We start from the raw sequence: 72089 nt of genomic DNA, 5'->3' as shown, positions 1-72089 counted from the left end.
TATTTACAGTAGGCACTTCGCATCGAATGGGATGGGGGGGGGGGGGGGGCATGCCACTTTTTTGTTGATGAGTTTGCCTCACCCACCCCTTCCCCAAAATGTTTTAAGTGCGTTTTTCACGTTTTACTTATTTGTGAAAAGTAAAACAAATATTACTTGTTATACAGTACAAAAATATTAAAAATAATGTCCTAAGAATGTACTTCAAACAGTTGAAATTCACGCAAAGTTATCACGTGTAATTCAGGTGTGTGCCTTATTTAATTATAGTGAAATATAAAATTTCAAGTTGCTTATTTTTGTTGCAGAAAATGCCACCAGTGTGCAGCTGCAAAATACATGATGATATAAATATTAACGTTAAAACCAAAGTGTATAAAATTAGCAGTAAGAAGTTTAAAAAATCTGTTGTGGAAGCACTTCAATCCGCTGGTCATCTGTATGATAGAGCTATTTACTTGTGCACAGGCTGTGCAAATCACGCTGAACAGCAGTTGATTACAAATCCAGACAATGAAACAGTTGATGAAATTATAAATCTGATAAAAAACAATAAACTGTCAAAGAACAATTTACAAAAGTTGTTGAAAGCGATTGTAGAGAGTGAAATTTCCGATATTTATGAGGATTGTTCGGAGATTCAAACACTATATAAGAATGACAGTTTTTTAGCATCCGCAAACATTTGTGACTGGGTAACCAGAAGAAACAGTCTTGTGCTAACATTTCTTTTGTCTATAGCAAATCGTGACATTTCTGATATTTCATCAGAAGAGTGGACACTTTTGGCTTTTGCCATAGAGAATATATATTCTTTGATAAAGAAAAATCTTGTCCTTCCATTCTCCTTTGCAAAGAACCTTCTTACGTATTATCTCTGCCCTAACAAATTAGTTTGCAGTTTAAATTCATCATGCGGTCCAGCAGGTTCATATTCTACCATTCTTAACTGGATCGCTGACCATTCCCAGGAAGGTGTAACAGTACCATCATCTAATGACGTTATAACTTTTTTTGACAACAACCAAGTTCTTGCAAGAAATTGGAGGGTCCACTTCGATGCAAAGGCTATTCTTAGCGCAGTTACTACTGTAGTTCACTTCTTTCCTTTTTCTTGTACGAGACTGCAAGAAATTCCCCACTTGTCTCCAAGACAGTGGCTGTATACGGAGGATTTCTCGTTTCCTCTTCATTCTATAACATCTTCTTTTTCCAGTTCTTCCTCACTTTTTAGAAAATACAGAGAACAATTCATTGATGAAAGAATTTCTGTTATTGTCCAACGAAGAGTTCCGGGGGATGAGGTCTTTATAGATGACGTAGATACCATCCTAACAGGCAGAAGAAAAAAACAGAAGAATGGGGATTCCTCTGTAAAATCAAAGTTGAAAATGGATCCCTACGACAACATCCCCTCCTTTCATGTTGGCCCCCCTTCTGTTGTCGTAGGGAATCCAATTTCCAAAAATCCATGCTCATATGAAGCGGTGAAGGCCGTCCTTCTTGATATTAAGACAGCAACACAGGTTCCTGATAAAAGATCATGGACAGTGCTTGGGTGCGATGGCCTCCCATATCTACTCGCGTCCAGAATTCTTCGTGAAAATGATGACCTCCAAGATCTTCTTTTGTTGCCTGGACTTGGCCACTGGGAAATGAATATGACAAAGGGTATAAATATCGTTAAAATTTAATTGGAACACTTCATCAACCATTCATCTAATTAATCACGTTTGCATGTACACTTATAATATATATCTTTATATTCCCAAATACCCTTCTTAATATAATAAAATTTAAAAATTTTACTTTCACTTCTTTCTAATAACCATTAGGCCCTAGCTGTTTATAATATATAGCCCTATATGCCAAACCTTAGTATTCCTCAGATCCCTCTCCGCCCCTGGAAAAAAAATTTCCGGATCCCGCATGTTAATACCACCTTACAACTTACGTACATGTAGCATAACTGTATCTATCCTTACTTATCTTTCTTCACTCGGTAATTTTTGCACTCAACTGGGACATCTTTATATCTTAATATTATTAAGCATGTGTAAACTTATCGTTTTACGGTTGCATTAAAGCATCAAATAAAAACACGGTAATGTTAAAAATTATGAATGATTTGCCTTTTTAAAAAGTAAATATGAATAATAAACGTCAATGTTTAAAAGTCCACCGGCATATGAACATGGTTGGGACGTGATGAAATCTTCTGATAAGCTCATCAGCCAATAAACCGATCACGTGACCAACCAAGTTCATATACCAATTAACGTTTTAACATTATGTGTATGCAAATAATTTTATTATTAATACTATTTTTATCTTAATTCAATTTATCGTACAGCCCTTATCAAACTTGTTTGGGAAGTTGTTGGAGAGGACCTTGCCAAACTTCTAGGGTACAAATCACCCAAAGCCCTTCAGTCTTGCTTAGAGGGAAATGACCACCACAAAGCGTTCCAATTTTGCGAGATCCTTCTATTTGGCACAGGTTGTTTCACTTAATTTTAGCAATGTAAAAATGTTTTTTTAATTGGCAATATAAAAAATTTTGTATGGCAAATAAATTGAAGGGAAAATACATAGAAATGAAATCATTGCATTCATTTAATGCAAACAGGCGATGAATTACTTTATCCATACATCAAAGAATGCTTTGAAAAGGACATCACCCCATCTTCCGCAGATTATTTCAAATGGGCATCGCAAGTACAGGATTGCAATTACAAGTCAGTGAAAAATATTTTTATAATGATTGGTGTGACTAATAGACGAATAATTATGCAATAAATAATAACATTATTATGTAACTGCAGGTTTCTACAAGAGGTAATATTTACCTACGCCCTTGCAATCAATGTATTTCGCCGTGGAGTAAGACGAAACAACTCCGACGCAATCCTCTGTGGCCGTCTGAAATTTTCTCCTCTTTTTTACGGTCTAAACAAAATCAATTACCAACAGATGGAGATGTACGATTTAGTAATGCGTCATACTGCTCCAGATGACGTAAAGGTGTTTTTACGCAACAATGAATCACTTACTCGTAAGTAATATATAAAAAAAAATGTGTTATAAATAAACATTAAACGCAATGCACTTTGCATATAAAAAATAAATGTAGCATTATAATTATTCACTAGTCTAGCCCCCCACTTTCAATTTGCTTCCAACGCCAGTGTAATATATATCCTATATATTGTAAGTCCTTTAGTGACCATTGTACTTGGTGATTTTAGAGTCAGGCCATCCTAGTAAAGGGGAAGGTTGCGACTTTATACTTGAATCCAAAAACAAAATGATTAAGAGATGGCTTCCTCCCGGCGCTCCCAAGGAAAAACATTGGAAGCAGACGTGCTGCAATTTAGATAGGTTGGAGAAGGTAATGAAATAAAAATAAGATATATATTTCTTTCATTTATTGTGTTTGGGACACAGAAATGCCACCTGTTTCAGAATCTTCTTTGTTTTAAAGGAGAAGCCAGTACACAAATCGTGAACCCAATAATCACACTTCTTCCCTCTGTGGGAGCATCCCACCCACTGTCCTTTCTCTTCTGTGGCCAAACAAACATTGCATTGTTGAGTTACACTAGCATCAAACGCCTCAGTTTGAGTGGATCTGCTTTTCATAGTAGGTCCGGTAGTCCTGTTTCTGGGTCTCTTTCTGTTAGGAGAGGAGCAGGGGGAAGAGCAGGAAAATGAAGTTGATGGTTGAGGAGAGGGATAACTATACATAGAGTAGGAAGAACAAGGTCGTGAGGGAGAAGAGCGTGAGGGAGAGGAGCGTGAGGAAGATTGTCGTGAGGTGGTAGAGCGTAGGGGAGAAGAGAGAGAGGATGATTGGCGTGAGGTGGTAGAACGGGGGGGGAGGAGAGAGAGAGGCTAATTGGCGTGAAGTGGTAGAATGTAAGGGAGAGGAGCGTGAGGAAGATTGTCTTGAGGTGGTAGAGCGTGGGGGAGAAGAGAGAGAGGATGATTGGCGTGAGGTGGTAGAACGGGGGGGAGGAGAGAGAGAGGCTAATTGGCGTGAAGTGGTAGACTGTAAGGGAGAGGAGCGTGAGGAAGATTGTCTTGAGGTGGTAGATCGTGGGGGAGAAGAGAGAGAGAATGATTGACGTGAGGTGGTAGAACGTGGGGGAGAGGAGCGTGAGGAAGAATGCCTTGAGGGGGTACAACGTGGGGGAGAAGAGGGTGCTGGAAGACTGTTAGGGTTGTTTTCATTTGACCCTCTTTGCAAGTCATGAAAAATCTAAAAAAAAATCATATATACTTATATTCATAGACCCTCAAATATAGTTATATTCATAGACCAGGCTAATATAATTCTAAATATAATTACATGTACGTTTAATTACACAACATTTATTAATGACACGTAAAACTGCATCACCTTATCAAATTCCTCCGTATGAAAGTGGTATTGAATACCAGACTTGGTTTTAACTAGCAGCAATATCTCGCATCCTGTTGTAACGTTAAGTTCCTTTGCCTATTCAAATATTTGACACTCTTATATTATTTTTTATTACTTATAAAATTGTAATTTTATAGATAAGGGAAAATGTCTGGCAATGTTTCAACCTAACGTCTGAGGAAGAAAAGACCCAAACCATATATCACACGAACCTGACGAAAGAAATAGAGCAGTGGAGAGTGGAACTCAGAGATACTGAGTATCTAAGTTCACCCATGACTATTTCAACACCACATAACATTTTAAATAAAGATTTGGATCATGAACTTTTCAACTTTTCGGCAATATGCAAAGATAACCTTCATATGTTCATTAAAGAATGTTCAGAAACAAATTCAATTAGACCTATGAAATTAGACCCAGTTTTTATAATCCCGGACGACCGTAAAAATTTTAATTCTATTGAAAAGAAAACCAAATCAGAAATCAGCAACATCATTGAAGAGGAATTGCAGAGATTGGAAAAAATGGATTTTGATTTAGGTAATAAGTTTGGATTTAAAACATAAATAAAAGGGGGTGACAATATAAGCATATATAGGTGTATGAGTTTATAAATTATATTATTCATAAACAAATTTCCATGTATATATTCAGGAATTGAACAACAGCAAGTATACAAAAACATCAAAAATGAGAAAAAGGCCATATTGGTAAAGTTTTACAAAGACATAAGACAAGTGGTAGAGCACATAGAGAGTAGGGATGCCGACGATAATGATGAGGAAGGTGTGTATTTTTAATGTTCGTATATATTTTAACATTAAAAAAATTTTATTCATATTTTTATTACCTTATTAAATAGCGTTTTCTTACGTTGGTACAGAGTTTGTTTCCTCTTTTCAGAATCCCCAATAAACTCTGTACCAGCCACTCCACTTCTTGGTTTCCCTCTCTTTGGCTGTCCTTTTATGTTTCTTCCCTTGTTAATTTTATCTTTTTCAAACTTAAATGCTTTGCTTTCCTATAAATTAAAAAATTAGAATGTATGACACAAAAAACCACACACGCCCACTACGGAATAATTACGCTCTTTATGGCTTTCCGTAGATATCTGCCTGAATGATGACATTTCTCCCTCATCCGTATCCGGCGTTTAGTTTTCAAACATCATTTCCTGCTGCCAAGGCTACCGAGTCACATCGGAGGTGGTTGTATAGGTATGTCATTTTATTTTGAGTTATTAATGGGTTTTTTCTTCAGTAATGGCGAATTTTATGCATTTTATACAGTACCCCTTGGGTATTCATGTCATGGTAATGCTTAAATGCATCCATATTTTGATGATGTGGAAGTTTTTACATGAAAATTATACATTACATTAACAGTTTATGTACTCACCATGATGCGACTATTCTTCGTGCCACTCAAATTTCCGATAAACCGGTATCGATAACTATTGATAGGTAAATGAAGCTATTTTCGGTAGGTTTAAATACCCATGTATGTATTTTTAGCTACGTAGCTAAATCTAGTGATTGTACTGGACCTGCTTACCTAAATACATGTATAATCGTTCATGAAACCCATAGTTGTTATCTGTTTGGTGAGAATATTAAATACCCTGGCTTCCATACTACCGTATAGAAAGTGTTAAAGCTCTACTGAAGTCATTTAAACGACAGGCCACTGTCAGCCATATTAGTTTCTATAGCCCTAATATCTACCAACCAGGTACTACCCAGGTGAATGGTCACGCACGAATGATTTTGCTGTGATTGTCAACGTGTTCGGATCGCATCGGCTAATACAAAAGGCATACTAAAGAAAAAAATAATACATAGAATTTCCGGAGTATGAAACATACGACAAAACGCAAAGGTTTCCGAAATGCCCCGAGTTCAGAAATAAAATAAAATACATGTACTTTACTACTCATTTTTGACGTTGACGAACTGCAGGCAACACACGGGCTCAAAGCGCACGACAAGGAAGAATTCTATTTCGAATACCTACAGACCTATCGGTTCTCAATTCCAAAATTTCAGGTAAGAATTATTTTTTAAAAGCATATCGGCTTACATTGTACCTTTACATGCATTCAATTGAAAAAATAACGACGAAAACATGAAATAGATATACTTTGTAAAAGTGTTACAGAATTCAACACGAACCGAGAAAAGCCACGCGTCTACCTCCAGCACGGACTGTTTACGATATACTCTGCCCATGCGCAGAGCGGTGACTGAAAATGAAAGTACATCGAAAACGTGTAAACACAAGGGAGAAATTATTAGTTATTGCTTCAAGAAGATGAACGCTTACTAGGATAGACACGATTGGAATGAAGTTTTATATAAACAAAAATGTTGCTTTGGGTGGCACTTTAGACTCTATTTTGTATTGTAGCAGTGCCATAAATATGGATTTTGACAGAGATGTCGACGATAATGTTGATCATATCCATGGTGAAGACGAAGAAATGGAAGAACAGTATGTAAGTAACATAGATATGACAAAGTTATATGTACGCCCAAATACTTATTTCCAGTATATAAATAACAAGCTTGTTCGAAATATATGACGTTTCCCTGGCCTTTTCATGATTTTTATATAATGTCCATGTCTGGGTTGTTTTTCTGCAATGTAAAATATCACACAAAATATCAGATTTGTTTTCAAAGCCAGAAAAACATCAGATGTTTCGGTCTAGTAACAAAGATGTGACAAGTTTATATGTTATCTCTAATGCATAGTTCACTGTACATATATGTGAAGTTTCAACAAGTACTGTTACTGTTTTTCACTAAAGGCCGGAGTAGAAAAGTCATAAAATTTATACCAAAAGCATTCATTTGATCATGATACATTTTTTTTTAAATTTGATATATCAGCTGATAATTGATATGGGTATTGCACATGGAATAAAAGAAAAATAAATAAAAAAGGAAGTAATAAAATGTATAATCACTCAGAGGAAAATATAATTATATAAAGGGTAGGGGTGTATCATATGTATGTTTTAGGCTTAATAGTATTTGTTCATTGTAATAGTGCTATGTATAGTATAATTAACACAGTGCCAAAGACTTTACAACCATACCCACCAGTATGTAAGTGCTGTAACAACCATGCAAGCTAATTATACTTTGGAAAAGGGCCCCCATTGGAAAATTCAAATAAAAGCTTTCAAGCTCTTGTGGGTTAATTATTCTGGTATCATATTAATTTGTAATGTCTTTTCAAGTACCATGTCTTTCAAACTATATACGTTACCATGATGCATACTATGTACCGTACAATATGTATTTTTATATTCATGATGACTTGATACCAAATTTATCTATCTACTTTTAATTTGTACATCTAGCTGTATATACATACGTGTATGATTGCAGTTTTACTCTATACCTTATGTAAATATTCATTTTGAATTAGCTTACATAAATACCACATTGAAATTCAAAAATCTGAACATAGTCAATATATATACTATAATTTGTTTACACATAAATGATCATGCACATGGAATAAATTGATCATGTTATTCATATAACATTACATGTACTACAGGATAATACTGATGAAGTAGAAAATATCATAAAGGAGATATTTGGATCATCTGATGATGAACATGATGAAGAAGATGATGGTGGTGATGATGGTGGCAGTGATGATGATGATGATGATGAAGAAGAAAAAGGGAATGAAATGTGGCAAAATATATCCAGGTTTGTAAATTGTAAGGCTTGCATACATTGTACATCATAAAAATATGTTAAACTTTTTCTATCCTTGAAACTCATAAATAATTATACATGTAACATGTGCATTTTTGATAACTCTCTCTCTCTCTCTCTCTCTCTCTCTCTCTCTCTCTCTCATATGACAATCTTGAAAGTAATTTTTAACACTTCACTCTGCAGTGATATGTTATCCTTATTTTAATATATATATATATAATTATATCATACATAATCTATCATAATTGTCTGGTAAAATATATAATGTATATGCATTTTCTTTAAAAATCAACAGTGATAAAGACCAGGAGGAGATGAACATATTGTCCGATAGAAGATTTGTTGTTGGGGAGAGGGAACTATTGGACCTATTGAAAAGGAGCACCTGTACAGAGTGTGGTGATCCTATCATTCAATCCTCCATTGTTGAGGCAGAGAAAATAGCAGCAGGAGTAAAGTATAAATATACCTGCACTGTAAGTTATCATGCATAAAAAAAATAAATGACCATACCTAATTTTTTTACATAAATATATGTCAATTTACTCATATTGTATAATATAAAATTTAAAAAATATAGTTTTGAATATGTGCTATGAAAAATTTATTAATTTGTGAAGGATGTTAGATTGTCGATTAGAGGTACCAATATATATATACATAATGTAATTTGTTTAGTACTCACTTGATCATTTTTGTAATGTTATATTTGAAGAATTTCACATTTACTAATGATTATTATTGAAACAGAATGGTCATGTTGGAAAGTGGATCTCAACACCATTTTATGGAGGGAGGAGTGCTGTTGCAATCCTGCTGCAACTAATGGTACTTCTGTCAGGAGCATCATGGGATCAGATCAACATGGGTGCAAAATTTATTAATCTTGCAATTGGATCAGCAAGACAATTCTATAGAATGCAACTTCAATACAGAGTATGTTGCAAGTATTGATTGTTTTTTTATCGTTCAAAGGTTTACCCGTAAATATAAATTGTAGATTCATACTTGCTAGTATTATTTTTATGATGTTATCCTTTTTTCATTTCCATCTAACTTACTAGTGCATGTACCATGATTGTCAAAATGAATGTATCATCAAGTATGCTAAAAATCTTTTCAACTAGGTTGCAGTACAGAAAGTGTTCACTAAACACATGGAAGATATTGGTGACAAACTGAAAGAGATACCCCTGAGCCTGGCTGTGGATGTAAGATATGATACTCCAGGTAACAGTCTTTACATTTACCTCTACACTCTTGCATTATTGTGGACAATTTACTGAATACGTTGCTAGGCATTCATTTAGACAGACTGTGATTTTATTGCCTTGTTGTTTTATTTACTAAAAACATTTTCTGAAAAATATATTTTTTAACATATTTAAGGGTTTTGTGCCAACAAGTCTACAGCTGTCTTCATGGATGTAAATTCAAAACACATCATACATTTGGAGATTGGAGATTCTCGGGAGGTTGGGCGACACAGTCCTAAAATGGAGAGGCTCCTGATTGAGAGAGGTCTCAACTACATTCTAAATGTATCACCGTATGTAGTGTGGGAAATAATTTCTGATGCTAGCAGAAATATAATTTCCATGATGCGTAAGTATATATACATGTATTTTACATAATATTGTAAGAAATATTATAGTGTGTAATTTATTCACCATTATATATCTACTTTTAAAAGGAAAATTTTGAAAATATAACTACATGTATATTACAGGCACTGACCCCTTCAAACATCTGCAGCACAGTTTAGACATCTGGCATAAAGCAAAGAAACTGGCCTTTCTGCTTGGAGAGATAGCCAAGAAGGCAGCAAACAAAGACTTACTACCATGGATTCGTCCAATTATTAACCATTTTTGGTACTGCTGCAGTGCATCAAAAGGGAATGTAGAAAAGTTATTGAAAAAGTGGTTTGGCATTCTCCATCATGTCACCAACCAACACATTTGGCCTGGAGGAAGGTAATGTTGACAATTTAATTTGTATCAAATTGTGTATGATTCACTAAGATAATATTATAATATATTACATTTCTATGATTGCAGATGTCATCATACTGAAAATAACTTGGAGTCCTTATCTTCAAATAGAAAATGGCTTCATAGAAATTCTTCTGCTTTTCAAGAACTAAGGTAGGTGAACTAGAATGTACATTTCTGTAATATTCATTACTGTACTTATGAATAAGCAATAATTGTAACCTCATACAAATATTTTAGGAAAGCAATAACCAATAGGGATTGGTGTGGAAGTATGGCATTCTATGTCAACTGCCGGCAAACTTGGGCAATTGAAAACTTTTTTAGCCATACCCTTTTACACTATGTTCCAAAAAGAGTGTCCTATAGCTATGATTCCTACACCATAAGAAACATGCTAGCTGTAATGGACCATAACAACCATCTTCATAGGCTACCAAAGGTCACAGAGAGTGGTTTGCCCTATGTTTATTCCCACTTTTCACGGAAAACAAAGCAGTGGGTTGCATATGAAAAGAAGTCAATCAAAGAATACTCCTACATTCCAGGTACCAGTAGATATATGCTTTGGTGATTTTTATACTTCCTTATTCTCCTGACTATATGAACTACTAGTAACAGTGTAGTATTACCGGTATATGATGATCAGAACTTATTTTGGCATAAAAGAAAAATTTATTATTTGTTTTCAGGACTCATTATAACCTGCATGAAAGAAATATATGGGAGATCTTGTGCGGGTTATACAAGGACTAGGCAGTCAAAAGATCTTGACAACATATCTGCCAATTTATCAGGATCAGCAAATCCTGGGTCTCGGGTTTTACTTGCAGAAATGAAAAGCAGAAAAAAATGAAGTAAGTTTTTCACCATTAAAAATTTATTCTGAGTCTGAATTTGCGGAGTGGTAGCCCCTATATTGTCCATTTGCTTGTGGAAATCTCCTCCTGATTGCCACGCACACACATGAAGGCACTGGCACTCTCCTGCCTGCTCCCAGGGTACTGTGTTGCCATAGCACAAAGTTCCTGTATGCTTGGTTTCGAAATGTAGATTGAGCGAATGAAGGTTCAAGGTTGGTACGATAACTCCAGTTCAGAATGTTGGCAATCTCCAATACATCATGCCTCAAACACAGATTTCTGAATTCTGGTTTTGAAGTTATGCATGGAGATTGGCAACAGCATAGGTTCATGCGAGGATCATCAAATGCTTGACATCTCCCACATGAACACCATGCTATTTCTGAGCTGGGGTTACTGTCCTGCCTTGAACCTTCGATGAAACTTTTCATCAAGTCAGGTTCAGCTTCAACTGCTCTAATTAGAACTTGGCGTAGCGTCTGCTCATTCATTTCTGTAATAGTTTCCTAAAGTAAAATAAATATCATTATTTAATTTGGGAGAATGAAAACAAAACAACTTGAAGTATATCTGAAGTGTATCATTTGATAGAAAAGTATCACTAAAATGCTGATTGTAGTCATTGAACAGTAATGTTCAGTTTCAGAAGGCAAGGAAAGTTGTATATTGCTGTAAAAGTATAAGAGACTAATACTGTAAACGTATTACATTTGGCTGTGTATTATATTTAGCATCTTTGGCGGAAAACAGCATCCGCTAAATCAAGTACATCGCCAAATGTAAAATATATAAGTAGATAAAAAAGTACATTTGGACATATGTAAATCAAATCCACGCTAACTTGTTGAAAAATCGTATTCCCCCCAAATATCGTACACACTAAATATAATACGTTTACAGTAACTTCATAAATGCATGTACTTACTCGCAGTGTTGACACTGTCTCAATGTCCTGTCTATTTTCAGGACTAGCCGCAGCCTCCAAGACTTCATTTCGGCTCGGAATATTTCCCCTACTCGAGTTGCGAATGCTCTGTGAGGCATAAGGGTGATAGCGTGCAGGCTACAATCAGAAACAATTATTGTAACATTTACAAAATTTATCCCTTCTGATCTAGGAGGACCTCATCGTGGTAGAAGGGTGAACATCGAAATAGATGGCCAACACTCCTAGGAGAAGAATTCATTTTACTTACTTCCTCATTTGTGGATGTTGTCTTGAACTGACAACATGGGTTCCGACAATTAGTGCAACCTCTCCTCTTGCATGGGCAACTTTTGCACTTCCCCCTGTTTTCACAGGGACAACAATGCTGAATAAAAATGTTAAAATTTACTCATTAAAACATATCATATACATGTAGTTTTCATGAATGATGTATGAATTCATTTAAAGGTTCGTGTTTTTTATAATATACATGTATTTTTATGTATAATATAATAATGTATCAACAAATACAGTTTCAATATGTAAAAGTTTTTAGGGTGCCCATGTCTGTAATACTAGTAATTGTAACTTTTTAATTTTGTATGGTATAGATAAAAGAGAAAATTCATGCATTTTTTTTACATCTATCTTTTTTATATGAAGTTTGCTTACTACTTGTATGTAGAAAATAAGAAACATGAAAACTTGTGTATTCTGAACATCAATCTAATTTTTATGAAGCTTGTTTATGTGTAATGTATGCAGCTGATGTTTATTGAAATATCATGATTATGATTTACTTCAGATAATAATTCCTGTTCTGTCATGAATGAAAACTGATAAAAATGATATTATTTTACAATATTATTTTTATTGAATAAAGGCATTTTATTGCATATTTATTTAGTTCCTGTTAAAGATAAAAGAAGGTATCGATAACAGCAAGATAGTTTTCATTGGCAGAAAATATTATACATTCCATTTGATTCTTTTGTGATGATGCATAAAAAGAATACTATTTAGCAGGTTTATTCTAACATAAATGATCAGACATGTTTTTTATTATCACAAAATCATGTATATAGCTCTCGTTATGATGAAGAAAAATAACCTAGGAATGGCTAGGATTATTATTTATTTATGATACAAGTACATACCCCCCCCCCCCCCTTCCCATAATCAGAGGACTTGTAGAGCGTAAAATCTAACCTTTTTGTTACAATAAAAAAATGGGATAACCACATAAATTTGCAATCAAAACGATTATATTTAATTTATTTCCTATCGAATATATGTTAGCATCATAGTGAAAAATAGTTTCCTTTTTTTTTTTTTTTTTTTTTTACGAATAATTGCTTCTCCCCGATCAATGCTTCCAAACGCTTGTCAGAAACAAGCATTTCGTTCACACAGAGTATGCGTGCGTGCATGACAGCATGACCGACATGATAAGTGTAAATACATTAGAAGTGAGCACATTTGCGTGTTGGTGTTCTTTATTGCTTGAGTGTAATGTGCATTTTTATGCAAGACTCTTACATTGGATGCCATGACTTGTTGCAAACTTCTCAAATTCTTCTTCGCGATGCGACCGCGGTCTCTAGGACTATGCACACACCGGCACTTCGTCACCTTGTCGAGGAGTACAGGTACTTTGTTTATCGACGAATGCGCTCATGGGTGACGAAGTATAGGGTCTATATATGGTTAGCAGATAACAATAGAACACCAACTAATATGGCGTCTATCGATAAAATATGGCGGCTGATTGTTTACATTCGTTGCTATTTTATGATGTCAGTAGAGCTTTAACAAATGTTTAATGGATAAGTATGTGCTTGATTTTGACCCTGGCTTTCTTGCTTGAAGGGATTTTTTTAGTTTTTGTTTGAACATGTAGCTACTCTTTTATTTAGTTAAAGCAATAGTTTTTTAGCGATTGATTTAATTTTGTACATGTCTGTGCGAAAAGCAACAGATAATCTTTTTATTTTTTATTTTTTAAGTGGTTTTGGATACCTGTCAAAATTAATGTGGATAAAATTGCAAAACAAAATACTTTCACCGGTTAATACATCCGACATCTCTCAGTTTTAGATTATTTCCTTAAAAAATTATTTCTTCTTTAGTTGCGTTTAAATATGAACATGCCAAAAATTCACGGTGCATTTACAAGCTATTTTTAAAGTTAATATATTTGGAACTATTCTTTGAATAGCATGTAAAATGTAAATGATTATCAATAAAGTCAAGGTATATATTTTCAATTGAGATAATAAATCCAAATAGATAAAAGATATCACAAAACAAAGAAATATAACTATTTCACAGTAGTTGACCAAAAATATGTTAATTTTTACATTTTTTTTTAGAAGGGCAAATTATTAAAAAATCATCTGCGGGATTCGAATTCATGACTTAAATATTCATAGCTAATGCTCTGACTCATTAGGCTACGCTGTTACATTAAGGTATCGCTTTTCGAGAAAAAAAAACATTAAAAATATCTATAATCCTAAAGTTTATTTAGATAGGAAGTACGTCACAATAAAGAAGTGTTTCATATTATCTTAAGATATCACGATGGTTTCAAAATTTACGTAAGGTATAAGGGCATCGTCAATCAATAACGATGCGTTTATTAGTTGAGAAAATGTTTAATGAATTGTACATTTGTATATTTTGATTCCATTTGCCAATTATTGTTGATGTTAATGCAATGGGTGATTTGCATTTTTGTTTTGGCTTAGTCGGGTAGAAATTGAAATTATTTGCTTGATTTTAAGCAAATATCAATGACTGAGATGCTGTAGCTATTTATTCCACATTAATATAGAAATAGTTTCAAGTGTACTTATTGCAGCCGTTGTATCTGTCCTTCAGCAACACAATGTTATATTAACATTTCTTATTACGTGTAAGACAATCTCTCCAACTACACAAAACTACGAAATCAATATGCATGTGGTATCATTTAGACAACTGAATATTATGCATATCAATTATCTAACATATATCAAATAGCTATCTTTAAAACGCATGGCGCATGTTTAAAAATAAAGTAAAGACAATGCTTCTACAAGTACATGTAGTTACAAACGTACCTGAATATAAACAGTAACATACCCCATAGTTGCTAGCTGTGGTTTTTGAATATTTAAATGTAAGGCCTCCTATGATATTGTATGGAAATGTTGATCGATATTGCGCTGGATTGGATCAATAGCTATTTTTATTTGAGTGCTCTTGTGTATGTTCAAAAACGCAGAACATCAAAGAAATCAAACTTCAATAGATACCACTGTTGAAAGAAAACGCACAACTCTTTTTGAATTGGTACAAAAGTTTATTAATTTGCAAAAATTACTAGTATTTGCTTTATCTATAATCAATAGCGAGATATTTCTTAATCAAAAACTACAAATAGCCAAATGAATACTAGACTTTGATTGCATTGCCTATTATTGTTGGTGTTTATGCAATGGATGATTTGCAATGTCCCAGTTGAATTTGTTCTGAAATGTGTTTTTTTTTTGTATACGTGTAGTAGTGTTTTGTTTCCTATAAAAGAAAACGCCACGTCTCAGGTTCGATAGATTTAATATAAAAATTTCATTATGAACACTGTAAAAATCAACAATAACCATAATAATACAATGCCATTTTCATAGAATTGTAAATAAATTAATTTCTTTAAAAGTTTACAATATATCCTGAGTAAATACAAAAGAACCAGCAGGCATGTTCACGAAGCTATCTTAGGACTATGACGTGTCCTCAGTACGTCTTAGGATACGTCTTAGTCTTAAGTCTGTTTCTCGAAGCTCTCCTAAATTTAGGAACCGCCATAACTTTGTCCTAACTTTAAGACATCACCTACCTTGTCCTAAGACCATCCTAAAGCTATAAGATCACGTTTTTAGGGATATTGGGATGTTGTGAAGCCTTTTCTTAAGACCGGTAGAATAAAGCAATATTTTCCACAGTTCCAGCATTTTCGACAAACATCAAATTCCTAATCCGGGAAGGGGGGGGGGGGGGCATAGTCAATTATTCTATCATGTATGTTCATTTTAACAAAATGATGTGAAGGGGGACCCCGAACTCTCACCACTTCCCCGTTGCTACATGCTTGCCTTGGAGTTGACAAATTAAGATTTTTTTTCGCAAATACTATCTCTGTTTGACAAATGAAATTTATTCACTTATTTTTTTTATCTACATTGTACACTAAATGAGTTACATTCATTGTTTTGATTATAATAATTTTTGATAACAATTATTTAAATGTCCTTTGCTATAAAAAGTAAATTTACATCGGGTTACATATACCATGCGTGATCATTCCTAATTTTGATCACTTTATTTTGAAAAAAATAATCTTTAAAAAATGTGGAATGTTGAATGAACTGTATTTATATATTATCGAGATATATTACAACTTATTCCTTATTTAACATGTTCGTGTATTCTATATATTGCAGATTAAAGGAAAATTGATTGTGTTTGTACGAGTACATGTGTTTCCTCATGTAACGTTTCAAATTCCATGAAAATCGCGTGTTTATGTATTACATATACTTGAATGACAAGATTCTCAAAATTAATGTTAATTATGAAATGACAATACACACGTGTTGTTTACATAATTATCTGCTTGAAGCCAATTCTGTCCTGATACATATTTTCTTTGTTTAAAAAAGAACAGTTATTTGAATTTTTAGGGGCTTGTAATATTTTTTATTTTAATATTTATTTTTTTTTGGGGGGGGGGGGGGTTCATTTAAAGAAAAACAAACTAAATTGTTATTGGTAACTGGTATATATTTAGGTAAATGTAAAATTATTAAAATGCATTCATTAAAATTAATGGTTTTAGGCCTTTTGTGTTAACTACCGAGACGTACAATTTTCTCTGGCAAAATGTTTAATGATTCATCCCTACATAAATCTCTCAAATTTGATCTGAATGAATAATTGTGAAAAATAAGAATGGTTGTAGAAGGTTATGATATCCTAACTTAAGATGATCCCAAGTAACCGTCGAGCTACATCTTAAGACGTGTCCTAAGTTGATCTTAGGATGTTCCTAACTTTTTTCCTAAGTCATATCCTAGGAACACACTTAGGTCATATCTTGGGAAAGTTTCGTGAACATGCCTGCAGGAGAGTTATCGCTCTTCTTTCAAAATAATATGCACGTCTTAACCCCTTAACGGCCAAGTGCGCCTTTTGACGCATTTTTATGCGCGCTGAGAGAAAACTACTGATATGATGTAAAGACATGGAGTACAATGAAAAAATTGATATATTTGAAAACAAGAGAAACAAGAGGCCCAGGGGCCACATCGCTCACCTGAGCAACAATTGCCTTAATTCTGATCAAATTAGCATTACAGTTTCAAAATATCTTGACAACTGAGTACAGTAGATCTTGCTAAAAAAAATTGAAAATCTGCCAATTTTTATCCACCTCTTATTTTTTGGTAAATATCAAGCCCCTTTTGTTGCTGTACCTGTTAAAAGATTTTTCTCTATTCCTACAACCCCCCCCCCCCCCCATTTCGTGGCCCCACTGTTCTCTAGGGAATCATGGTTTCATCAAACTTAAATCTACCTTTAATCTCATAAGCTGTGCTTTCACACTAAGTACTGAGTTTTGGACCGAAAACTTTCCCAGAATATTTTTAAAGATTGTAAAACTTGATCCCCCAATTGTGGCTTCGCCCTACCCCTGGGGACCATGATTTGAACAAACTTGAATCAACACTTCCTGAGGATGCTTCCATTTTAATTTGAGTTTTTCTGGCCTAATAGTTTTTGAGAAGAAAATTTTTAAAGATTTTCTCTATATATTCCTATGTAAAAATTGATCCCCCAATTGTGGCTTCGCCCTACCCCTGGGGACCATGATTTGAACAAACTTGAATCAACACTTCCTGAGGATGCTTCCATTTTAATTTGAGTTTTTCTGGCCTAATAGTTTTTGAGAAGAAAATTTTTAAAGATTTTCTCTATATATTCCTATGTAAAAATTGATCCCCCAATTGTGGCCCCACCCTACCCCCGGGGACCATGATTTGAACAAACTTGAATCAACACTTCCTGAGGATGCTTCCACTCAAATTTGAGCTTTTCTGGCCTAATAGTTTTTGAGAAGAAATTTTGTAAAGATTTACTCTATACATTCCTATGTAAAACTTGATCCCCCAATTGTAGCCCCACCCTACCCCCGGGGACCATGATTTGAACAAACTTGAATCTACTCTTCCTGAGGATGATTCCATTTTAATTTGAGCTTTACTGGCCAAATAGTTTTTGAGAAGAAGATTTTTTAAGATTTTCTCTATATATTCCTGTGTAAAACTTGATCCCCCAATTGTGGCCCCACCCTACCCCCGGGGACCATGATTTGAACAAACTTGAATCTACACTACACGAGGATGCTCCCATTTTAATTTGAGTCTTTCTGGCCTAATAGTTTTTGAGAAGAAGATTTTTAAAGATTTTCTCTATATATTCCTATGTAAAACTTGATCCCCAAATTGTGGCCCCACCCTACCCCCGGGGACCATGATTTGAACAAACTTGAATCTACACTACCTGATGATGCCTCCACTCAAAGTTGAGCTTTACTGGCCAAATAGTTTTTGAAAAGAAAATTTTTAAAGATTTTCTCTATATATTCCTATGTAAAACTTGATCCCCCAATTGTGGCCCCACCCTACCCCCGGGGACCATGATTTGAACAAACTTGAATCTACACTACCTGATGATGCCTCCACTCAAAGTTGAGCTTTACTGGCCAAATAGTTTTTGAAAAGAAAATTTTTAAAGATTTTCTCTATATATTCCTATGTAAAAATTGATCCCCCAATTGTGGCCCCACCCTACCCCCGGGGACCATGATTCGAACAAACTTGAATCTACACTACCTGATGATGCCTCCACACAAGTTTAAGCTTTACCGGCCTAATAGTTTTTGAGAAGAAGATTTTTGAAAAATACCAACAAATTTTCAATAATTCTCAATTATCTCCCCTTTAAAAAGGGCGTGGCCCTTCATTTGAACAAACTTGAATCCCCTTCACCTAGTGGTGCTTTGTGCCAAATTTGGTTGAAATCTGCCCAGTGGTTCTTGAGAAGAAGATGAAAATGTGAAAAGTTTACAACGACGACGACGACGACAACGACAACGACGACAGACAACGGACAAATTGTGATCAGAAAAGCTCACTTGAGCCTTTGGCTCAGGTGAGCTAAAAAGGGAATTTTTTTCTAACAGAAATTTTTTTTGTGTAAGGTCATCTAAATATCAAAAAATATGATTGAAATATGCACGTACGTGCAGAAAAGCAGTCAAACGTCATGAAATATAAGATTTTGGGCTGATTTATAATTAACCAATCTTAATTTTCTGAGCAAATTTTCTAGTTGAAATTACCATATATAAAACGATTAAGATTTTTACTGCAATTTTCGTATCGGACATGATAGTGTATGATTAAAAATAAAAAAAAGATATCCGCGAATGAAAATCGGTTGTTCTGATCGTGGAAAATAGATGATCTAAAAAGCGTGTTCAAAAGAAAATTAAAGGAATTGGATATAGAAAGAAGCAAGCCATTTTGACGTTCTATTAGCGTGGACAAGGCGTTATAAAAAAGAAAGACTAGGCTACAAATAATTGAAAAAAAATAATACAGATCCCGACAGGTTCAACAAGGTTCCAGTTTCTAAAAATAAAAATTCACGTCACATGTTGGTTGTATAGCAACAATGTAAACAGCGCGGAAAATTAACATGGCTTTCCGTGACGGCGAAAGTGACAGTGATTCATCCGACGACGATTTGTACAGCAGTTCTGCGGGTTCAGACATTAACATTGATGATTCTTTAGATTCTTTTTCATCTGATACGGATGAGGATGATGATCCGAACTCCCAGTCGTCCTTAGAGACTTTCTCTAGTCAGATCAGCGATTCAGAGGGTCCCGGTTTTTGGTCCAGCGAATTGCATCCCGTGTCGGTCGCACCGTTCTCAGAGGAAACCGGTCCAAGTCACGATTTGACGCCGAATGACAACATTTTGAGCTACTTCTTTTTATTGGTATCAGAGGTTTTCTTTGAGAGAGTGTCCAATGAAACCAACAGGAACGCTGCTCAGGAATTCGAGAAAAGAGGTCACCGTGACGCGGATTGGATTGACACTTCTCCTCAGGAAATCAAGGCGTATTTTGGCCTGCACATCCTTATGGGCACCAACCAGCTTCCAAGTGTAGATATGTACTGGTCACAAAACAAGTTCTTAGGTACAGTATAAATCATTAGAACTAATGTAGCAAAATTCATGATGAATTCGAGTAGGCTAATTACTAGTGTCAGTAAACACGCATGCATAGTATGCATATGTTCTAAACTGCAGAGTACCAGGTGCGTGTTGAACAAATTACTTCTCATGTGATTTTTTTTGTAACACAATAACACAAGAAACTATTATAAGAAAAGAATATGGATTTTATCAATATTAACAGTATGAATACATGTTTTGGTGTTATAATTAATTTTATTAGGCCTATTTATATTATGTAAGAAACACCCTCCTCCAAATAAAAAGAAAAACCAGCTACATGTAGGTTATATCTAAAATGTATCAACTAAGTCGGTTATTCTAATTGAATCATTTTATTTTCTATGCTATTCATTATTGCATGGTTATAGTTATTATAATACTCTTTTGTTTGAGATCATTTATTATGATCTAAATCTGTATATATCTATGTTATAGGAAACCAAGGATTCAAAGACACTATGAGTAGGAGCCGTTTCCGGAGATTGACAGAGTATCTACACTTGAATGACAATACTCAAGGCCCTGTGGGATCTCCTGAGTATGACTGGTAAATAAAAGTAACATATTGTAGAATGCAGTTATCATAAAAGTGCATTATCACCAGTGTCAAAAATGTAAAAATGTCATCATTTTAGTGTTGAAACATTAGTTTTTGAAAAATAAAGTTTCGTAAATGCAGTTTTGTGTAAATACAAATTGAGTAACGCCAGTTACTGTAAATTCCTTATATTACGCGAGTACTTAATTCCGCGATTCAGGTGTTTTGTATCAAATCGCGAGAATATAAAATTGCGATCAGCAATTTTTTGTTATATTTTCCTATAGTTCAAAACTGTCTGAAAAATAGAAGCGAGATTTTAAAATCCATGAGAGTTGCTATCTATAATTCAAAATTTGTTTTACAAAAATATGATTTTGTTCAACAAAACATATTTGGCATTAAATGTCTTACAGGCTTCACAAGATACACCCATTGATAGAGATGACCCGGACAAATTTCCAGAGGTATATGATGCCTGGACAGTGTCAGAGCATAGATGAGGGGATGATACGCTACAAAGGTCATTACTTCGCAAAGCAGAATACACCATGCAAACCTATCAAAAGAGGGATGAACGTATTTTTTCTCAATGATTTCTTTTTTTTGCTATTTCCAAAGATCTATTTTATTATAGTTGAACTAATTTATCTAAATGCAAGAAAACAAAGCATTAAAGAAAAGCATATACAAAATAAAAGACAAGAACATGCAGTTCAATATCAAACAAAAAGGACTAAATTCCATTTGAAATACATGTACAGTGTACCTTGCTTATCATAAATGACCTTGGTTATATTTATGACTGGAAAAGTAAACAGGCAATATGACATATAGACAAAATATTTTAACCCCCGGCCATCACATTAAAAATACAAAAATTGTTCAACCTAATAGCCTAGGGAGACTTTATTTAATTTACTTTCTTATTCTCTAGAATATAAAGTTTGTCCATAGGGAAGGGGTTGGGGGGGGGGGGGGGGGTTAATGTAGCCCAGGACTACTGCCTCCATCTGTCCTAAATCAGTCCTGCTAAGAAAATGCTTTTTATGAAATATCTCTGGGTTAATTTGCTCTGCTCTGGGTTTTTTTTTAATTATCATTGTAGACAAATACATGTACTGACTGGCTGATGATGTAATGGGAAAGGTTAGGTGCACATTTTCATGGTCATAAACAACAATGAAATGTCTTGTAGGTCTGGATGAGGTGTGAACCAAACGGATATACCAACGATTATAAAATCTATTTGGGCAAGCATGACGAGATGCAAGGACAGTCTCTTGGAGAACGGGTGGTTAAACATTTATCCAAACCACTTAAATGGAAAGGTCACCACCTTTTCTTTGACAGGTAACAAACTAGTCTTTAATGCTTTTATCTCTATGTATATACTTACTTTACTTACTTGCTCGGGGGGGGGGGGTTCCTTGCAGCAAACATTTCTCTTAAATTTACATATAAAAAATGTATATGAAGTTGGTCCCCCCACTTTTCTACTTTTCAGGGAGCATATGGAAATTGAAAGGAAATTAGCAGTGGGTACAATACGCACCCCCCTCATTTTGGAGAAGTTGTAATTTTCCAAAAGTTCATTTACTTTTGAAAGTGGGGAGTAGGGCAGACAAAGGAAAGTCTTTCCTTTGTCTGCCTTACTCCCCACTTTCAATGTGATGCTATGTCCATCAGTTACATGTATACCGGTATATGAAAAAAAAGTAAACCTCAGAATAATGAAATGCATACTGATACAACTTCTGACAATATTGTTATGTGACATTTTCTATTTATAGGTACTTTACATCAATCCCATTGCTTCAAAATCTTGAAGTTAATGGTATTTATGCTTGTGGTACCATCAATACCAATCGCAGAGGATTCCCTCATGAGCTGAAGAACCCAACCTTTAGTGGTCGTGGTGATACCGAGCAACTGCAACATGACAATTTGGTTGCAACAGCATGGAAAGATGCCAAACCAGTAAGTGACTAATTTAAGATTGTTTATGGGAGTGTATATTGTTGAAAAAAGCATGTCATCCATTTGGTAAATCATCATTTACTTTACAGGTTCATATTGTTTCAACCACATTAGATCCACTTGGAGATGGTCCAACACATCGTCGAGTACCTGGGGGTGAGGTCATATTAATACAGCGGCCACCAGCTGTTGCTGCCTACCAGGAGAACTACTATCGTGTTGATCGTGCCATGCAGTATCATCGCTCCAAGTGTCCCATTGGTCGACAGTCAAGAAAGTAATGGAAATACTTTATGAATTTCATCCTGGAAGTGGCCCTGGTCAATACATTTCTCCTTTGGAAGATGACCCCTGGTGTCGTGAAACCAAGGAAACATTATTCGTTAGGTGATCTTCATGTTGATGTTGCCATGAGTCTTATTGAAGATTTTTCTAACAGGAAGCAGCCTAGGCATTTAGGAAAACATCTGATCACAGCAGCAGGTTTGAGTGAGCATCACAGCATGAAGTTAGAACGACCTCGTGGACGGTGTAAATGGTGTGCAAAAGAGGGCAAGAGGAAGGATGTTGTTTATGGATGTGACAAGTGTATGGTACATCTTTGTCAGGGTGCTTGTTTCCAAGCATATCATGTGCAAAATCAGCTTCCAGTTTTGTAATGAATGCATATGATGATCAAAGTTTGCATATTACAGTATTCATTGTTACTGTCATTTGTATCTTTATTGTATGTCACATAAGTAACTGTATTTTTTATTTGTTATATTTCTCCTTTAGAAGCAATTTACTTATTAGAAATTAAGAGAGAGAAAGAAAGAGAGAAAAAGAGAGCGAGAGATTTTTGATTATAACTTCTAATCTGAAAATGTTAGGACACAATTTAGTGATACCTGTATTATATGGGATATACGGTAGTTGATTGGCAAATAAACAAGAATGTATTTTGAGGGTAATTGCTGTCTTTGAATGGATTTTATAAAAACGAATTATCATAAACATTTCAAGATTCAGTACATTCATGTTAGGGTTACATTTTACTAAATATTACATGTACACATGTATATAAACATTTGAATACTTTAGATTTGGAGTCCCTGTGAATTTCAAACACATCAATGTATTTGTTAATTTTTTGTTTACTATCATTATACCATATCACATTTTTTCTCATCAAATTTGTTTTAGTTGAATGTATCAATGTCTGCAAATTGTCCATGAAATACAGCATTATAATCATGAATGTATTTCAGAGGTTTCCTTTATTACTTGATAATTATTTGTCTGTCTTCTAAAGAATTACACTGGTATATCACTATATGCGTTTAGGCTCATACATTGACATAAATTTGAATTAGTGCTGGTATTTAATGTGTGTGTAATTGATTCCATTTACATGTAGTTAAGAAGTAATTTTTTTGCATATAAAGTGATCACACCTAATATAGAATTGATTAGACTAGTGTATACAATGAACTAACAGTTTTTATAGCTTTCCCAATGTTAATTCCTGCTTTGTTAGATACGCTTACTTTGACTGTATGAGCTTACTCTCCACATGAAACCATTGTCTATTCTTGTCCAAGCTAAGATACTTCAGAGGTTACCTTTGATGTTTTGTGACATGTAAACTGGTTTTCAATAAAATGTTGCCATCTTCTTGCTATTACCACCCTTTGTGTAAAGTTTGATGGCTGGCAAACAGTGTGTTCTTGAAATATTGTTCGTTATTTGATATGGACAGAACTATATGTCATAATGTAATAATACATAGAAATTAACCTTTGACCTTTTAAAATTAATGATATTTGGAGAGAGCAGAGGAATCAACTTATAATCGAAGTTTTATAATTATCAATAGACTTGCAAGATATCAGATGGTCAGTTAGATATATTTTACTACATGTATTAATAACCATTTAGAATACATATTTCTGTTATCATTTTTAACGGCGCCAACGGTAAAAAAGGAAAGCATTTAGATGCTAAATGGGTAGATTCAAAGGTTAAAAAATACTATAACTAAATTTTTTTAGCACACAACATGGATAATTGCATAAATAATTGATAAAGTTTCTTTTATAAAGTATTTAACATTAACGCATGTTAAATCATGTCAAAAACACTCAAAATACATCAAATGTTGTGTTCGTGACCATATTGTGTTGCCATGGTTACCATTAGGTTGTGACACACAACATAGTATGGACCCTTGGTATCTGACCTTTCATAATATATATGGGTTACCTTATGTAAAGTCTTTCAGAAAATGTCATAAATTTCATTTTAAAATTGTTTGCTAAATTCATGCAAAAACTGTCAAAACGGCGGCCGTTAAAGGGTTAATCGATAATGAACGATTAGTGTATACATTTATTAATAATAAATATATGAATTATATATATCATACATATCTTATACATTATATGTACTAGTAATATATATCCTATAATTTTTAAATTAGTCCTTTTATTGTTTTATATCATTTTTTCTAGATAATGTGGTAGAAAGACGTTGATAGTAATAAAAAGTTCACGGAATCTTTTCGGATTGCTGAAAAAAACCCTCCACAAATGACGTTTTTGGTGGTATTCATTGTAACAATTCATAACTGGTTTTTCTCGATGATAAAAAATGAAACAATAAAATAGAGGTAGGATATCAATATTAGTGGCAAAACGTATATCTTATAAGTTTATGGAATTTTCAATTTAACCATGTTCAGAGTCAGTTGCTATGGCAACAAAAACCAAATTAAAGTGTTACTGTATAGACCAATGTGTTTTTTAGGGAATTACATGTAATGGAGTTTTTGCTTGCCTTGACCCAAATGTTACGTTTTAATTTTAACAAAGATTTGATGACAATTAAAACTGATATCCGCCTAATTTTGTGACTTTTATCGTAAAGAGTTTTCTTTGAATGATTAAGATGGTTTATGCGTGTGATTTGTCAGGATATTTGTTGACTTTAAAACATATTTCCGATAAACGCAAGTGATGAAGGAAAAAGCAAATGGATTGCCATGCTGATTTAAAATTCAAAGTTAATGTGCTTCTGTTTATCAAATGAAACAACGATTTAACTGAATACAAAAAAAATACTTTGGCATCATATCATGCAAGGTTTTATTGTTCGGAAACATCACACTGATAAGGTTTTCCTCTTCAATTTTTTTCTCAAAGTGAAACATTAGCATCCTCGTTATAAACAAAATGAGAATTAACTTCGAAGACCCGGTTTCCAGGAGCATTATGTTGTTTGCCATTGATTTTGCAAAGTTTTGAATTTATGATATTGTCTGCCGCACAAGAATTGCAGCCAAAATGGCTATTCTAAAATATTGATACTGCAAGTCTTTCCTCGACGAAGCTGCGTAAATTAAAATGAACATTATCTAATATTTATCTATGGAATTGGCAAGTAATTAGATTTTGTATGTATGCCTTTGTACAACAACAATGCAAAACTCTTTATTATGCAAACCTTTATCGCACAATGTTTTTGTCTGTCCATTTACCGGTTGACACGTTTCAAAGTGCCAGTTTTAATACATAGAGGATATAATTTGATGTCTCAAGGACTGCTTATGTCTTAATACTAGATAATCTGGATTTTTTTCTCAGGAAATCAAAATGTTGTTTTCTTTATTTATTGACAATGAATAACAATTGAAAAAAAAAAAGAATTTCTTTCACTTTCATTTTTTTTGCTAAAGAAAACACATTGGAAACAATTTGAAGATGCATATGTCAAGATTTATCTTTAAAATTCAGAAAATATCTTTTAAAAAGGCAAAACACAATCGTGACCTAGATACCTTAAACGCAATTCTGTAGTGAGTATAACTAATCAAGTAATTTATAATCAGTAAAGATCCATTTTAGTTTGCCACCATAACATTTTTGATCTTCTTTTTAAAATAATCATACTTCATTTCCGTCCTTTGTATACGTTAAATGTTACCGAAGCCTTTATATTTCACTACAAGATAAACATTCGTATATCTAAAATACCTTTCTTAACCTTCATACATGCATAATTTGCTTATATACATGTATATATGTAAGTCTATGTGCATTTAATGCTGAGGAAATGTGCCCTATCTTACAGTACTAACAATTTCAGAAAAGATTTTATTCGGTCTACTCAATGCACTTGAGACAGAAAAAAAATTAAACATTGTTATAAAATTTACATCAATAATTTTTTCGTTCATTAATTGATCAGAGTTAAAGATAAATTCTCTATGGACGAACGAGTAATCACGTTCAAATAATTCATTAAAATACATGTATGCGTTTTAAAATGAGCCATTTTGATAATCTATAAATGCACAACCGTCCTATTTTGTTTTCAGAGTTCACACCTATTAAACACTTGCAAAACATTTATATAGCCAGCTTATACCAGCTGACCCGTTGTATTGAGAATCAACCTGCTTGGAGCACAATGCTGTGTGTTGTGATCCTCTTGGTTCTCTATTTACCATCATCGTTAGGTTTCACAGCAGAAGTGGTCAAGAATTTGACAAAATACATATTTGACACAAACGCTTACGACAGCAGCCTTAGACCGGCTTCACACCAAATGTCTCAGACGGGCCTGAAAGTGTCGTTCGACCTAATAAGCATAAACAAGCTAGACGAGTTGGAGGAGAAACTCGTTACCTCGGAGTACCTGACCCTTCAATGGAAGGACAAGTTCCTCACCTGGGACACCGCGGGATTTTGGGTAAAAAAAAATTATGTTGCCACAGAACGCGGTGTGGTAGCTGGACTTTGTCCTAAAGAATGGTTTTACCGAGTTCAGAGAATTAGGTGGCTCTTTTTATTACGTTGTACTAGCATTCGATGGAACTATTATTTGGAAACCGTATCAAGTGTTTGAGTCACAATGCTCTGTTGACGTCACTTACTTTCCATTTGATAGGCAGATGTGCAATATTCAGTTCACTCTTTGGTCACATTATAAATACCAGGTTACTTTGAGTTCATTAAGTAAATTGTGAGAATGGGCAACTACAAAGCAAATAAAGCTAGGGAAATCACTTCAACTTTTCAAAACAGCGACAATTCTGGATCTAACAGTATCATAACATATACCCTGAATCTGAAACGAAAGCCTGACTCTTACGTCGGAAATCTTGTCTCGCCAATTCTGTTTCTGGGTGTATCAAACTTTTAGTTTTTTTTTCATTCCAGCAGATGCCAGAGAGAAGATGTCCTATTGTATCACTGTGGCTCTAGGATTCAGTGTGTTCTTGACAATCATCAGCTCTGAATTACCGTCCAACTCGGACAGCACGCCGTATCTATCGAAATACCTACAGATTCAAATATTCATGGGAGGATTAGCACTCGTCATCTCTGCAAAACAACAACGGCTTCGCCACAAATCTGAGGAGCAGGAAGTTTACACACCTCAAATTCTAGTTAATGTCGCATTGTGCAAAATATTTAAAGTCAACGTGTCTTGTGAAGACAAAATTACTCAAGCAAATGAACGAAACATTAAGAATCAGGACACGGAAAAATTTGATGATCCAATTTCCTGGAACAATGTTTCATCCGCCATTGATTTTGCAATGTTTTTTATTTATGTTTTCGTTTATTGTATAAGCACTAGTACCACCATGACTTTTCTTGAGAATTGGTAACAAATATACGTAACAAATACGTAACAGATCTAAGCAATCAAACCAGATGTAGATGTTTATAGAATATATACCATAACATATTTGGTTTCATTTTATTTTTTAAATCATCGGGATCAGGAATAACACAGCACCGGACCTTAGCAAATTTAGCGGACTGTTGCGTGTCAAATCATCGGGGTTTAGTACAGACTTAAAGGACTTTGGAGTGAACATTACACTTTCGAGTCCTACTTATATATGACATGCTAACAGTATCTTCTAAGTTTCGATTAAACTAGAAATAAATTTTAAAATTTAGATCAATATGATGAAGATGTTTTCTTGAAATAATTACAAGTTAAAGAATCACTTGTATATAACAAAATAATTGACATTTAAGGCAGTGTTGGTTTCTTTGCAAAAGGCTTATCGATTTCAGTTGCACTTATTGATTTTATACCATACACTGTAAACTCTAAATCTCTAGCTCTCATAATGTACATTGATTGAAAAAAAGGTTTCACGGAGAGAAGATGTCCTACTGCATTACTGCAGCTTTAGGTTTCATTGTCTTCTTGACAATCATTAGCTCTGAACTACCGGCCAACTCTGACAGCACGCCGTATCTATCAAAATACCTTATTATTCAAATCTTTATGGGAGGAATATCACTCGTCATTTCTGCAATACAACTGCGGCGTTGCCATAAATCTGAGCAGCAGAAAGTATATACACAATTCAAACTTCTAGTTAAAGCCGCATTTTTTAAAAAGTTTAAAGCCAAAGTATCATGTAAGGATAAAGCTACCCCAGTATATAAACAAAACACGGAAATTCAGCATTTGAAGATATATGATGATCCAATTACATTCACCTGGAATGATGTATCGTCCGCCATTGATTTTGGGATGTTTTATATTTATATTTTCGTTTACTGCATAAGCACTATTACCATAATATAAAGACTATTCTCAAGAACTGAAAAAATACATTAGATATATTGAAGATCGGCTGTTATATACATGTATATGCGTGTATGCAAAATTGCGTTTAAAATTTATTCTACATGTATCAATAATGGGATCTCATCGTCTTAACTTTCTTCTTAAGTTGCCCTGCAACACCCTTTCTTCAATGCAAAACATCGTTCTAGTTTTTTGTGGCTTGAATTTGCAAATGTGTGAGAGGAACGCTATTTTCCAGCGCTGATAGGTCATACCTGCCCTGCCTGGTATTGGTCGTTGATGTCATTGTGATGTTATCCGTGAAACTTCTGCTTGGTGTTTTAAATCCCTTAGTTTATTTGTTGGCCCTCTTGTCTCTCTTTCTGCAGTCCTGGCCAACATTAACATACGTATTACAAACAGAATATGAGAGTTTCTTCATCCTCTGACCACACCTTTCTGAACTTTTTTTCTGAATTTGGTGTAAACTCGTCAACAGTGGAGCAGATTTGTATTTCTCGAAAGCAGCTTTTCACAATCTCTTGAATTTTCTTTATTATATGGTAGAGATCCATTGCCGACTCAGTCAGCTTGTGGGGGTCAGATCCATAGGTGTTATCAGGGTCAAACCAAACTCTGCAAAGTTTTTCATTCTTTCCCTGGCCTCTTTAAAGATCTAGTTTATTACACGTTCATGTTCCACCCACCCGGATAGCCCTTGTATACCTGACTTCTGAATAGATGTATCAATGCATGTGTTATCCACCATACGATGCAACCTAATATTCGCTTTGCAAGCAATAACATGCATTTTTTCACCTCCACATTAACACGTAGAAAAGATATTGTTCTTAACTAGTTAATTTTTTGAATCCTCGCGCTACGTCGATTTATTATATTAGTACATGTAGATATCTCGTGCACTAAACATACCTGCACATGTGATTATCTCAAGCTCACGATATACCTTTATTATCTCTTGTGCGTGACATATTATCTTGAGCGCACAATATAATCACATGCGTTCACCATCGACATAATATTGATTGTTGATGCTTTGAATTGTTCGGGTGATGCATATTTTGGATATCAGTCGTTCACCTTTTACCGATTTTAAATTCAATAAAGTGCTTGAATAAGCATCAAAAGAATCACCACATTTTTATTGTCACCAGATATAAAGAAACGCACCATTTCTCCAAGAAGTTGCTCTATAAATGTTTCTATTTTTAAATGAAGTTTTCCTCATCCATACTTTCCTCAGCATCACCATCCTACTCTTTATTTATATTTTACATGTATATATTTAGAAACAAAATACCATCCCAATAACTCCATATTTTTTATGCGCCTACAAAGTTACATGTATCATTATTCATTCTAGTGGCTTCTGATATTTTATAGCCTGAAGCATTTTTCTACATTTTTTTTTTGTAAATTGCGTTCAAGTAACTCTTATTTATTTTGGAAAAAATAATAAATATTGTGACCATCTAGTTATCATTCTTTACAAATAGTTTAAATAGTGAAATATGTGCAGTAATGTATTATACCTGTATGTATATTTGTATATTTTCATTCTGAAACACATTGTTGACATTGCTCATTTTTATGCTGATATCTTTTAAATATATTACAGGGTTTAATTCCCAAATTTTGTCAGAAAAAATAAAGATCCTTTAAAGTGGACTTGTTTATTCCTTGGGACAGCCCACTACGTGACAATTATCCCATTCGATTATTTCTTTCAACACGGAAGTAATATATATTGTAACACAACAATGTGAAAAAAATAGCTTAAAATCGAATACTGCGTGCAAAAACATCTTTGTAACAACCGTCCGGAGACCACTTGGTCATGTGATTATATGAGGCAGTGTGAATAAATGAAAGATAAATAGACACGAAATATATCCATGGTAATTGCAAAATTATATCGATCGTGTATATTGGTCATGACATACACAAAATGCTAGAATAGGCCAACATGTGGTTTTGGTTTGGGATTTAAATTTGTTAATAACTTTTTAGAAGGGGGTATAGCTACTACAATATTATTCAAAATATACTAATTGTATATCCTAATTTGGGGGAGGGGACACAACATTTGTATTAATGTGTTCAAAAGTTATCTTAAAAGAAAAATAACTTTTTCTAAAAAATATGTTTGTCGGGGAGGGGGGGGGGCAGGAGGAAGGAGGATGATTGTCCAACCACTGTATGACTTTAATGGAGATTTAAAATTTGTATTTAAAGTAGAAACCCCTTCTTTCATCATTATTTTGCTTGTATATTTAAACGATCTGTTTCAGCACTTCAATAAGCGGGCGTGCATTGACCATTGACCCGATCACTAGAATCACCGATTCTTGTAAGGGTATAACATATTCAACTTCAATGGAGACCTGCTGTCCACCTAAAGCTGTTACTGTATATGTTTTCATGTATTTCGTTTTCTATGAGCCTAGAAATATAGGTAGTAATTATTTCAAAGATGCTTTATTTTTCTTAAGTCGTTGCCTTCAAGAAAATTAATTAGGTTCATGTGCGTGAAGTTTCCATCATACATATTTCATTTAAATGTTACACAGTATGCACAAATGAAAAACAAAATATGTTTGGCAAAAGAAAAATTCTATACGGGAAGTGCACACACAAAAGAATCCATATCATTTGTCAATACTATACAAATGTAGAATGGGATTCTTTTGTTACATTGTAAGTTAAGGGTTGATCGAACCCTTTTTTCATATTTCCCTCTGTTACAGGTGTAGATTTATAGACACAATGCTTTTTAAGGATAACAAAACCTGTTGAAGAGAGCTTGAATGTGGCGTGCATAGTTCTTGGATCTCGGTGATCCTTTTATACAGACTACAGAGGGGCTTCATCTCCCCGTCAAATGGACAGCAAATGGGGACCACCAGTAACTACTGGCCACCTGAGTTCACTCTCTCCATGGATATTCCTTCTTCAACCCGTTGAGATCTATCTGGATTTTATAATGAAGGTAAATTAGCCTAACAGTTGAAGTATATATAAAAGGAAATCAAAATTCATTGTTGAATTTTTTTCTACCACATAATCCTTTTAAATATATAAATTTCAGACCTAGAATATATTTTTTCTGGTTATTAAAAATTGTAACTTTATATTTTTAAGTATATATTTTTTCTTAATTCTATCATTTGTATTGAGTTTGACCTAAAGCATAGAAACGTATATAAACTCACGAGATGAAGAAACCTTTTATTTTTTTTTTCTTAATTGGATTAATGCCTGCTTTGATATTTGCTACCGTAACAGGTCAAATATGGTTAATATGTTGGTTCTGATCACGTGTATACACTTACATCCGTTTTCCTATGTCTCTGGGGGTTGCCCCGGGGAGCAGCCAGGACGATATAATTTGTGAGACAGACTTTCCTTAGACCACCTGGAATTTTAAAAGAAAGAAATTAAGAAATAATCAGAGCAATGGCTGCTTAGATCTTCTATTAACTAAATCAAATATTACAGTTTCAAATTTGTGGAAAATAAAATCTAAATTTTGTACAATTATGACCGAGTTTTTTTTAAAACTCACTTGCATAATATATATTATTCGTTATCAATGTTCTGCGAAATGATATTGAACAACGCGCCATTATAACCCAACCTCAATGACAACGCGCATAATTTGCACGCAACACCTGTGACTTCCGCTGAAAAGCCACGATAGAAGGTGTGACCTCATTTGGAAAGTAACGTATCCATCTATAAGTGAAATACAATATTTGTTTACTATTAAATTGTGCAATGTCTCATATGTTTATGCATACCTTGAAATCTTTTCATGCAAAGATCTTTCATATAAAAAAGTAAGAACGTAAAAATCAGCATGCACTGCTATCTTGCCTGGTTTACTGGTGCAGATATGAATAATAAGTACCGAGTGGACTTAATTTTTAAAAGGGTTTTCCAACAGAAAAATCCGATTACTAAAATGGTGAAAATTGCGGGCAGGCGGGTGGCTGCCAAATTGTTAACCCTACTATACGGATAACTCCTCCTATAGTTTTCAAGATAGGAATGTGTTTCTTTGCAAATCAACTGTACATATATCAAAGATGTACATATTGCTAGGATTTTGATTTCAAATGATTTATGAAAAATAAGACCAGCTACTTGGTCATTTTTTGGCAAAATACTGCATATAGGGTACTCTCATTGAACGGATAACTCCTCCTACAGTTTTAAAGATGGGAAGTTGTTCCTTTGCGGATCAATGGTACTTGTATTTGAAATGTGCATATTGCTAGGATTTTGATTTCTGATAATTTGTTTTTAAAAATACCAGCTTTTGAACATAGTTTTATCTTTGGGCAAAATATGCATCTTGGGTACCCTAGTTGTACAGACAACTCCTTCTTCAGTTTTCAAGATAGGAAATTGTGCTTTTATATATGAAAGGTGTACATATTGCTAGGATTTTGATTTCAGATAATTATGAAAAACAAGAGGCCTATGGGCCACATCGCTCACCTGAGGAACAACAGGTATGATCATAATACAATCTACTTGGACAATGTACAATAATACATGTAAATCCTCTAAAATAAAATCCATTTTTCCCTGGATGTTCTTATGTTTATGATCAGTCCCTTTTCTAACAGGATGATTTTATAGTCATATCACATGTTGAATATTGCAGCTCTCAAACCGATCCTTAACAATTGTTTATATAAGGGATATAAATCTATATCAAACTCTGAACCTTCTTGTGAGGCCAAATAATTGTCCTGGGGTCAAAGTCTAAACAATGATAAAGAATCATCTGGCTGATTAGTTTCTGAGAAGATGATTTTTAAAGATAAATTCTACAAATTGCTATGTAAAACGTTGACCCCCCCCCCCCCCCACATGCATTGTTGCCCCACCCTACTCCCTTGGTGTCATTATTTTCACAATTTTGAATCTACACTATCTGAAGATGCTTCCAAACAAGTTTCAGCTTTCGTAACTGATTATTTTTTTAGAAGAAGATTTTAAAAGATTTACTCTATATATTCATTTACTCTATATATTCCTATGCAAAATTTAAACACAACATCCCCCTCCAATTTTGCCCAACACAACCCCAGGGATCATGATTTCCACAATTTTAAATCTACACTACCTGAGGATGCTTTCATACAAGTTCCAGCTTTCCTGGCTGATCAGTTCCTGAGAACAAGATATTTTTACTATACATATTCCTATGTAAAACTTTGACCCCCTCCCAATTGTGGCCCAAACCTTACCCCGGGGGTCATGGTTTTTACAATTTTAAATATACACTACCTGAGAATGCTTCCACACAAGTTTCAGATTCCCTGAGAAGAAGATTTTTAAAGATTTACTCTATATATTCTATGTTAAATTTCGACCCCCATTGTGGCCCCACCCTACCCCCGGAGGGTCATGATTTTCACAACTTTGAATTTACACTACCTGAGGATACTTCCACACAAGTTTCACCTTTCCTGGCTGAATAGTTTCTGAGAAGAAGGTTTTTGAAGATTTACTCTATAGATTTATATGTTAAACTTTGACTTCTAGTTGTGGTTCTACCCTACCCCTGGGGATCATGATTTTCACAACTTTGAATCTACACTACCCGAGGATTTTTTCCAAACAAGTTTCAGCTTTCCTGGCTGATTAGTTTCTAAGAAGGATATTTTTTAAGATGTACTTTATATATTTCTGTGATTAACTTTGACCCCCCCCCCCCATTGTGGCCCCACCCTACCCCTGGGGATCATAATTTTCACAATTTTGAATGAATCTACACTACCAAAGGATACTTCCAAATAAGATTCAACTTTCCTGGATTATTAGTTTTGAGAAGAATATTTTTAAAGATTTACTCTATATATTCCTATGTTAAATTTTGACCCCCATTGTGGCCCCACCCTGCCCCTGGGGATCATGATTTTCACAAATTTCAATCTACACTACCTGAGAATACTTCCACACAAGTTTCAGTTTTCCTGGCTGATCAGTTCCTGAGAAGAAGATTTGTAAAAATTTACTCTTTATATTCCTATGTTAAATTTCGACCCACCATGGTGGCCCAATCCTACTCTCAGGGGTCATGATTTTCACAATTTTGAATCTACACTACCTGAGGATGCTTTTACACAAGTTTCACCTTTCCGGGCTTAATGGTTCTTGAAGAGAAGAGTTTTGAAAACTTCTCAAAAGTTTTCATCAATTTCTAAATATCTCCCCTTCAAAAAGAGTTTAGTTATTTTTGGCAAAATATTGCATATAGGATACTCCATTTCACAGAATACGGTTGGTAGTGTTCATCAATTCGGGTTTGACATGGATTATGGATACAAACCCGGTGTGCTGTTACATTGACATATTTTCACTTGTTCATATTGAAAAAAATTCTAATGTTCTTTTAAGAATGATAACCGTTGATTATGATAAAAGCAATTTCTTTTTTAATTAAAGAAACATTATTTAAAAGATCCTAGTAATTCATGTAACACAAGCTCCATATATTAAATAAGTTTCTTGCAAAATTAGGATGGATAATCCCTACCTTTGTCTACCTAAAATAAGGTACATAAGCAACATACCAGTATCATAATCTTGGATTTAACTTGGACTTGCACAGCCACCTGACTCAAGGGAGCGTGAAACTCAAAGATCATTTATTTTGAGATCCTCTCCATCTTGAAGTCAGTTTTTTTAATATCTTTAGTTAGTTTAATACTTGTACTACCAATTAAATCAGAAATGTGTATTATATTTGCAATTAAGAAGAATATTTTCTTGTTCCCTTAATCGTTCTTTGAGAATGCAACAAATGGCTGAAAAAAACAATTAGGATTATATAATTTGCAAAATAAGTTACTAAGTTGTAGGCACTGATGCGACTTAACAGGAATATTCAACATGACGTAGATGTGTAACTGAAAAAAAAATGCATTCAAAAATGTGTGACATCAGCAGAGCGGGTGATTGTATACAACACAACGTTTGGGAAGAACCCACAAACAGCCACTCTGCTGAACATTCCCAAGGTGCCTCTGACCTGCAATTGAGAATATTTCCCCATTGTAAATTGTGATGACAAGATTAAAATGCAAAAGCAAAGGCAATATATGAGTATAACTTTAGAGCAAGTCAAGTTGACCTATTCAGGTATAATAGTAACTTTAAGATGAAATAAATATTACTGTAAATATGTGTACGTACATGTAGTATTGGGATATTCTATTTTTTTCCATTTTCTGTGCAGAAAGAGGTTCCCATTAAATTAGGAATGACATAAAATGCCATGTGTAATATGGTCAATTTAGAAATATGCTAATTCAAATCCATGCTATTTGTTCAACAAGAGGAGAGTTGTTAATGTATTTGTTATTGTAAACGGTATCCCTACGCCTGGAAAATTAAAATTTCGCCTGAACAAAATACGCCTGGAAAATGAAATGACGCATGGAAAAGGTTAGGTTAATGCTTTTAAAGTCCTATTTATTATACAATATCAAGTGACCTACAAACTTAAAAAGCCATTTCTTTTTGTCCAGGAATTCAAATACTGTCATGAGTGTACACTTAATTGAAACTTAACCTTACTGTAATTTCCCTAACACATCAATTGATTTTGACTTATCAGAGGATTGCACTCCTACTAGAATTTTCAGGCGAAATTTTGTTTCAGTGTTTTGGCACTTTCTTTTGGCAACGAACCCTAAGAACGACCTTTTCTACTGACAGAGGCGTTACTTTTCGTAATTCTGTCTCTGTCCGAAATACCGCCTGAATTTTAAGATTTTGCTAAATTTTATCTATTTTCACGACATTCGCACAAGCAGGCCATAATCCAACCTAAAATAATTAGGGTCACAATTTCGTTTAATAATTAAAAAATCAGGTATGATGCTTATCATCAGTGTGCCTATCTGTACAACTGAACTGCAAATAACTTCCTTTCTTGAAAACTGCAGGAAGAGTTATTTTGACACTTGATGCACAAAATGCCCAATATTATGTTAAAATAAAGCTAGTCATTATCATTACAGATGTTAAAGTATACCATAGATTTGATGCTGATTCATTTGAACACTGGCTTATGAAGGTTGTGGAGCATTTATATTAATGTATGATTCCAAACAATTCCAGTTTGTGTTCAAAATCCCACAACATATGATATTTTTATTTTCAAATCCTACATTTGTATTTTATCACTTTTTTTCTGATTTGTCTGTGTAAGTGAGCTTGACAAACTATTTAACTACAAAAGTAACTTAAGTGTAATGTATAATTTCAAGCATGCAGCTTATCCTATTTCAGAATGGCTGAGCCTATAGATGATGAGGTAAATCCAAGAAATGTGCAAGGGTCAACCCCAGGAGAAGTGCTTGCCATTCTGGTCATAGCACTGTTTTTGCAGGTAGTCTTGTTAGCCTGGTTAGCCTTGCTAGTCATGGTGCTAATTGTTATACAAGCCTACATTATTTACAAGTAAGTTAATGTAGCAAGTTTAAAAATTTACATGCTTTTATTTAGAAAATAAAATAAATATCTTTCATTTGGGAGGGGGCACAGAATTGACATGTTTTATTTTAAATAAAATGAATCATTCATCACCAGAATAAAAAATTCAGTGGTTTCTGTAATCTTAAAGCTTTCATTGCATAGAAAAACAATTACACCACCTTTAAGTCACCAGTAAGGACTTCATTGAAGATTGTTTTTCGCCCTGTGTACAGTACTCATACAATAAAATCAATCAATTGCCAATTTATTGTTCTATTAAAATTGGGATTCTTTTATTAAATTTTATTTATGGGATTGTTACCCATGACATGAACAGAAAGCAAGAGTATAGGTGGATTTAGGTTATGATTTAAAAGTTTATTTATTATTTTACCAATAGGATTTTTTTTTTGGGGGGGGGGGGGGGTTGGGTTGCAGACTTACGTCAATAAAAAGTTTTTACTCTAAATTGGGGATTGAGTGTGTAACAGACAGTTCTAAACGTTTGTATCAAAGATATATAATGTGATTTACACTGTCCCGAAGAGCAGGTAAAGGATGCAGTTGGTACACTTTATTTTTTCTAAAAATGTGTTGGGGGGGGGGGGGGGGGGCTTTTGTCAAACCACTGACTTTGGGGATTTAAAATTTGTAATAGTAGGTGTCCTGTGCTTAAGTCTTACGTAAATTAAAAAAAAAATCAATAATTTTGAATGTTTACTCTGTCTACTGATGAATGAGACAATATCCTCAGCGAATTAAAAATTCTATTCGAGCAGTGCTCAAACAATAGAATCAATCAATTTCCAACATAATTGTTCTCTGTAAATTGGTATTCTTTTGTCGAGTTTAAGTTCTGGGTTGATCGAATTCTTTTGGTATTTCCTAATGATAGGTTTTTTAAACACCTTTATCATGTTGGATAAAAAACTTTAAAATATAGTGCTGCAAAGTGTAAAACGCAGTCCTGTGGCATAGACACGTCAGCGTATTACTATTCGAGTAGTACGATTGGTCCTCTGACACCGACTTCAGAGGAACTTCATCTTCCCGTCTAATAATGAAAAATAATTATGCTCTTTATCGTGTTCATATTTCTTGCAGTCAGAAAAAAGGAAGAAAGGGCTATGCTGTTGTAATTGATACAATATACTGGTGTATGTTTTTTATCACTTTGTTTGTTCTTATAAAAGTGAACAATTAATATCACAAACATTGAATTGGTACATATTTAATTAGGAGAAATGTATGCCTTAAGTTTGTTATTAACTGACTAAGGAAAGGTATCGGGTCGATCAGTCCCATAGACGGCGAGGTTTCGCAGTCAGTAAAAAACCTACTGTTTTGTTTTTCTGAGGTTTATCAATTGAGCATTTATTTAAGAAGAAGCGATGATATTCAAAAATTCATGCAAAAAGTGACCCTACAATCATGTACATCTTGTCCAATTTGACACAGTCGAAATCTTTAAAATAATAAATCTTCATTTGAGAATCTTTGCTGCACAATTGCATTGTTATTTAATTGTTGATGTTTGCTCCAGTCTCCCCGATGAAGTTTAAGCAAATCTAGAAGCTTCTATTTTATTCTGCTCCAAACACAACAATTGAACGTAATTTAAAAGAGCAAATACTCTAATTTAAAAGTAATTTTAATGGACAATTGCTACAATTTTTTAAAAAAACTCAGATTCTGTATTTATTCTTATGAAAAATCAACATGAATAGGAGAATTGTCTGCCATATTGCCGAATATCAACCCTCGCCGAAAAGACAAAGAGACCAATTCAATCACACAAATGACAAATCGTAACCATTGCTGAATAATTTTGGAATACGGAAAAATGTCACATGTCACATTAGAAAATAAAGAATATCATCGTAATTCAGACTGTCATTATCAACATTACCATCATCGAAATATTGTTATTCACCATCACAAACACCACCATCACCACCACCAACCCCACCATCGTCGTCAACATCATCATCATCATCATCATCATCATCATCATCAAAACATCGTCATCAACATCACCGTCTGCTTCATCAAATTACCAATCAAAACAATACGGCACAACAATATGTTAGCAACACTATAACACAACAAAATTATCTCTGAGCTGTATAATATTAGTAGCATTTTTATTATTACATATGTATTAATATAAAATATTGTATTTAAAGACAACATTTAATACAGTCTGTGTATTCTAGTCTCATAGAATCACTAAGTAACGTGAATGCATTAGTATTCTAAGATAGCGGTAAACAAATGACGTCATACTTCCGGTGGCTAACTTCCGCTAAACCATATAAATGAAAATGTAACATCAAAAATAAAGCATATAAACTACATTTTAAAGCACAATTTTATAATACAGTAATACGATAAACCTAACGATTGACAAAATAAAATTCCCTTTAAACGCTCTCTTTAAAGTCACACCTGAGCGCACACATAGGTAACATCGCTGTGAATTATAGCCAAGGTGACTTTATAGGACGGATATTCATAATTAATGAAATACAAAATTTACATTGATTAAAGTACTAAATCAATACTCCCGACGGTCCTCTTTCTATATCCTTGTCAAACTGTTTCAACACAGTATGCCACACAAGATTGATCTAAACTGCCCCCTCACATATGCGTTTCACTAGCTTGACAGGTCTGAACTAGCACCTATTCATAGGGTCGGCTCAGCTCATTGTAAAGAAATATGGGGAAAAGATATATTGGGTATGTTCGATTGGCACAGTTAATGTCATACTCTGTGACGTCATTTGTTTTATTCTGAATATGTAATTATTTGACTTAAATCTCTTCATTAACATGGATGACAAAAATGACAATTATACAAACTGTCAACCATCTCAAAAATCCATAAAACGAAATACAAATTCAAGGCAGAGCAACACGGACCACTAAAAAGATAGAGGTAGGATCAGGTGCGTCGGAGGAGTGAGTATCTTCTGCTGACCGGAAAAAGGAAAAGTCAGTAGACAATTAGGTGATCAATTATGGTCTAACAATTATTATGGGAAACACCAGTCAACATGCAATCCAATGGAAGATTAAAGTACCTTGTTATGTTATATTATGCTTTTTTTTTTCTTTGGGAATTAAAAATATATCATGTTTATTAAATTTATTGTTAAAACAATTTGCACAATCTTTTAAATTAATCATCGTCTTACCTATCAAGAGCAATGAACACAATTGAGGTAAACTGTTGGGTTTCCCTAGCATGATGCATATATGCACGAATATTCCTTCAGATCTTTGAGTCGCTTAGAACATGTATATTCAATTCAAATATCCATAGTATCTCATATTCAAATTGTAATACATTAGATCAAATATTCTTTTCAACAACAAATTATGATTCTGTTGTAGTCTGTAATGAAAATGACCATTCACATATTGAAAATTTTATCGTCGTGTAGTTAAGATCTATTTTGAAAAGAAATAATCATATTGTTTTCTAATTTGTACAGTAATTAATAGGTAAACAACTTAAAAGTTTCTTAGGCTTCACATCGTTGTATGAATTGGTACTGTGCTGTTTACTTATTTAACTATTATAAACAGGTCTTATATTTGTTCTTTTCAAATCTTACAAAATTAAAGAAAATGAATATTCACTGTCGCATAGTAAAACAAAAAGTTTGTCCGACACTCTGAAATGAAATAAGTGTATTTTACTAATGCTTACAATCAAACCAAACTGTATTTTTCTCTAGGGAACTTTCATCATGAAATGAAAATACATGAAGAGTTACAACAAGATGTTTAAGGCAAATATCTCCGGAATATTTGCTGCCTACATTGGCTGTCGTCACGTCAAATATTTGGCCCAAAACATGTTGTTCAATGCCCAGAGTAGCAACTTCTTCCTAATGCCAACGTTTTCGCAGAAAAGAGAAACGCAATTTATATTTTTAAAGGGGACGTGGACCATGGGACATTGAAGTAAGGCAATTAAGGTATGATGCAGAAATCAGCCCATTAAACTATTTTTGTTCAGCTTATGTTGACACTTAGATGAACCCGTACCATTTAGTCAACTGAATTTTAACAGAAAGGTCCAAAAAGGTGACTGAATAATATAACTATTCAGTAATATTTTAAAAATAGTCAGTCAACTTTCATGTAGCTGAATGACAAAAAATTGTTATGTGATTAACTTTATCAGAAAGCACCCCTCTTAAAGGCCTCAAAATGTTAAGAATAATACTGTAAACGTATTATATTTGGCGTGTACAATATTTGGCGGAAATTAGTTTTTGAACAAGTTGGTGTAGATTTGAATAAGCGTATTCCTGAACGTGACTATTCTTTCACATGTATGTATGGCAGTTAGCGATGTACTTGATTTAGCGGAAGCCACATTCCGCCAAAAGCACTAAATAGAATACGCAGCCAAATGTAATACGTTTACAGTACCACCTGGCAGAGGGAAAGATAAAAAATATCTGCTGTTTATCTGTATATCCGTCGGTAAACCTAGTTTACCTATTATCTCTCCTTCAGCAACACAAGGCCAAATAAAGAAAATGAAATAAAATGTCATGGTACACCTTCAAGTTGTAACGTACTACTTATCGAAATAAAAAATAAAATCAAATATCACTTTATAAACATTTTCTTTCACAAAATTGTCTACTAAATACGTAGCGCTGTAGGTTAGATGTTTCGCTACGATTCTGTAATTCAGAATTACCTTTCCAAAATATTTAAAAACGCATTTTTGGGGTTAAATATTGTGTAATTTCAAAAAGTATTTTAATTATAATAAAAACCTTAAGGTGGAAGATATTATAGATATAGAATAAAATAGAATTAAAATATAATGTTTTCATGGAATCTAAAATTGTAATTTAATTGGTTTTAACAGAGCAAAACGCTTGATAGTTACCAATGTACTTCCCTCAGACGACATTATTTTTCAGGTGAGTCATGTGGCAAATAAGCTACTTGTTTGATTTTCTGTTAAAATGCTTTTATTTTATAGTACCTTTTCCAAATAAAATATTGACATGAATTTAAATGAACCGTGACAAGATGTACAGTTAAGACCATATAATGAACTACTTTTACTAAAACACAGAAATAAAAAAAATAAACAACAACCCATTTTAGTTCTTGATTAGTTTAAAACAATCAAAGACCAATTATTATTTTTATTCAAAATTTGTAGTAGGAAAAACAAACAGTATTCCAGCTAAGAGTCCTCTTATAGCATTACTTTGGAGTGGCCTCTTGGTAGCCTCCCAGAGTGTGATGATGATATCTGAACCTAATTTAACGAGTTTGATTATTTAACAAACTGATTAGTTTTCAAAAACAGTAGCAACACACAGTTTTACTATTGACTAGCCTCTGTGTAGCCTCTGATGCTACCTATGACGATACGTAAAGAGAATAACCAACAGATTGATTGAGGTACCTATGATATCATTTGAATTTGATTAAAAATTTTATCATTATTTCAACACAGTAGCCTCCCATAGACCTACTATGGAATAGCTTCTTGGTAGCGTCCCGGTGTGAGACTAACTATTGAGTCATGTAATAATTAATTACCAAAATACAGGGGGAGGCTATTTAAGTGCATTGTACTCCTTATTCAAAACTGTTCCAGATCATTCTATATTTCGAGATTTATTAAAATTTTCATATTATTTAATATAATACAAAATATTAAAATAATGCATTAATGTGTTTTATACATGCCTAGTTATATATTAATTGAAACACCATTTGATGTAGCCAATCATTATAAATTATTTCACAAGATTATTGTGGATTATATTATCCTTTTCTGGTTTTCAACTTGTCAAACGTAAATTTGATTAATTGTTCATTAAATCAAGATGAAAGGAAATTAAAATAGTATATTTTTCTTTCTTTTTTACTATCATACAACTTGGCATAGAAAAATGTAATCAATGTTTAGAATGGAATAAGGACTATATTTTTGGCGTAATATTGGCGTAGGAAAATATCACATGTTGCGCAATTCAGAATTGCTGCAGATTATATTTATATAATGAGTCTGATTTAGCATTTTAAAAACAATAACAATAATGTTGGATTTTTTTTACTAATGTGAACTTATGTGAACTAATGTGAACTAACTTGGGTTTCAGAATATGTTTTTAAAATATGATTTGCCTATCAAATAACATTTTTATAAGCTTTTTAAAGCGCCCATTCTATACATTGATTTTTGTGAAAAAATCACTAAAATCAGTTTTTCTCTCTTATGAAACGGTCAATATATTAGCTTTTATGTTAATTTATATCTTTATATAAAGTCTTCATAATACATAAAAATTAGAAATATTTGATTATTGGAAGCATAAAAGAAAAATCAAAATTTCTTCAAAATTTAAGAAAATTAGAGGAAATGCGGGCTAAGCAATATCAATTTTAGTATAAATATTTATTCCAATTTAGTAGTATAAGCTGATAGACACTCTCATGGTCTATGATTTCATTGAAGATTTGAATCTTCAAATCTTAAACAAACGTCTACAGAACTATAACGAGCTACACTTATTTTTATCACTCTTTACGTTGAAGAAAAAGGTAGTGACCTTGACCTGACCTTTATCCGAAAACAAAAAGGTCAAATTTAATTTAACTGATAGAATCATTAAGTAATATGATCCGTTTGACTGTGTCAAAATTTCATGCATTCCTTATTATAAGAAGTATGTTTGATAATGAAAAGACTTCTTCCTTAAAATACATTTTGAAAAATTACTTACATGTATTACAAATCTTCCTTTCAACACTAGACCACACATGGGATGTGACCCGAATTACAAGCTAAACAAACAGTACATGCATGTTAAGCTCACCTGAGCCAAAGGCTCAAGTGAGCTTTTCTTATCACAATTTGTCCGTTGTCTGTCGTTGTCGTCGTTGTCGTTGTTGTAAACTTCTCAAATTTTCATCTTCTTTTCAAGAACCACTGGGCAGATTTCAACTAAAATTGGCACAAAGCACCACTCGGTGAAGGGGATTCAAGTTTCTGCAAATGAAAGGCCACGCCCTCTTTAAAGAGGAGATAATTGAGAATTATTGAAAATGTGTTGGTAATTTTCAAAAATCTTCTCAAAAACTATTCGGCCTCAAATGCGTAAACCTGTGTGGAGGCATCCTCAGGTAGTGTTAATCCAAGTTTGTTCAAATCATGGTCCCCGGGGGTAGGGAGGGGCCACAAGAGGGGGGTGAGGTTTAACATAGGAATATATAGAGGAAACCTTTAAAAAAAATTCTTCTTAAAAACTATCAGGCTAGAAAAGCTCAAATTAAAATGGAAACATCCTCAGATGGTATAGATTAAAGTTTGTTCAAATCATGGTCCCCGGGGGTAGGGTGGGGCCACAATTGGGTGATCAAGTTTTTCATAAGAATATATGGAGAAAATCTTTAAGAATCTTCTTCTCAAAATCTTTTAGGCCAGAAAAGCTCAAATTAAAGTGGAATCATCCTCGGGTAGTGTAGATATAAGTTTGTTTAAATCATAGTCCCTGGTGGTATGGTGGGGCCATATTGGGGGAATGGATTTTTACATAGGAATATATAGAGAAAATCTTTAAAAATCTTCTTCTCAAAAACCTTAAGGCCAGAAAAGCTCAAATTAAAATTGAAGCATCCTCATTTAGTGTAGATTCAAGTTTGTTCAAATCATGGTCCCCGAGGGTAGGGTGGGGCTACAATTGGGGGATCAAGTTTTACATAGGAATATATAGAGAAAATCTTTAAGAATCTTCTTCTAAAACACTATTAGGCCAGGAAAGCTCAAATTTGAGTGGAAGCATCCTCAGATAGTGTAGATTCAAGTTTGTTCAAATCATGGTCCCCGGGGGTAGGGTGGGGACACAATTGGAGGATAAATTTTTATACAGGAATATATAGAGAAAATCTTTAAAATAACTCTTTTAAAAACTATTTGGCCAGGAAAGCTCAAATTGGCGTGTAACCTTCCTCAGATAATTTAGATTCAAACTTGTTCAAATCATGGTCCCTGGGGGTAGGGCGGGGCCACAATGGGGGGATAAATTTTTATATATAGAGAAAATCTTAAAAAATCTTCTTCTCAAAACTATTAGGCCAGGAAAGCCCAAATTTGAGTGGAAGCAACCCCAGATCATATAGATTCAAGTTTGTTTAAATAATAGTCCAGGGGTAGGGTAAGGCTACAATGGGGGATGAATTTTTACATAGGAATATATATAGAAAATCTTTAAAAATCTTCTTTTTGAAGACGTGTTGCCCAGAAAATCTGAAACTTGTGTAGAGGCATCCTCGGGTAGTGTAAATTCAAGTTTGCAAAATCACAGTCCCTAGTGGCAGGGCGGGGCCGTGATGGCGGTTTGAAATTTTACATAGGAATAAATAGAGAAAATCTTTAAAACTATTATGGGAAAGTTTTTGGTCCAAAACTCAGTACTTAGTATGAAAGCACAGGTTATTCAGATTTAAGTTTGATGAAAATGCGTATATCTACCCCTTTCGAATTGATCTGAGGCTGCAAATTAAAAATTCGGTGCGTCTCTTGAAAAGTTATCAAATAAAATCAAAGAATAGTATACGGTAAATCTGACAGGTATATAAGGCTAGATGATTATCAAGATCATAAGTCTCCAAGGACAAGATGTTAGGGTAAGTTGAATTTTTAGAGGATTTGCAGTAACTAGGTAGCAGATACTTTCCTTATTAGTCCAACAATTAAAATTGTGCATAGTTTATGATATTATAAATCAATAAAATACATGGAATACTTCTTGTAGTGATAAATTCTTATATGATTATCATTTCAAGTCTGAGACATCGCTGCATATGAATAAGGTGTACCGATATAGGGCGGTGTTACTAGCTCACAACGGACAGGGGAGCGTTAACGTGACATGTCCCCGTCATTATCGGGAAGACCTGTCCGACTTAGTTCATATGAGCCTACTTTGATGGGCGGAGCTCCGTTCCTGGTGACAGGGATGTTGATGGCCGTGCGATTGTTTTGAAACTTCGGTTTCTTAATCAGATTCTAATGTTATAAATATATGATATTATAATCTGTAATTATATAGGTCGATAACCTTTTTTTATTTAAAAAATAAATTTTATTTTTATTTTAGAAACACTGTAACTGCCATCTACATCATATGTAGAAACAGTTTGCTTATACATCTAACATATTTCCTCTCTAACAGACTGCACAAAACGTTTCAAGACACAATCGCAACATATACAAAATGCATTCTTCCGAGAGGATATTTACATCAAACATTAAAAAAAATTAGCAAACAAATTCTAATTCTGAAGATGATGGAATTCATTTTTCACCAAAAAAATCCCCCAATAAAACCTTCATGTTATTACCTCGACTCTTTAAATTCTTAAAGTTCAAATTATGATCATGTTAGAAAACCAATATATATATATACATCAATTTAAATTCCATCTTGTTTTGTAATGATTATTACAGGTAGAATATCCACGTGGTCCAAAACTACCCTAAATTTTCAAAAAATTTTTGATCACATGCAAGATGCAAGATAGATCACATGAAGTTTCATGTGACAGTGTACCTAAATATCAGTTGGTTCCCCAAACATTTGCACATAAAAACGAATGCTCTCTAAGTTTTCCGCATAAAGGTGTTATGTTTAAACATCAAATCTTTTACATAAGCAAAATGTTAAACATAAATTCTGATTTAAAAAAAAAGATTCTTTTGAACAACAATTTCATTTTTTTTTTTTTTGCAGCCTGCTGTGTAATTGACCACTGACGTATTGTGCATGTACGTATTATCGTCTTATAATCATCGTAACAACCTATTTTGAAAAGGATTGAGAATTGTGTTTCCAATTTGTAAAGTAATAACAAGGTAAAGTAAATTTGATAAAATACAAGTTTCTGAGAAACCATTTTAAAAAAAATGGCTTATATCTGTTCTCTCTTTCTAATCTTGTAATGTAAAAATTTAAATACCTCCCTGTTGCATCGTTTCTAACAAGCTTGGTCCAACGCCTTAAACAATCTGTATTTTTACTTGTTGCTAACAATCAAACGAAAATGTATTTTTTTTAAGAACTTCAATCATAAAATGAAAGATCATAAAAATCCATGTACCTTTACAACAAAATGTTTGAGGCAAACATCTCCGGAACATTTGTTGCCTCTATTGGCTGCCATCAGGTCAAATGTTTGGCCTAAATGATGATCTTCTCTACCATTCCACTGAAGTTTTCGCAGAAAAAGAAAACCAATACATTTTTAGGACCATAGGACATCTCAGTGAAGAAATTAAGGTATAATGAAGAAATCAGCGATTTAAACTAATCTCGGTTCAGTCGAGATTTTCTGATCAATTTTTTTCAACTGCAGTTGTCAAGAACATTTACAAGATAAACCTGTACCATTCACAGTCACCTGAATTTTAACAGAGAGATCCAAAAAGGTGACTGAATGATATAACAATGACATTTAGTAATCTTTTACTTATCTTTCTGTTAACTTTTAGCTGGTTGAAGTATAGTAGTCTTCAATACTAGGACTATACATAAGTTTATCTCAGAAATACAGTTTTTGTAAAGTATATTAACGTAAAATCAAAACATATTACTTTTGGTTAGTGTGGGGTCACGATTGGAGAATCGGAAACTTTCGCGGGTAATGTAGACAAAAATTAGTGTATATCATTGGGGGTAGGATTGAGCCAGATTTTGAGTATCAAATTCTTACATAGAAATCAAATATTAATAGGAATATCATTTTTTAGCTCAATCCATGCGACCTATAAAGGGTTAAAATGTGCGTGAGCATCTTCGCGTATTGTATACTTTACTTTGTTTAAATCAAAGTCCTTCCTGATATGATTTGACCACAATGGGTTAATAGATACAAGTATCCTCAAGAAGTGTAGGGTAGAGTAAAAAACTTAATGATCTTTGGGTTAGGCGTATATGGAGGAATTGTTTTGTATTTAGTAAAAGTATTCTTCCCGAAAGTTATTTAGCTAGAAACGCTGAAACTGGGATGAAAACATCTTTAGAAATAGCAAACAAAAGTTTTCAAATCATGATTTCCGGGGCAAGGGTTGGTCCTCAAAGAGGCGTTGAATTTTTACAAAGGAATAAATGGAGATTTTCAAAGATCTTATTCGAATATTGACCAGAATAGTTAAAACATGCATTGAAGAATCCACTTTTTTTTTGTAGATGAAAATTTGATAAAATTCAATCGTAATCCTTTGAGGTCAGATTAAGCCACTTTGGGGTTGATATTTTATATAGAAATAAATAGAGAAAAACTGTTTTTAAAAAATATTTTTGAAGAAACGTTAACCAGAAAATTAAAACTTTCGTGGAAGCATATTTCAGTCTTTGCAACCAGAATACATGGAATTTGTGTATAAGCATCTTCATGTATTGTAGACTCAGCTTTGCTTAAATCATAATCGATGTGGGTGAATTTGTCCATATTGAATAAATAGATGGAAATATATTAAGGTGGTGTTGATGAAAGTTTAAAACATCATAATCATTGGGTGGGGCCAATATAGAGTCTCAAATACTTTCATTGGTAAAGGGTTTGCAATTATTAAAAACAGTACTTAGGCTCAAAAGCTGAATCTGGGATGAAAGCATCTTTTCAGAAACTGGACAGAGTAGATGAAACTTGTTTGAAAGCATCCACATTTGATGTACACGAACAAATGATCAAATCGTGGGGGAAGGGTGACGAACATTAGATTGTTTACTTTATACATAGCAATAGTTGACATACAAAACATTTTAAAATATTTTACACAGAACCTGTTCGTTAACAAAAGTTAAAACTTTTGTGAAAACATCCTTTTGTAATGTAGAATATATTGTGTTCAAATCATGATCCCAGGAGGAATGATTGGATCACAATGATGATTCATAAATTCCACTAAGGATTATACAAACAAAAAGCTTAAAAATTAGTTCTCTCAAATAATCCCATAAAGATGTAGAAATTGTGAGAAGTCATTATCAGGAAATGATAATTACAAAGTGTTTATATAATTACGCCCGAGGGTAGGTTTGAACTAAAGTGTGTTTGGGATGGGGGGGGGGGGGTCCGTTACTAAGACCGTACAGAGGTTACCAATCACATTAGCAATCATTATTATAAAAATCCCTGTTACATGTACCAAAAAGTAGATGCTTGTTTTTGAGGATATCAGGTAGTGTTCGATTGTTAAGTATTGTTCAAATCACTATCCCGTGATGTAAAGCTTGAGCACACTTATTTGATTTTTCAAATTGCTAACCTTTGGGATAGGTTGAAATCCGATGGGGCTTGAATTTTATAATATTTTTTAATAGAGAATAAGATTTTTTGATATTGTATTTTCAAGTTTGTTAAAATCATGATCTTTAGCGGTCAAGGAGAGGGGATGGGCACATCGGTAGGGGTCGAAAAGTTTGAACCTTTGTTGAAAGATCATGAGAAAGTGTAGATTTTAGTTTATTCGAGTCGTAATCAAAAATAAATAAGCAATTACGTCAGAAAATATTGGAACATATTTGCCTTGTGTGAAAGTATCCTTCGGTAGTGCAGACTCAACTTTGTTCAATTGTTATTCCCGAGACAGGATGGAGCCACAAAAGGGGGGGGGGGCGGTTACCATATTTTTACATACAAAATATTTCATATTAATTTTATTTTTTTCAAAAACTTTTGGGGTAGAAAAGTAAAACTTGTATAAAAGCATCTTTAGGTAGTGAATATTCAAGTTTGTTAGAACAATGATCTCATGTAGTATGGTTTGATCATACTTTGGGGTTTATTTTTACATACTGGGACTATACATAAGTAAAATCTTTAAAAATATTCTTCTCGAAAACTATTAAGCCTGAAAACGTGAACCTATGGAAAAAAATTCATTAGGTAGTGTAGATTTAAGTTTGTTTAAATCATGATTTTCTTAGATAGGACAGGGCAACAGAGCGAAGATGGGGTTGTACAGAGGAATAAATAAAGAATAGAATCTTTTAAACATTCTTTAAAAAACATTCAGGCCATATAAAATGATAGGTGTATTGAATCATCCTGAGGTAGTGTAGACTCTTGATTGTTTTAATCATAATCACCAAGGGTAGGTAGGTGTAGCCACAATTAAAGTGAGGGTTGGGGAGGGTAAAATAGAAATATATAAAAATATTTTAGAATATTTTCAAATACCATTAGGTCTTAAATGTTAAAGCTTGTGTTTAAGCACCCTCAGGTATTGTAGACACAAGGTTTTTCAAATCATAGTTCTAAGGAATACAAAAGAATTACTATCGGAGGAGGGGGTCAAGTTTTACATCAGAATACATTTTGAAAAAAAAAATCTCTAGAAATTTTGTCAAACACCATTTGGGCAGAAAAAAATTAAAACATGTGTAGAACCATCTTCCGGTAGTGTATACTCAAGTTTGTTCGAATCATTACTTCGGGGGTAGAGTTGGCCATTCTTGGAGGGAACAAGATAATTTTAAAAAAGGAATAAATAAAGAGAAATTTTTCAAAAACCATCGAGTAAAAAAGAGATATAGATTGGAATCTTTTGGAGATATTCTGTTCAATAGCCAATCACAAAAAACTTGTACTTAAGCTCCTTGATATTTTGTTGATTTAAGTTTGTTCGGATTATGACCTCCAGGGTCAGGAAAGGTCCCAAACCGCGGTTTAAAGTTCTTGAATTGAATGAATGGAAAACAACTGTTGAACTATTTCTCTTAATAACATTAAGGGTATTATTCATGAAATGAATATAGATGCAAATATTATCAAATTTTGTCACGCCGTTACATTTCTTGGTAAAAAAAAAAAAGTCGACTGGGAATATGGTTAAATCTTAAGTAATTATATATTTTAGTTATGTGAAGAAAATCATATTTTTAAGCAAATAGAAACTTTTGATGTGTGATATAAACAAAATAATTAACGAAAAGAGAGAAAGAAAATATTTTAGATAAGTAAATTAATTTATACTACAGCGGATAAAAACCACATTTAATAACAATTCCGAATAAGAATAATTTGCACTCTCTGTGAATGGCAGAAAACACTTTACAAGTGTTTTCTTTACGACTTAACAATGTTTTAACTCTTACAAATAAATTACATTTGGATTTCCTTGTCTGTCTAAAGTAAATGTAATCATTGTTTAAAATGAAACCAATTCTCCTTTAAGTGACGAAAACAGAAACACACCAGAGTCTATCATTTTGTATGACTGCATGCAAAGATATGATGTTTTTTTTATTTAAAGCTGCATCGAAGAAACTTTCTGTCTTAAAGAATGGTCTGCATTTTCAATAACATGATGCAAAATAATGTTTGTATCAAAAGTGTTACTTACCTTTTATGTGTAACAAACATTAATGCAGCTTATTATGGGGTCCATTTTTTAAATGAGTACATTACAAACATGAATTAATATTTCTGTAAGAACAATTAAGAAAACGAAAATTTAGAGTTTGAATAATTTGTAGTCTATAAAATATGCACTTCATGATTGGCAAAAAATATGATTCGACAACTTATGTACGACTTAACAACTTTCAAATCTTAAAAAAAAAAACCCAGAGAAAGTGAATCCCGATCCCGATTAAAATACAACATTGCATGTGATTTTTCCCAATGACATCGCTACGTAAAAATATAGATCAACATTTATAGAATAATAACAAAACAGGTATACATTTGCACTATTAGGCGAATAAATATCTTTAAGACAAGTTTATCTCAGAAATACAGTTTTTGTAAAGTATATTAACGTAAAAACAAAACATAATACTTTTGGCTAGTGTGGGGTCACAATGGAGAATCGGAAACATTCGCGGGTAATGTAGACGAAAATTAGTGCAGATCCTTGGGGGTAGGATGGAGCCAGATTTTGAGTATCAAATTCTTACATAGAAATCAAATATTAATAGGAATATAATTTTTTAGCTCAATCCATGTGACCTGAAAAACAGTAAAATGTGTGTGAGCATCTTCACGTATTGTATACTTTACTTTGTTTCAATCAAAGTCCTTCCTGGTATGATTTGGCCACAATGGGTTAATAGATACAAGTACCCTCAGGAAGTGAAGGGTAGAGTAAAAAACTTAATGATCTTTGGGTTGGGCGTAAATGGAGGAATTGTTTTGTATTTAGTAAAGATATTCTTCCCGAAAGGTATTTAGCTAGAAACGCTGAAACTAGGATGAAAACATCTTCAGTAATAGCAAACAAAAGTTTTCAAATCATGATTTCCGGGGCAAGGGTTGGTCCTCAAAGAAGCATTGAATTTTCACAAAGGAATAAATGGAGATCTTCAAAGATCTTCTTCGAATATTGAACAGAATAGTTAAAACATGCATTAAGGAATCCACTTTTTTTGTAGATGGAAATTTGATAAAATTCAATCGTAATCCTTTGAGATCAGATAAAGCCACTTTGGGGTTGAAATTTCATATAAAAATAAATAGAGAAAAAAATGTTTTTAAAAAATATTTTTTGAAGAAACGTTAACCAGAAAATAAAACTTTCGTGGAAGCATCTTTTCAGTCTTTGAAATCATGAAAGCTGGAATTTATGTATAAGCATCTCCATGTATTTTGACTCAGCTTTGCTTAAATCATAATCGATGTGGGTAGGATTCGGCCATATTGAATAAATAGATAGAGATATCCTGAGGTAGTGTTGATGAAAGTTTAAAACAGCATAATCATTGGGTGGGGCCCATATAGAGTCTCAAATATTTTCATTGGTAAGAGCTTTGCAATTATCAAAAATAGTACTTAGCCTCAAAAGCTGAATCTGGGATGAAAACTTAAAAGTTAAAACTTTTGTGAAAACATCCTTATGTAATGTAGAATATAGTGTGTTCAAATCATGATCCCAGGAGGAATGATTGGATCATAATGATGTATTATAAATTCCACTAAGGATTATACAAACAAAAAGCTTAAAAATTAGTTCTCTCCAATAATCTCAAAAAAGATGTAGAAAGTGTGAGAAGTCATTATCAGGAAATGATAATTAAAAAGTGTTTATATAATTACGCCCGAGGGTAGGTTTGAACTAAAGTGGTGGGGGGGGGGGGGTCGGTATTAAGACCGTACAGATGTTACCAATAACGTTAACAATCATTATTCCAAACACCACTGTTACCAAGAAGTAGATGCTTGTGTTTGAGATATCAGGTATTATTCGATTGTTAAGTATTGTTCAAATCACTATCCCCAGATGTAAAGCTTGACCACAATTATTTGATTTTTCAAATCGCTTACCTTCGGGATAGGTTGAAGTCCGATGGGGCTTGAATTTTATAATTGTATTTAATAGAGAATACAATTTTTTGGTATTGTATTTTCAAGTTTGTTAAAATCATGATCTTTAGCGGTCAAGGAGGAGGGAAGGGCACATCGGTATGGGTCGAAAAGCTCAAACCTTTGTTGTAAGATCCTCAGAAAGTGTAGATTTTAGTTTATTCGAGTCGTAATCAAAAGCAAATAAGCACATAGAAATATTGAAACATATTTGCCTTGTGTGAAAGTATCCTTCGGTATTGTAGACTCAAATTTGTTCAATTGTGATTCCCGAGACAGGATGGAGCCACAAAAAGGGGAGAGGGGTGGTTGCCATATTTTTACATACCAAAAATTTCATATTTATATTATTTTTTTCAGAAACTTTTGGGGTAGAAAAGTAAAACTTGTATAAAAGCATCTTTAGGTAGTGAATATTCAAGTTTGTAAGAACAATGATCTCATGTAGTATGTTTGGATCATACTTTGGGGTTTATTTTTACATACTAGGACTATACATAAGTAAAATCTTTAAAAATATTCTTCTCGCAAACTTTTAAGCCTGAAAACATGAACCTATGGGAACCAATCATTAGGTAGCGTAGATTTAAGTTTGTTTAAATCATGATTTTCTTAGAAAGGACAGGGCTACAGAGCGGGGATGGGGTTGTACAGAGGAAAAAATAAAGAACAAAAATCTTTTCAACATTCTTTAACAATACATTCAGGCCATTAAAAATGATAGGTGTATTGAATCATCCTGAGGTAGTATAGACTCTTGATTGTTTTAATCATAATCAGCAAGGGTAGGTAGGTGTAGCCACAATTAAAGTGAAGGTTAGGGAGGGTAAAATAGAAATACATAAAAATATTTTAGAATATTTTCAAATATCATTAGTTCTTAAATGTTCAAGCTTGTGTTTAAGCATCCTCAGGCACTGTAGTCACAAGGTTGTTCAAATCATAGTTCTAAGGAATACAAAAGGATTACTATCGGAGGAGGGGGTCAAGTTTTACATCGGAATACATTTTGAAAAAAAATCTCTAGAAATTTTGTCAAGCACCATTTGGCCAGAAAAAAACTAAAACATGTGTTGAACCATCTTCCGGTAGTGTATACTTAAGTTTGTTCGAATCATTACTTCGGGCGTAGAGTTGGCCATTCTTGGAGGGGAACAAGATAATTTTAAGAAGGAATAAATAAAGAAAAAATTTTCAAAAACCATCGAGTAAAAAAGAAATATAGATTGGGATCTTTAAGATAGATTTTGTTCAATAGCCAATCACAAAAAACTTTTACTTAAGAGCATGTCTACGAGAAAACCATGCAAAAGGTGGTGGGAGCAAGGTTCTCTGATCAACTTCATATTTTGTGTGTAACAGTGTGCATCTATATGAATTAATTTTCCATAAAAAAAATTTTGATGTGGTCAGTCTAAACTTGGTTCTGCAGCACTGTTACTAAAAATAGCATTTTGACCCTTTTAAGAATAAAATTTTGTATAATTCACCAAAATATTGTTAAGAATTCTGAGTTTAGTTTAAATATGAATTCAAAAAGTCATTTAGAGTTAACACTAACAAGGTACACTTGTGAAATTCATTTTGTGAGAATTCCCATATATTCTTTCTGTGAAGTGCAGATAGGTCACGAATCTGGCATGTTTCCAACTTTTTGTAAAGTTGTGAAAATATACATTTTTTAAATGCTTAAAAGTCAGAAAATGGCACTTTAAATTCACTAAATCTGTTTCTAGTTATAAAAGGACATTTATCTTTACAATATATCAAAAATCTGTCTTTGGACTCTCAATAATATTGCAAATATATTGTCTTAAAGTTGGACATTTTTCTACTTTTAAAACTCTCCAGAATCTGTAGTTTGGCATTAGCTTTACATTGTAACATGTATATTATGGGAAAAAAACCAGACATATTCGCGAGCCAAACAATATTTTACTGAACTGAAGGATTGCTTCAACATGTTTCAAGTTGTTTTTTTTTAAATCAATGTCATTAAAACACGAGAAATCATGGGAAAATGGGAATTTGAATACACATGTAAGCTGAAGTGGACTTATTTGCCAGTGCTACACATTAAGACAAGCAGAGTGCCCATTAGATACACGAATGAATAATTACAGGTGCAAAACTACAAAATTCAAAGTACTGAAATACTTAAAGCCGGGCTCTTTTGGTGTGTAATTTTACATATTGTTTACCACAGATTGACAATCTCTCTCTCTCTCTCTCTCTCTCTCTCTCTCTCTCTCTCTCTCTCTCTCTCTCTCTCTCTCTCTCTCTTAGTTCATCCGGTCATTAAACAAAATAAAGATAATGAACCAAAACTGCATGATTAAATTTAATAATCGGTTGAAGGTATGTATTTTTTTTTTCAATTTTAATTATTTCTAGGTCTTATTCTAGATCTGCTAGATACAGGTTACAGATGAAAAGACTCTCAACTGCCTTTGTTATATCTGGCAGGATATCACTGCTTTGTTTGTCTAGACATAGTTTTGTTCGTTTGTGTATATCTAATTAGAGTCTATTATTTGTCCATACTTGAACTAGTGATTTTTTAATTCAGGAATAGGACCAAATTTCAAAGCCACCCCCCCCCCCAAAAAAAAAACAAACAAAAAAACCCACCCAAAACAAGCGAACAAACAAAAACAAAAGGATCACCTCCATGAAAAAAAAAATGATTAAACATATCTTTGTTGAATTTAACAGAATATTTTCAAAAATGTGGAAGTGGTGTGGTATCAATTGCCAATAAATTTCCATCACATTAAATAATCATAGAATAAGGTAGATTTGGTAATTATTTTTGTCCGACAGTATAAAGAATTGAACTTTTATTGTTTGAGGGGTAGAGGGACCCGACATCAAGCCTGAAAAAATGTTAATAAAAAATATGATACATCATAAATTACGCTTAAAATTAGTAAATATTAGCGTAATATAATATAGAGACACATTTTATTAGCATTTCATTTTTTCAATTTTTTTAATCATAAGACAATAAGAGAGTGTAAAAATTTTGACTTTTTTATTAAACTGCTTCATAACTCTGGGACCAGGTCTTCTTATGATGGGTTATAATCCCAAATAACAATCCCACAAAAACAAGTTATGATGTCTATTTTAATATTTGGGATAACTTTTTTATACCCGTAGTTTATGTTTATATTCATATGTGGTTTTCGCAGGTTGAGATCCCCGGGGGAAAGTGTAACCTAACACCTCATTTTTTCCTTTACAACTATATTTTAATTTTAAGAAAAGGTACAGTCGTTTTACCGGTAACGAATCAGTATGCGGTTTCGTCGTGCATGTGACTATTATTATAGGAATTCCAAATGTTTTTATTTTTGTTTAAATCACATTTCTTTGTCCTTCTAAAATGTAGTATCAAACTTCTGAAAATATAAAGGATGAGTTACGGAGATAGTAATTTCAACACCTCCTCCATTTTCCTAGTTTCGAATTCGTTTTCCAGTATCGAATCAAGTGCCCTCTATTACTTCTGACCGAATATTTTGAGGCGAGTTAATTTCAAAAATGTACTAGAGGTACATGTTAATAGACTTATAAATGAAGAAAGAAAAATAATTGTGGGAATACGTCATTTAAACAAATAATATGATCGTTACTTTTATTATACCTTTTTCCCGTCAAATTGAAACTGAACTTAAACAGTTTTCATTTGCGTTACTTTATGAAATTGAATTTTCCGGAAAACACTCTATAATAGTAATTGATGATAAGTAATTGTCATTTGCCTTTGTTTTGTCCGTATATCTATCAATATATCCAGCGAAATAATGCCTCTATTGCAGTGAACCGAAACTAGGAAAACTACACGTGGTTCTATTTGAGGTCGTAATTTCATTCAAAGCTCCATTATTATTTAATATGATGCATTATCTTATTAAATGGATTATAATTACTAATTATACACCAAATAGGGTCAATAACAAACTTATTTTCATAGTTAGGTTTAATTGTTTTCACACTTTCGTTTTTTCTGCCTTGCATTTCCGGCAGCTCATACCTGGGTCACCTTTTTAATTTGTAAACAATTCGGTAAATAATTGTGCAAATGTCAAACAACTTCACACACTGATAGAATATTTTTTTCTGTATTATAATTACCTAGCTAGGGTTTTTTGAAAGCTTACCTTCGTCTTTTAGCAATATTTTTTCTAAAAATTATTCGATACTGGCAAATATTCGTTACCGGTAAAACGACTGTACAAACTTTGATTTTTTCCAAGAGGAGATCAACTGCTAATAGAGAGGTAGGGAGTAGACCTCTCTATTAATTTCAGATGTACTTACTGTGTTACATTCTCAAGAACTTAAAAAACCCTGCCCCCCTCCCCGTCATTTCAAGATTCCATGAAGTCTAACCTTAACATCTAAAGGGTAGTTTTTAGATGGCCAGTGAAATGTACACATATAGAAATGTGATGTCTATTGCAACAGACTCCGATGATAACGATGAAAAATTGCACAAGGCATTACTAGTGAATTCCGAATTATTTCAACATAGAAAGAATAATCTTATCGTGACCAGGCTACGCTCAGGTCATACCCCATTATAAATCAAATCTTTGTAAGAAATCAGTTCTCGTTTTTGTGGATTTTTCGAGTAAAATATGATAATCTGTGAATGAGATTATCTTGGAAAATTTCCCCTTCATCTATTTTAATTGTACTTCTATCACAACTTTGTATATTTTGATTAAAATTTCGTCCAAATGTGCTGCTTAATTATATCGGGACAGAAAATAGCAGTTTATAGACTAGATACAAGTCTCCATCAAACTTCAATATCTGATATAGTGAATAACACTAACAAGATGGGGCAATTTTTGTGCAATTTAAATCATTCAATATCATAACATATATTAACAACACTCACAGCATTTCTCAATACTTACACATGTAGCCTGAACTTGAACTTGTATAGCTTTGTCAACATTCTGGCTAGTTTACCTTCTCTACAGAAGAGCGCAACAGGGGAGACAATTCTAACAGTAGTAATGAAATGCAAATGTAATGAATAAGAATTCAATGAGAAACAATGATATCCCCTATTTTTTTTTTAATTAAAAGCAAAATAGGGTGGGGTTTTTTCATGTTTAATTACAAATATTGACTTCAGTGGATTAAAATCGCTTGTAAAATAAAATTTCAAAAACCAACAAATTTTTATTTTATTTGAAAATGGGATGTTTTTGTTAATTTATTACTTTTTAGTCCTTGAGAGTCCAAAGATGGATTTTATAAATTTGTAACAATACATCAAACAGTTTCTTATTAACACAAAATTTCAAAAAATAACGTGCCATTTTCTGAGAAATTCTTTCTGAAAAATTGACAAAAATGTATAATTATCTTATCTTGGCATCCTGTCAACATTTACACCCTTGGGACTTCATGGTGTAAATAGGTATATGAAAAAAAATATGCAACGATTAAAGGTTTGAACTTCCTCTTTAAGAATATAGTCTTATTTTTTTCAAACATTGTTTATACATTTTGTAATTAATTACTGAATTTGACAATTTTTCTCTTAACTTTTCTGGATTTTAGAGACTAATTAACCAGAATGCAATACTGGACGTTACTATAAATAGAAACATCCAGTGCAAAAACAAACATCATATATCTGACCCTAGATGGGTATCCTTTAAATCTATGATAAAATTCTGTTCATTCTTGAGACTTGCTGCCGCAGCTTTTTTCCATATTTGCATGGTTTTCTCGTAGACATGCTCAAAAGCTTCTTGATATTTTGTAGATTTAGGTTTGTTCGAATTATGACCTCCATGGTCAGGAAAGGTCCCAAACAGCGGTTTAAAGTTCTTGAATTAAATGAATGGAAAACAACTTTTGAATTAATTTTCTTAATAACATTAAGGGTATTATTCATGAAATGAATATAGATACAAATATTATCAAATTTTGTCACGCCGTTACATTTCTTGGTAAAAAAAAGTCGACTGGGAATATTGTTAAATCTTAAGTAATTATATGTTTTAGTCATATGAAGAAAATCATATTTTTGAGCAAATAGAAGCTTTTGATGTGTGACATAAACAAAATAAATAACGAAAAGAGAAAGAATGTATTTTAGATCAATAGAATAATTTATACTACAGCGGAGAAAAAACACATTTTTGGGAGGGTTACATGTAAATCATACATAAAATATAAAAAGAAAGATTTTTTTAGTAGAATAAATGGTATGATATGTGAAATAATATGGAAGCATACAACATGTACAGTAAACATCCTTTTCAAATTTTGTCTGACATAACATAATTTATCCCAATTTCTGGTTTGAAGGAAAAATATTGTTCAGATTCCAATTTATTTGCTTTGAAATATTTAGTGAGAAGTTATTTGAAGAGGGCATTAAAGCTATTGATTTTCAAAAAGACATCAAGCTAGTTTTAGGATGTTTTAGATATATTCATTCGATGAATGCAGGCTAGAAGTAACAATTTTTTTATGCCGGTGGGGTGGATTGGGAGTCCAAGTTTATAATGAGTACATGTACAAAAATGTATTAATATTCCTGAAAAAAAAAATACAACTAAGAAAACAGAAATTCCGAATAGAAATAATTTGCACTCTCTGTGAATGGCAGAAAACACTTTACAGGATTTACGTACGACTTAACAATTTTTTTAAATCTTAGAAATAATAGAAACGAAAAAAGTGAATCCCGATCCCGATTCCAGTACATTAACACATGTGATTTTCCCAGTCGCATCAATACGTTAAAATTTAGATCAACATTTGTTGTATCATTCCAAAAAGGTATATATTTGAGTTATTGGGCGGTTTAATATCTTTGAAACAAGTTTGTCTCTGAAATACAAGTTTTGGTATAGTGGAATAGTGGAAACATAATACTTATGGTGTGAGTGTGCGAAAAATGGCGGATCAAAGATGTCCACAGTTTACGAGAGGAATTTTGTAAAGAGCTAAAACATGGTTGGAGACATCTGCGGGTAATCTAGACGAAAATTAGTGCAAATCACCAGGGGTAGTATGAGCCATATTTTGGGTATTGAATTCTTACATAGAAATCAAATATTAATAGGAATATCATTTCTGAGCTCAATCCAAGTGACACAAAAAGCAGTTATCTTCACATACTGTATACGTACGTGTAGGCATCTTTTCAATCTACGAACCAGAAAAGCTGAAACATGTTTATAAGCATCTTCATGTATTGTAGACTCCACTTTGCTTAAATAATAATTGATGTGGGAAGGATTTGATAATAATGGATTTATAAAAAAGATGCCCGAGAGTAGGATTGAACTTAAGTGGGGGTATGTCACTAAGACAGTACAGAGGTTACCAATCGTTAACATTTTTTTCTCAAATCCTTGATACCAGAACAGTATATGTTTGTGTTTGAGGATATGAGGTAGTGTTCAATTGTTAAGCATTGTTCAAATCACCATCCCCAGATGTAAAGTTTGATCACAACTATTTGTTCAAATCGAGGGCCTTCGGGGTAGGGTGAAATTCCATTGGGGGTTAGAGAATCATTTTTTTTTTTGTATTTTCAAGTTTGTGAAAATCATGCTCATAAACGGTTTAAAAAGGGGAGAGGCACACTGGTAGGGGTGGACAAGTTTAAAATCTTGTTGAAAGATCCTCGGAAAGTGTAGATTTTAATTTGTTCGAGTCTTTATCAAAAACAAATAAGCAATTTCGTCAGAAAATATTCAAACATATTTGCCTTGTGAAAAAGTATCCTTAGATAGTGCAGACTAAAGTTTGTTCAATTGTGATTCCCTAGGTAGGATGGGGCCACACAAAGGGGGGGGTGCCATATTTTTACATACAAGAAATTTGATATTAATTTTGTTTTCCTCAAAAACTCTTGGGTCAGAAAAGTTAATCTTATACAAAAGCATCCTTAGGTAGTGAATATACAAGTTCGTTTAAACAATGATCCTATCTAATACGGTTGGGTCCCACTTTGGAGTTAATTTTCATATGTAGCCACAATTGAAGTGAGGGTGGGGGAGGGTAAAAGAAATAAATGAAAATATTTTAGAGCATTTGCAAATATCATTAGGTCTAAAAAGTTCAAGCTTGTGTTTGAGCATTCTCAGGTATTTGTAGAAATAAGTTTGTTCAAATCATAGTTCTTGAGAGTAAAAAAATTACTCTCGGAGAAAGGGGTTAAGTTTTACATCAGAATACATTTTGAAAAAAAAAATCACTTGCAATCTAATTAAACATCATTTGGCCAGACAAAAAATGTGTAAAAGCATCCTTCGTTGGTGTAGACTTAGGTTAGTTTGAATCATGACTTTTAGGGTAGAGTTGACCACTCTGGGAGGGGAACTAGAAAATTTTAACAAAGGAATAAATAAAGAGAAATCTTTTTCAAAAACCATTGAGCAAGACTGCTTAAAATGGAATTCTTCGTTAGAGTAGATTCAAGTTCGTTTAAATTCTAACACCTCGGATAGGATAGGTCCACTCGAAAAATATGGGGTGGTCGCAAAATTCAGCATGGGATTATATCTAAAAAAAAAATTGTTTCCAAAATCATTGTGCCAAAAAAAATGAAAGATGCGTGAAATCGAAAACATCTGTTAGAAAGGAATAAACATGGAAAATATACATCTCAAAGACCATTGGGCCAGATAAATGAAACTTTTTAAAAGCATCCTCAGGTAGTTAAGATTAAAGTTTTAACAAATCGTAATCCCCAGATATACTGTAGAACATCACTTTGAGGGCAAAATTATATAAAGAGGAAATCAGAAGAAAACAACTGTCAAAATTTTAGTCCAGAAAAGTTAATATATGTTTTAAAAGATCATCGGTTGATGTGTATTCAAACCTATTCAAATATTTTATCATGGGAAAAAAAACAAAGAAACATTATTAAAGATCCTCTCTAAATCCTCTCTAAATTTATTACAAAGAAAGTAAAAAAAACATGTTTGATATCATCATCAGGTAGCGTAGATTCAAGTGGGTTTAAATTTTGATCTCCCGCGGGAGGGTGTGCTAATCTAAGAGGAGTAGGCACACACTTTGATATAAGAATAAGTAAAAACACTGCTAAAATCTTTTTAAAAATCATTCGGGCAAAAAAGTTATAACTTGTTGAAGCATCGTCAGAAAGTGTAAGTTTAAGTACACTCAAATCGTAATCCCCGGGGGTAGGATGGGGCGACAGATTGAGGTTTAATTTTTACTTGGGAATAAAGAAAAAAAGATTTCAAGGAGACAAAAGATGAAACTAGAAAATTGAGAGATATAATTACAAATCTTCTTCTCAAAAGTCATTGGAACAGAAGAGATGCATCGTGTGTGAAATTATTCTCAGGCAGTGCAGATTCAAGTTTGTTCAAATTATTTAACCCCGCCATAGGGTAGACTACGTTAGATGGGGGGGGGGGGTGCACATTTTAATATTCTAGTAAGCAAAATCTTAATTAAAAAAAAAAATGGGCAGAAAACTTTAAACTTAAGTTGAAGCATTCTCAGGTAGTGTAGACTAATAAACAATGACCCTCATTTTTTATTGTTGCTTCTGTTTTTTGTATTGTTTTTGTTTTTTTTTTATTTATTTATTTTTTGGGGGGGGGGGGGAGTGTCACATTAGCAGAGCTTCAAGTTTAAATATAGAAAAAATAGAGAAAAATATTCTCAAAAAAGCATAAAACAAAAAGGTTTAAACTTATTAGAAAGAATACTTTTTGCTTTTTGATTTAAATTTGCTCAAATCATAATCTCTTCTCGGAAACCGCTCAGCCAGGAGAGCGGAAACTTATATATCGAGTAAATCTTCAAAATCTTCTTCTCAGTAAAAAATCTGCCAGAAATAATGAAACAGGTGTGAAAGCATCCCCAGGGAGTCTAGATTTAAGTTTATTTAAATCATGATCCCCGAGGAAAGGGTGGAGCTACAATGGGATTCAAATTTTTACAGAGGAATATATAGAGTAAATCGTTTAAAAATATTCTTCTCAGAAACTAACCACCCAGGAAATCTGAAACTTTTGTGGAAGCATCTTCATGTAGGGTAGATTCAAGTTTGTTCAAATCATGTCCTCTGGGGGTAGGATAGGGTCAGAATGAAGGGGAGGGGGGGGGTGAAATTTCACATAGGAATATAAAGAATAAATCTTTAAACATATTCTTCTCAAGTTTATTCAAATCATGATCCTCGAGGTAAGGGTGGAGCTACAATAGGGTCAAATTTTTACAGAGGAATATAAATCTTATAAACATCTTCTTTTTCAAAATTAATCAGCTAGGAAATCTTACACTTAATCTGGAAGAATCCTCATGTACTGTAGAATCAAATTTGTTTAAACCATGATCACCGGGGGTAGGTTGGAGCCACAATAAGAGGGGGGGGGGGGGTTAGAATTTTTACGCAAGAATATATAGAGAAATTTTTAAAATCGTCTCTGATACTTATCAACCAGAAAAACCGAATCTTGTGTGGAACCATCTTCATGTAGTGTAAACTCAAAGTTGTGAAAATCATGACCCCCAGGGGGAAGGTTAGGCCACAATGGAACGGGTTAGATTTTTACAGAGGAATATATAGTATAAATCTTTAGAAATATTTTTCTCAGAAACTAATCAGCCAGGAAAGCTAAAACTTGTGTCGAAGCATCCTCGGGTAGTGTAAATTTAAAGTTGTGAAAATCGTTACCCCCTTCGTAGGGGAGGGGGGTGGGGGGCACTATAGAGGATGAATTTGTTTTCATTGTATATGTAGAGAAAAAAAATGAAAATCTTCTCAGAAATCCATTGGCCAGAAAAGCTGAAACTTTTAGGGTAAATTTAAGTTTACTCAAATAGTTGTCCCCGGGGGTACGTTGGGTCACAACGGGGGGGGGGGGGGGGGATGCAAACTGTTACATAGGAATATGTAGAGAAAAATCTTCTTCTAAAAAACAATTTGCATAGAAAAGCTGCTACTTTAGTGAAAGCAACCTCAGTTAATGTTGATTCACATTTATCAAAATAAAAATATTGAGGAGTAATGTGGAACCACATTAAGGATCTAATTTACAGAGAAAAACATTTTGATTATTCACAAAATCTGAAATGTTATTATATGTGGTTTCCCTTAAATGCAAGCGTTTTGACCTATTTCTGTTTCTTTCACATTGTTTAGATGTTAGCCCCTGGACGATTCTGGGGTCTCATAAGGGGTTCAAAGTTTGAGTTTGATGTAGTTGTATCTCCCAAACATAAACAATTGTTTAGAAAAATTTTGAGAACCACAATGCTCAACATGTCAGATGACTATAAAATCATCCTGTTAGAAAAGGAACTTGATTATAAACATAAGAATATCCAGAAGGAAATTGTATTTTTATTTATACAGGATCTACATGTAGCCTACAACATTGTCCAGATATTTTGTATTATGACCCCATTTAGCTGAATTTGTCATGCCTATTGTTGCTCAGGTGAGAGATGTGGCCCATGGCGTTGTGTTATAGATATTTCTCAATTTCTGCTTGTTTTGTTGAAAAAATATTGTCGAACGAATTTAATTCTTGTAATTTACTTTATTATGACAAGAAAGATCTCTCTCTCTCTTTCTCTCTCTCTCTCTCTCTCTCTCTCTCTCTCTCTCTCTCTCTCTCTCTCTCTCTCTCTGAACCTCTTTAAATGATAGAACTTCTACATGTATTCTGTATTTTTCATCAAAATTTGTATACCAAGAAAAAAAACAATGAAATTCAAACAAGTATTCGTATTTTACAGTTGAAAAAAGACACTCAATCAACGTGTCTAACTTGTCTGGAAGAAAATGGTACCTGATTCCTTTAAAGACGAGAGGTAAAGAATATCTTAATGCATATGTTTTATCATCCCTTTAATATGCTATGTTTAATCTTAACAAGCAATACGTCCTTGGTGTATGCAACTTAAAACTCCCTTACGGAACAATCCAACTTACTTTATGAATGTTAATTAGATATGAAATAACCTTGATGAACAATATACATGTATTGCATGATGGTGAGGGAAATAAGATTTATTCTCCTCAGAAAAAATAAATTTCCTTACGATATCGTCTGAGGGAAATATGGTTTTTCTGAGGGAATTCATCTACATGTGAATATATTCCAAACATACGTGCAATTAACATTTCATTATACTGAACAACAAAGGGTTATACAAATAACGTCGATTTCTAATAGTTTTATTTTGTTTTTCGAAAGGAATAACGTCGTGATTTTTTTCATTTTTTTTTTGGTTATTGTCTCTCAATTCTTTCATAAAATCAAATAATAGTTAGTTACATTTATTTTTGTGATGTAAAGAGAATTTAAATGAATAAATATTTCTGATTTAATGACATTTGTTTATATCATATGCTCATTTTGGTTTTTTCATACCTTTGGAATGAAAAATCTCGAGATTTCCGAAGAGATAGAATATGATGTTTATTCCCCGGGAGACACGATGTTTTTTTTACCCTGTCACGTAACTTTCTAGACCAATCAGATAAGACCTTATATAATATAACCACTTAAAGGTATATCGATTTAACTTACTTCATTAATGTTAAGTTGAAAATGATATCACCCCGACGAGCAATTAATACCCTTTATGTTACGTGATGAAAAGCGAATGAGTGATGAATGAAACCTAGTTACTGGTAAATGTAACTTCATCAAGGGTTAGTGAAAAGCAAAGACAACTCTGCTGCCTTGTCCTCAGATGTCCTAATCTTTATGTTCCTTTTCCTAATGACCGCTTTAATTATTTTGCATGTTCGTTTAGTATTCAGTTGACAAATCTCAGACACAGATTGGCAATGTTTTCTGCCTTGTAATTATACATAAGTGTCAAATAATGGAAAACAATATCATTGGGACAGGGCTAAAAATATATATAAATACTTTGTGATATATGTTCGCCATTCATCTATCTTTCTACAAAGCAAGGTAACACTTACCTTTTTTTAAGCTCAGTTAAGTTGTAAAAAAAAAATTTTTACATCAAAATTTAAACAAAGCTACTGGGGTGGATCAAACTAAACGTCGCATAAAACGCCCCACCCTGACCTTCTCTGTGACTTTGACTTTACCATTTCTTTTTATCTTATTTTTAAAAAACTGAATGTGCAAGCTTGTTACATTAATACTCAAATTCAAGGACAGTGTATTTACTGTTACAATGTATTTTTAAAATTGACATTTGACTTTATTAATTCTTATTGTCTATTAGAAGCAATTTTTTTTATTATTCAAACTCTCACCAAACATCAAACAGGGTTAGATATATGAGATTACATTAAACATTTCATAGGTTTTTAAAATAATTTGTTTTGTATCCTTCTTAAAATGTTATTTTATGCATCTTCCCTCAAATATGTACACATATATTTTATGGAAATCAAAATAAAAAACAGTTATAGCAATTAAACCATGCAATAACTTTCTGATCTTTTCCATTCTGTTAAAACTGATGGTAGTAGTCTTCGTTTTGCTTTAATTCTAGTCTAAAACAGGTTTTGTGAAATAAAATATGATCCCCAAACTTTACTGTTTTAAAAATGTCCCCTATGTCAGCAGGTTTTATTTTCAACTCTTAATTAAAAAAAAAATACACGAGGCTTTTATGTTGCAGTACAAATGCACGATTATTCTGGACACTCATGTTCCTTAAGCGTATGTCTAGCTAACATTTTTTCTTAAATAAATGTTAAATAAATGATGGTGAGTACCCAGAAAAAAATAAATACTCTATTTTAGTTTTATTTATCAGGTACATGTACAACTTAACTTAGATAAAAATTAAGAGAATGTTCTACCAGTGTAAGGGAGATTTGCATTTTATCATATCTTTGTGTTTGTCTGTTTGCCAAAAAAAATAATAACATAAATAAATAAAATCAAAATCATTTTGATTGTTTTAGGTACAGAATAGATGGATCCGTCAGACAATTATGGTTTTCTTCCAACAGAGCAGATTACCATTGGTCTGTTGTCCAATCTTCACCTTGGACCTTCCGATCATTTAATCGACGGCTCATTGTACCACGCTGCCAATGGTCTAGTGGACCATTCTATCATTTGTCTGCTTGTCCACCATTTTCTGGCACCAACAGCAGACGTTGGCGCAATTGCACCAATGATCAATCACAGAGTAAATGGATTATAGGTCTATCTCTTTGTCTCTCTTCCGGCTTATTGCTCTATTGGACCAAGAGAGGATTGTTCCATGAAATCATGGTATCAGCGATCCCTCAAATCAAGATACAATTGCATTTTCCAAAATGGGTGCCAATGTTGTTTCCAATTAAGGTCAAAGTGTCACATCATACCATAGTAACTTCATGGCGTTTTTGTACTATGGTATCACTGTTTCGTCGGACAAAGGTACCACTACTGCACATATCTAAAGTTCTTGCTCTGCCTCGTTAAATATGCCATGTTTTCAAAAAATATATTTCCCACTTGCAAAAAAGAAAAAAAAAGGTGTTCCCAAATATTTAACAATGATTTAGAAATGAAAAAATACAAGTATTGAAAAAGGATTTTATATATAAAAAATGTGATTTAGAGCTTCATTATGATTATGATGTTCTGTAGAATTAGATTTTTATTTCAAGTTGGTAACAAAATCAACTCTGAGTGATAGGCAACTCTGGGACTAAATACATACTTTTTATGTGTAACTATTTGGAATTAAAGCAATGATGAATATTTACAAGTAAATGTGTTCATTTTTGGATTATCTTTCTGCGTCTGAATAAAATTTTTTTGCCATAGTATCACGTGTCAGTTTTCATTAAATTAGAAGTTTACCTTAACAAAAAAAATAAAGACGGTATAACTATGCAAGGATTAATAAGTATGTGCCTGCATCATATGATAAACGTGTTGGTTATTCATTTCAGTGATATTGTTGCTTAAATCTAACTGCTAATTGTCATAGAATAATAATTTTCTTTGTTTACCTGTAACCATCTGAACATGTCTGTATTACGAACAAAAGCTTCTGATTATTTTTAAATAATCAATATAAAAACAAACGATCCTAGAAATGATGATGAGTTATATCGTGTCATCCGCTTCTGATATTTGTTAAAATTACTCTTCAAAGTATTCTTAGCGGGTTTTTTTCGTACACACAGACAGAGACAAGGTTATTTTTACCTAATTCTGAAATTAACTTGCTAGGTACTTGTGTACCATCCAGAGGGAGTCAATGTCTTTATATCCGACAAACCTATCACAAATGAAAGAACAAGTTTCATTATCCTTTACATCAAATGGTACAACCATCGAAAAAAAAATAAGCCTTATTGATGACTTATTTGCAAATTTCATTTGGAACATCAACTAGAAGAATACCACTAAAAATATCAACTCAAATAAAAAAAAAAGTTAAAAGTATTGATACTAATAACCAATCGATAGATAGTCCTAGCCTAGATTATTAAATCCTGTCGAAGTAAATCCGCCATATACTATGCAGTGCACATAGTAAAATAGTAATATGAAAAAATGACAATAATAAACTGTTAACCATCTGAAAATACCATAAAACGAAATAAAAATTAAAAGCAGAACAACACGGACTTCTTAAAAGGATCAGGTGCCATGGAGGAGTGAGCATCCTCTGCTGACCAGTCACACAATTATAGGAGTTTGTCAAAAAACTGAAAGGTTGCCGATCAAATGCAACTGATGAGGTGTTAAATGTCAAGAGACAAGTTATTTCATCTAAATCATTATTGTCAAGTCACCTGGAAATAAACAAACAAGCTTACCCTGGAATTAACCTGCACTGTATTTTATCCCATCTGGACGAGTTAATGCTCTTTATGTTTCATAGCCAAAACACAAATAAAAGATCAGGTACATCAATAGTGTAACTTTGATCAGTTTATATACTTACGAATACAACTAAATTTTGTAAATTGGGGAAAATGTAAAATTTAGCACCAGATATTGTTTGTATTTGAATTTTAAGTTGCTAATTTCAGTCTAATTTGCTCCAGAAAATGTTTGTTTCATGCGTCGAACAAGATAAAAGTAAGGTATGCTAGTAATTATTTGATAGTATTGCATACCATAAAGAGGGTGTTAAAAGATGTTAAAGTTGGCGAACACAGTTGTTTATATACATGTCATACAACATCTGAGTTGTACCTCAGTCTTAAATAGGAGATTGCTAGGTAGAATCCCTTAATTTTATCGGTGTTTACAAAATAAATTCATCCTTAACTTACTTTAAATGTCAAAGTTTGATGAAACACTAAATATTTCAACTTGATAAAAGTTTTAAACCTATTCAAAATGCTATTGAAAATTAAATGATACTTAGTCAATGCTTCGTAGACTGAAAATGTTTGAATATGCCCCTTAAACTAGGGTCTTAGCTTTTGTTGTTTAAAGTAACACGTCACGTATTATACCATAGTTTTTATTTCAAAAAAGAAAAGGACTGCTGTTCTGATAAATTATTCCCTTTATACATTTATCACTAGTAATTGAAGAATTAAAACTTGTCAAGTCGACGGTAGTAAGAAGCATAATGGCGCCCAACAATGAAGTTTCTGTCTTATTTTTTTTTCTAATAGGAAATAAGTATATCTCGCCCAATACCTATTTAATATCAATTCCATGTAAGAATCCTCACCAAGTGGCCACGCATATATACAGATTTTCTTCATACTTGGCAATTTGATAGACTTTGGTGAGTAAACAAGTCTAACACTATTTATTTGTTGCTATGTGGTCCCGTTGCCATGGTAACCGAGAGAAAAGATGCGAAAATGGCATTTTAATGCTTATTTGTGGACATAATGTGAGTAATGTGCGCAGCTTGGGGTTTCCAGGGTAGAATATATTATTCAAAATAGTAGTTTCAAAAGAAAGAAAAAAATTCATGGGGAAACGCTTATTTTTAGAGCGTTTCCATGGTTATTGAACAGGAACTTTGAAATCTGTTTTCTTCATTTAATTTGAATAAAAAGTGAAATTTCCCACTTGCAAAAAAGAGAAGAAAGGTGTTCCCAAATAGTTAACAATGATTTAGAAATTAAGCCTCTCAGATAAAAAATACAAGTATTGAAAAAGGATTTTATATATAAAAAAATGTGATTTAGAGCTTCATTATGATTATGATGTTCTGTAGAATTAGATTTTTATTTCAAGTTGGTAACAAAATCAACTCTGAGTGATAGGCAACTCTGGGACTAAATACATACTTTTTATGTGTAACTATTTGGAATTAAAGCAATGATGAATATTTACAAGTAAATGTGTTCATTTTTGATTATCTTTCTGCGTCTGAATAAAATTTTTTTGCCATAGTATCACGTGTCAGTTTTCATTAAATTAGAAGTTTACCTTAACAAAAAAAATAAAGACGGTATTACTACGCAAGGATTAATAAGTATGTGCCTGTATAATATGTTAAACGGTTGGTTATTCATTTCAGTGATATTGTTGCTTAAATCTAACTGCTAATTGTCATAGAATAATAATTTTCTTTGTTTACCTGTAACCATCTGAACATGTCTGTATTTCGAACAAAAGCTTCTGATTATTTTTAAATAATCAATATAAAAGCAAACGATCCTAGAAATGATGATGAGTTATATCGTGTCATCCGCTTCTGATATTTGTTAAAATTACTCTTCAAAGTATTCTTAGCGGGTTTTTTTCGTACACACAGACAGAGACAAGGTTATTTTTACCTAATTCTGAAATTAACTTGCTAGGTACTTGTGTACCATCCAGAGGGAGTCAATGTCTTTATATCCGACA

General features: G+C 33.2%; 2 protein-coding genes, 1 long non-coding RNA gene and 2 pseudogenes across 4 annotated transcripts; 4 read left to right on the top strand and 1 right to left on the bottom strand.

Moving 5' to 3' along the window:
- The first annotated feature begins 6062 nt into the window (after window positions 1–6062).
- Window positions 6063–11019, top strand: LOC128158927 (uncharacterized). The gene is made up of 10 exons (XM_052821919.1): window positions 6063–6923; window positions 8000–8157; window positions 8465–8645; window positions 8920–9105; window positions 9297–9399; window positions 9559–9774; window positions 9899–10145; window positions 10230–10316; window positions 10404–10711; window positions 10856–11019. The coding sequence occupies exons 1-10, from the start codon at window positions 6771–6773 to the stop codon at window positions 11017–11019; spliced, it is 1803 nt and encodes a 600-aa protein (XP_052677879.1). The 5' UTR covers window positions 6063–6770.
- LOC128158943 (P2X purinoceptor 7-like) lies at window positions 10764–11517 on the bottom strand. The gene has a single exon (XM_052821936.1). It carries the CDS (start codon window positions 11515–11517, stop codon window positions 11044–11046), a length of 474 nt encoding a protein of 157 aa, XP_052677896.1. The 3' UTR covers window positions 10764–11043.
- A 7327-nt stretch (window positions 11518–18844) lies between these two features.
- Window positions 18845–24526, top strand: LOC128158930 (piggyBac transposable element-derived protein 4-like; annotated as a pseudogene).
- A 2747-nt stretch (window positions 24527–27273) lies between these two features.
- LOC128158935 (neuronal acetylcholine receptor subunit beta-2-like) lies at window positions 27274–28541 on the top strand (annotated as a pseudogene).
- Window positions 28542–38474: 9933 nt separating this feature from the next.
- LOC128158946 (uncharacterized) lies at window positions 38475–69065 on the top strand. Of its 2 annotated transcripts, XR_008240071.1 has the most exons (7): window positions 38475–41912; window positions 42824–42878; window positions 44904–45102; window positions 47712–47833; window positions 48038–48257; window positions 66061–66135; window positions 68225–69065. It is a non-coding gene; the product is annotated as an uncharacterized LOC128158946 (long non-coding RNA). The 2 variants fall into 2 exon arrangements; XR_008240070.1 differs by lacking the exon at window positions 44904–45102 and having other exon boundaries at window positions 38478–41912.
- Window positions 69066–72089: the final 3024 nt, after the last annotated feature.

The sequence above is a fragment of the Crassostrea angulata genome, chromosome 8, assembly GCF_025612915.1.
Source record: "Crassostrea angulata isolate pt1a10 chromosome 8, ASM2561291v2, whole genome shotgun sequence".
NCBI classification, from domain to species: Eukaryota; Metazoa; Mollusca; class Bivalvia; order Ostreida; family Ostreidae; genus Magallana; species Magallana angulata.
Note: the sequence above shows the minus strand (reverse complement) of the source record. Positions and strands in the feature narration are given on the sequence as shown.

Coding starts and splice junctions, on each gene's coding strand:
- LOC128158927 (XM_052821919.1), top strand. CDS start 6,771: ATGAAGTTTTATATAAACAAAAATGTTGCTTTGGGTGGCACTTTAGAC. Junction 10,317..10,403: donor TCTGCTTTTCAAGAACTAAG/GTAGGTGAACTA, acceptor CAAATATTTTAG/GAAAGCAATAACCAATAGGG. Junction 10,712..10,855: donor AGAATACTCCTACATTCCAG/GTACCAGTAGAT, acceptor ATTTGTTTTCAG/GACTCATTATAACCTGCATG.
- LOC128158943 (XM_052821936.1), bottom strand. CDS start 11,517: ATGAATGAGCAGACGCTACGCCAAGTTCTAATTAGAGCAGTTGAAGCT.